The following is a 72,089-nucleotide window of genomic DNA, read 5'->3' as shown; positions in this document are numbered from 1 at the left end:
CAATTTGGGGGAATTGTCCGAATGGTAGGTTCTGTCTTAGGCTGCGTAGATGGTTACTGGTGAAATGTAAAGCTTTATTCCTATCTGATGGCTTACGGAACAAGGTTGTACTTAGGCTTCCTTCATGGATTTCGACTTTGACGTCCAAAAATGTAATTGATTCATTAGATGCCGTGACTGTGAACTTAATGTCATTAGTTCTTGTGTTAAGCCAGCCTACAAATTGGTTTAGTTCTTCATATCCTCCTGTCCATGTAAGGAAAATATCGTCTATGTAACGCATATAGTTGGAAATTCAGTTACTGTAAGGATTATTGTTGTAAATGAATTTCTCTTCAAATAGTCCCATAAACATCACTGCTAGTTCTGGGGCAAAAGGGCAACCCATCGCCACTCCCTTTATTTGGTAAAAGAACTCAGCGTCAAAAGTTTTTCTGTAATGCAAAGCGGGACAGATCTAAAATGAACTCCGTAGGTACCCTAACTGGTCTTTCCCTGTTCTCCAGGAAGACTGTCAGTGTTTCAAGGGCCTGTTCTTGCGGAATTTGAGTATAAAGTGACACCACGTCTAGTGTGACCCATCCTCTTCCCCAGCTGGGTTCTAAGGCAGGTGTGCATAATGCTGGTAAGAGAGATGTTAGAGGGATATGATTAATACGATCATAAGATTCCATTCCTGCCACTCGCTCTTTAATAACATTAAAATACGAGAATTGGCAATGTTGAGGCACTGGCAGGCACGTAATGTCCTTAACCCCTTCCATGCGGGGGGGGGGGCGCGTGCTGCACCGCAGTGCTGGTGACGAGCCCAGCTCGTCACAACTCCGCCCACTCCTTTAGAATGCCAGCACAAGCGGGAAATTAGCTGTGCATGGGAGGGCCACAGCAGTTCCAATGAGCTCAGTTTGTCATGAGCACAGCTCCACTGTGCCTCATGACGAGCTGAGCTCGTCATAAGCATGGAAGGGGTTTAGGGATACAGAAGTCTACAATAGGGATAATAAACCTTTTAGGCAAGCTCTGAAGTCGTTAGTATGTGTCCCTACCATGGATATTTGACGGCGGAGGCAAGGGTTTCTAAGCAAAATAAAAACCTAACAAGAGTGAAAGGCTGCTGGCTGGCAAAGACACATTATGGCAAAAAAAGAATACTTCTTTCGGTTGTGGAAGCCTGCTGGCAAAGTATCTGGGCTCCTGACGATTGTGCATGGCTTCCGCAGTACACAGCTGCTAAGCTTCCCCTCCCCCTCCCTGAATATAATTAACTCAGCACTCTGCTCTGCTGTGACGGGAGGACCAGCCGGAAAGCTTCAGAATAGTAGTCCCAGTGTGAACAGGGCTGAATCAGCAACAAGAAGGCAATACTTTTATTACTTGAAAAATACACCGGCATCACAATCTAATACATGCGCATCACCCGCAAAATAAATGTTAATGTTGTGCTTGTTTCTGATTCAGGGTTCTACTCTTACACCCGTTCCAATAGATCTCAGTTGCTAGCTTGCTGATTCTGCACCTTAAGTCCTTCAAGACACCTGCCTGTGCACTTATGCATTCTCCCTGTAGCGTAACTTTGAATACCTCCCATAACAGCCTGCAGTGTCTACTGAGCCCTCATTTTCTATATATTTGTTTCTTTTTGCATTTTGCTATAGTGCTCTTAAAGACAGGGTCTGCCAGGGAAGCCTGCTATAATCTCCACATAAAAAGGTGGTCGCGCACAGTCTGGATTTCGTAGCTCAAGGAGCAGTGAGTAATGATCCAAAAGTGTCTTGGCCAAGTGACCTACATGAACTGCCCAAGTGCATACCATCTCGGTCACAAGCCAGTAGTCCAATCTGGGCCACGAACCATACACCTAGGAAATAAATCTGCCTTCCTGTGACCCTGGATGTCGCGGGCAAAGGTATATATTTTCAAGAGACGAGCATTGTGGAGTGGTGTGGCTCACTGGTTAGAGGCGGCAGACCGGGAAGCAGAGAACGGCCCGGGACCAGGGTTCAATTCCCGACGCGGCAGGGTCGTGGACCAGGGTCAGCAGACTCGATAATTCTCGCCTCGGTGCCTACTCTAACCAGGGATCACACTCGGCAACTCTGGGCATTAGCTTGCCTCATCTCTACAACGGCCCGCCACATTCGCCGGGGATGCCTGGTTTCACCTTGGAGATACCCAGTACGGACCATCTCACAGGGATAGCCAGGACGGGTTCCCCAGCGGTCTACAGCGCCACGACGCCTCAGGGCAGCAGTGCGCTTTACAAGACACATTACATACATTAACAGCACCTAAACACTTCAGTGATTTGTGTTATTTGTTGTTGTGGCTTGATTAAACCGATGGGTAATTAGCAGACCAGCATGCAAAATACAACAAAACGCCCATCACCGACAGATCCTCTGTGAGGCAGAGGGGGCATGCAGCCCCAGCTCTCCGGTGCCACTCCATGTAAGCCAGACAGAGCAAGAGCCCATACTGAAAGCTTCACATTTGCAGTCCCAATATGAGAGGGCTTTTGAAAAGCCAGGGCTTAAGCCAGTGCCAGCAGCAGCCCACACCACCCTGATGAACTTCTGTTCTGCTGTGCCCCTGTCTCCACGACATTCACATGCAATTCAGAAATCAGAATGAAGGCTGAAATAGAAAGGTGTGCAGGAGGTGGGGGAAGGCCGACATGAACGGGAAAGCAGCGATCAGGGAGCTCATGGCCAACAAAATACAAAGACGACTCCGCGCTGAAGCCTTCGTGCTGCTTATTATAAAAATATACTCCTTGGAAAATGCAAGTGCAGCGTCTGTGAAGCAGGTGCCTTGCTGATAGAGAGGGCGAACTAAGCAAACACAAGGAGATGATGGACCGAGCGCTGAAACTTTTCAGACACTCACCCCCAGTCACAGATCTGGGTGAAATCCATCATCATTCTTTAGCTTACTCCGCCACCTCAGTTTAGACCCAGCTATATGCAAATCAGTCTTGACCATGGGCCTCATGGGAACAGTCCAGCCCGAACTGCCAAGTCAGATCTTCCCTGGGACCGGTTTCTGGGTAACACCCTTCATCAGCCAGGATAGCTTGACTCCAGTGGCAAAGCGAGCAATGGACCTACGTCTTGGCACACCCTGCCAACTTAGGGCGAACAAAGCAAACACAAGGATATGATGGACAGAGCGCTGCAACTTTTCAGACACTCGCCCCCAGTCACAGATCTGGGTTGAATCCATCATTATTCTTTAGCTCACTACGCCACCTAAGTTCAGCCCCAGCTATATGCAAATTGGTCACATATCTGGGTTTAATCCATCGTTATTTTGCTCACCAAGCCACCCCAGTTCAGACATGGCCATATGCAAATCAGTCTTGACCCTGTGCCTCATGGGAACAGTCCAGCCCGAACTGCTAAGCCAGGTCTTCCCTGAACCGGAAACCAGCATCCTGGGACCGGTTTCTGGGTAACACCCTTCATCAGCCAACCTAGCTTGAATCTAGTGGCAAAGTGAGCAAGGGACCCACGTCTGGGCATACCCTGCAAACTTAGGGCAAACACAGCAAACACAAGGAGATGACGGACAGAGCGCTGAAACTTTTCAGACACTGACCCCCAATCACAGATCTGGGTTGAATTCATCATCATTCTCTAGCTCACTTCGCCACTTCAGTTCAGACCCAGCTATATGCAAATTGGTCTTGATCCTGTGCCTCATGGAAACAGTCCAGCCTGAAATGCCAAGCCAGGTCTTCCCTGAACCGGAAACAAGCATCCTGGAACCGATTTCTGGGTAACACCCTTCATCAGCCAGGCTAGCTCGAATCAAGTGGCAAAGTGAGCAAGGGACCCACGTCTGCTCCGGTCTGTTTGTTCCACTGGCCCGTGATTAAGACACTGTTATCAGTAAGAGGCGGGGCTTGGAGAGAGTTTTGCAAACTCCGTAGCGCTGAGGTTGGCATCACCGATAGTGAGGAAGGAAGCGGAAAAATAGCTGAAGGGCGTAGGTTTCACCAACCTGACAGGATACGAAATATTACACAGCACCTCCATTCCATGTCATTGGCGTAACTGCAGCTGAACCCCAACATGAAACCTGGTCCTGCTAGTGAAACGCAATGTGTTTCAAACACAATGCACATCCGGTGGGCCCGGAAATTACGGTATTACACTGTGCGTTTGCAGAAAACTGGGATTGTGTGAAGATCTTTGGGTTGTTTTGAAACGACGGTCTATGGTGAATCCTGTAAGCAGAATTAAAAGAGTGTACCCTGTAGATAATAGTTAGGCGCATGGCTGCCATACTTAAACATGAAGCACAGTGCCTGTGAAGAGGGCGCTGTGCAGAAAAAATAAAAGGTGCGCGGCCTCCAAAAGCACACACGCTACCTCCTAATAATAAAAACAACAATAATCGGAAACATGAAGCGCAGCGCCCCACCCTATTCAACGTCTACATGAGCCCCCTCGCAGCCATTGCACGCCAACACAACCTTAACATCATCGCCTACGTCGATGACACGCAGCTGATCCTCTCCCTCACCAACGACCCCGCCACCGCCAGAGCCAGCCTACACGAAGGAATGAAAGATGTCGCCGAGTGGATGAAGAACAGCCGCCTGAAACTGAACTCAGACAAGACGGAAGTCGTCATCCTGGGATCATCTCCCTCTGCCTGGGACGACTCCTGGTGGCCCCCTGCCCTGGGCACCACCCCCAAACCAACAGACCACGCACATAACCTGGACTTCATCCTGGACTCCTCCCTCTCGATGATCAGACAAGTCGACGCCGTCTCGTCATCCTGCTTCAACACCCTGCGCATGCTCCGTAAGATCTTCCGATGGATCCCCACCGAACCCAAGAAGACGGTCACCCAGGCACCTGTCACCAGCCGACTGGACTACGGGAACACCCTCTATGCAGGAACCACTGCCTAACTACAGAAAAGAATCCAGCGCATACAGAACACCTCCGCACGACTCATCCTGAACATCCCCCGCCACAACCACATCTCCTGCACTGGCTCCCCGTCAGCAAGAGGATCACGTTCAGACTCCTCACCCACGCACACAAGGCTCTCCACGACCTGGGCCCCAAGTACCTCAACAACCGCCTCACTTTCTACACGCCCACCCGCCAGCTGCGTTCGATTAGCCTCGCCCTCGCCACAATACCACGCATTCGCAGAGCCACCACCGGTGGAAGATCCTTCTCCTACGTAGCGGCCAAGACATGGAACTCCCTCCCCATCCACCTACGGCTGACCCACGACCATCTCTCCTTCAGGAAGCAACTCAAGACCTGGCTTTTCGAGTAGTAACGGGCCCCTCCCTCCCAGTGCCTTGAGACCCTTCTGGGTGAGTAGCGCGCTATATAAATTGTCTGATTGATTGATTGATTGAAGTGGGCGCTGTGCTGAAAAAATAAAAGCCATTCGGTCTATAAAATCAAATAAAAGAATAGTTCACAAGTGCTGGTATAAAATGCAAGGCTACATCGCTTTTAAAACAAGCAATGGTGGCGGGAGCGGGTGCGATATGGGGAGAAGCGGGAGTTGCGTGCACGCGCGGCCAAGGCTTAGGAAGAAAAACAATTCGGATGAGGGTGGGGGAGCAGGGGAGTGAGCCGACCATATGGGCATTGCTGTGGGAGGTATTGCTCACGGGGAAGCAGCAGCCTTTGATAAAGCGCGCCTGGCGAAGCGTCACGCTTCAATAGACAACATGCATTGGGAGGAATCCGGCTTGGAATCCTCTTAGTCAAAGATTTTCTTTCAACTCCAATAGTTCAGAGCTATAAATAGCTCGACCTAAAAAGAGGAGGGCCTTCAAGCCACAGTGTACATTACAGCGTGCCTCGCAGGGCAGCGCATGCACTGCTCAAGCTCGACCTAAAAGTAAATGGAAACATGCTCCTAAATTGAACGTATTTTGCACAGAAGATCACCTCAAGTTATCCGAACATTAGACATGTTTTTGCTGTTGAAAAGGAGCTGTGAAGGTGTCTGAAATGGAACAAATAATATTTTGGTAGCAATTTGGATTGCGGATTTCTCTAAAGGGCAATCTGATTCATGTTTCAATCTGCCCTTTGGGCAAGCACAGTTTTAAAATAATTCCACACCCCTGTGAGGGGTATGTACAAATCTGTAAGGTACACTGATTAGCACTCGCAGTAAGATGGTGTTTAGAGTTTAAGAAATATGTGTGCTCTGCACTGATTATTGCCCACAGTGTGAGAGGTATTTACTTTTTGTGGAAACTTTCACACACTGTATCTTTTATGTCTGGCACTCTGAGGGGGTTTAAATAAATGCGGGTGTCTGTGACCATTGCACTGCATTGTACTCACACTGTATGCAGTGCTAACAGAAGAGGAAACCACTACACTGCACTTCACTTCGGAGAGACCTTCACTGAAGACTTAATCTCTGCACCTGGAACTGCTTTTTACCTTGACTGGGGAAAATAAGTTAGGATATGCATAATCATTTGTTAAGTGTATTTGTAGTGCACATTATCACCGGAGATGGTATCCTGGTGCTATGCAGATGTGAAAATTCAGCCTAGAGGGAGGAGTCATCGAAAGAGCCAGGGCGTCAACTTCTTGGTTAGCTCAAGAAGTGAGGAGGAGGCTATGATGTGTTGAGGGAAGTCGTAAAAGTAAATGTGGGTGTACTTGTAAAGCGCACTGCGACTCCATGGAGTATCCTGGCGCTGAAGACCGCTGGGGAACCCGTCCTGGTTTTCCCTGTGAGATGGTCCCTTTCTGGGTATCTCCAAGGTGAAACCAGGCATCCCCGGCGTCTGTGGGGGGCCGTTGTAGAGATGAGGCAAGCTTAATGCCCAGAGTTGCAAAGTGTGCTCCCTGGTTAGAGTAGGCACCGAGGCGAGAATTATCGAGTCCGTTTTGACCCTGGTCCACGACCCTACCGCGTCGGGAATTGAACCCTGGTCCCCGGCCGTTCTCTGCTTACGGGTCTGCTGCCTCTAACCAGTGAGCCACAGGTTAGAGTGAGTGATGTATGAGAAGAGTTGGCCTCCGGATCCGTTTCTGTGTATGCGTGGGCTGTGTCTTAGTATGAGTCCGGCTGAACATAGGTGCATAGGGGGTTGATGGAAGGAGATGCAGTTGTTAATGTAGGCAGGGATTTGTTGGTTACTGCCTTGAAATGTGGGCGCTTATACATCTGGAGCTAAGCAGCTCTGATATTTGTTCTGAGTGGGAAGTTGAGGATACGTCTGGTTGCTGCATTTTGGGTGGTTTGCAGCTGTCTGGTGACTGTTTGATGATTCCTACCCATAGAGTGTTCACATAGTTGAAACTACTGGTGATGTGTGCGTGGATGGCGGTCTTCTGGTGATTCTTGTGAGCCATTATACATTTTTCTGCAGGGTGTGGAAGCAGTGAGATCATAGACCTGGGCGAATAAGTTCAGCTTTTTGTAGATGATGATCCCTAGGCTGCTGGCATGCGAGTTGAGGATGGAAGTAGGTTCTAGGTTGGATTGGCCGTCAGGTGGAGTCCCGTGGGCAGGTGTTGTTTCCAAAGATCAACACTTATGTCTTGTCAGTGTTGGTTTCTACCTCCGTAATGCAGGTAGTGAACTTGTTTCTTGTGTTGTAGATTTTGCCCAAGAGTGACACTATTGTGTGTTGTCACTGCAGGAAAGGATGTTGATGTAGTGGCTATGGCTGACGTTAGCCAGTGGGGTTATTTAAGTGTTGAATAGTGTTCTGCTGAGGAGTGAACCTTGAGGTGCTCGCCAGATGAAATTTCTGGTTTCCGAGGAGTATGATGTCAGGTTGACTATCAGAGTTATATTAATCTGGAAGTAGCAGATCAATTGTGTGCAGGCTCTTGAATCTCAAGCTTGTGAAGGCCCCTGATGAGGATGGGATGTGGTACCATGTGACACACCGCCATTAGGATCAATAAGATGACGGTCTTACCCTCTCCTCTGTTTAGGATCATGCAAATGGGGTAGGTAGGTTCAAGGAGCTCTGTTTCCTTCCTCTGGTTGGGCCTGCATCGAGATAGGGTTGCCTTGAGGAACTGGTGGTTGATGAGGTAGCTGGTCAGACACTTCTTGATGGTTTTCTCTAGGACTTTTTTACCATGTATGATTAGAGGGAGATTGTTCAGTAGTTGGAGAGTTTGGTGAGATACTCAGAGGGTTTCCTCTGCAGGGCTGTGACAGCTGCCTGCCTCCACATTTCTGGAAAGAGGACCGTATTGATGGAGTCATTCAGGATGGGAGTGAGGACTTCACTGATGGTGGTTAGACCTTGGTTGAAAGTATGGTGGGGGCATGAGTCTCATGGGGCCCCACAGTGGATGGTTGCGGCAGTCTTGTTTGTGGTGATGCCGTTCTACATGGTCAAGGTCCATTCTTCAGCTGTGATTTGAAGACTGGCTGCGAGGTTGCTGGAGCCAGGTTGAAGGTTGAAGTTGCCGTATGTGGATGCGATCTTCCTCCAAAAGAAGTTGGTGATTGTTGCAATGGGTTTTGTAAGGGGGGTGGCTACAGCACTGTAAATTCTCAGATTATGGAGAAGATTTATTTGGTGCTGGTGTTGCAGGCTTCGATGCGGTTGTTATTGGCTGTTCACTTGGCATTTTAGACATGCTGGTGGACACATGTTAGGGCAGATTTGAAGACGTTGTTCTCTGCAGTGTCTTTGCTCATTCTCAACTTGCTTTAGAGTTGCTAATAGTGCTGCATCACCACCCGGAGTTCTGTGTACCAGCTGGCTTGCTTTTGTGATCTTGATTTTTTGTTGTTGTTGCTATACTTGAGGGGGTGCAGGTAGTGATCCATTCATTGAAGTTCTTGATGTCTTCTGTTAGGTTGCTGGTATACTTGAGGAGGTCCAGGGTATTGGTGTAGGTGGTGATCCATTCATTGAAGTTCTTGATTTCTTCAGTCAGGTTGCTGCTGATATGCTTGAGGGGGTCCAGGGTGTTGGTGCAGGTCGTGATCCATTCATTGAGGTTCTTATTTTTTTTTTTTTTGAAAAACTTTATTGTGCAAAAATAGCATTACAAGTATGGGCCTACAACCACAAGGGCCAGCCACTAGAACATGTGAGGCATTGTTGCAAATTCACAAAGCAGCTACCGCTCTCCAGTGGTCCAACTTAACACAGGATACCTTTTCGGCAACACAGAATGTAGGCAGGATAAAGAAATTTTTAATTTTTTAGAAATAGAACGAAAAGGAAAACAAAGGAAAGAGACTCAAGGCGAGAGGCGTTATAGACAGTGTCAAGCTCCGATGGGGGGGACCCACAGTACCAAATAACGAATCAGGCGGGCATGAAAGATGGTCAGGGGGGAGGCAGTGGGGAAGTCGGACAATAGGAAAAAAAGGAATAAATCGTTCCAGGAACCTCCGGATCAGGGGGAAAGTGGAATGTCCAAAGTGTCTTCGAAGGGGGGTGTGCAGATGTTCCCTCGGTAGGCGTTCCACTGACCCCAAATTTTGCTCCACGCCCTAGGCTTGCCCCTAGCCAAATATACCGTCTTCTCTCGAAACATGCACCAGTCCATATTCTCCTTCAATACCGACACGGTGGGAGGCCGTGGGAAACCCCACAACTGCCCAATATCTCTTTTTGCAATCATGTTCACCAGTGCCGCCCACCGGGCCTGGGCAACGTTGTAATCATTCGGCTCCCACACATTCAACAGACATCTACGAGCCTCAGGCAGCAGAGCAACCCCGGTTACACATTCCATGACCGCATGCACCCGCTGCCAATACGCCGCCACCTCCCGGCACTCCCAGAGGATGTGGAGAAAGGTGGCACTCATACCACATCCACGCTTACACAACCCATCCAAGGAAAAACCGATCGCATCCAAACGAGGACCCGTAACATACACACGATGAAGAATCTTAAGCTGGACGAGACGGAGACGGGCAGGAATGGCGACCTCTTTTGGGGAGGATAAGGAAGCCTGCCAGTCCTCTTCGTCCAACTCCAACCCGTCTCCGGTCCAAACCTCTTTGAGACGCACAAGGAGATCTGCCTGGTTGTTAATTAGTTTCTTATAGATCAAGGAGATCGTACTATCGGGCAGATGACCGTCAAGTGTACGGTCCTCGAGTGGGGAGGATTCAGGAACCGGAACACCAGCTGTGAAGACAGACAGCAAAGCGTGGCGAACCTGCACATATCTGAAGAACTCCCGATCCCTCAACTCGTACTCACTTTGAAGCATCGCAAAGGTCTTCACCGCGCCTTTCACCCAAAGATCACCCACTCTGCTGATACCAATCATGTCCCAGTTCTCAAAACCTTTCGTTGTCCAGAGGCATCCGAATTGTTCAGATGCATACAATGGGATCGCTCACGTCAATCGATCCTTCCATCCCATCGCTGCATTTCATCTTTCCACACACGCACCGCAATCTTAGTGGGTCCCGTTAGGTTCCTCCCCGCCGTCCGAGAGTAGAGTGCTCTATTGAAGTTACCACCGGGCAACTGATATTTGTCCACCTCGAATGCAGAAGCCGGACCGGGCTCATACGTAGCATGGTTGATGGCGGACAACTGGGAGGCCCAGTAATACCTCCTGATGTCCGGGAGTGCAATGCCCCCGTCATACCAGGGGAGAGTTAGCTTTGCAAGAGCGATGCGAGCACGACCGTCCCAAACGAGCCTCCTCTGCAAACCTTCCACTTCCTGAAAGTACGCCGCCGGAATAACGTCAAAAGAATTTTGAAGCGCATAGAGAAAGCGAGGCAGAGACATCATTTTAACGGCAGTCTACGCCACCGAGCCACGTCCAACTTTAGTCGTCGGAGAGGAGGGAGGAGATTATGCTCGTAGCGGGCAACTGGGTCCAACGATATATAGACTCCCAAGTACTTGAAGCCGGCTTGCGAGATTTCAATGGGAAACCTACTCGGTAAAGGGGGAAGGTCTCCCGAGATTACATATACACACACGATTTGGACCAATTAATAATCAGGCCGGAGTTCTTGCCAAAAGAAGTGAGAACATCGAACAGGACGTTAAGAGATTTACGAGGGGAGGTAAGGTATAAAAGGATATCGTCGGCGTACAACGAAACACGATCTTCAAAATCGTCGGGGGACCACTGGATGCCCTTTATTGACGGCTCCCGTTGGAGCCAGGCTGCGAGCGGTTCTAGAGCAAGAGCAAAAAGCAAGGGGGACAGCGGGCATCCCTGCCGCGTACTCCTCCCGAGAGCAAAGGACTGGGACACTCTGCCATTGACGACGACCTGAGCTAACGGATCCGAATATAAAAGTCTAACCCAACTGATAAAGTCTGCACCGAAACCAAACTTCGCCAAAGTGGCCCAAAGATATGGCCATTCAATCGTGTCAAAGGCCATCGGGCGTCCAGGGAAGCCAAGATGGCCGGCTCCGATAGAGACTCCGCCCTAGCGAGAACACCGTGTAGGCGCCGCAAGTGAAGAGCAGTGTTCCGGTGCGGAATGAAACCAGATTGATCTGGGTGGATCAGGTCACAAATTACAGTGAGTAAACGATTGGCAAGGACCTTGGCGAGGATCTTAGGCTCGGCATTCAGTAGGGAAATAGGCCTATACGACGCACAGCGATCACGAGATTTGCCCTCCTTAGGAATCACAACTATAGTAGCCAAACGCTGGTCACAAGGGAGGGCGCCAAGCTCACGTGACTCCCTGAAAATTGCGCGAAGATAGGGCGCAACTTTGTCCTGGCGCAGTTTATACAGTTCGATAGGCAGGCCATTAGGGCCCATGGCCTTGCCAGAACGAAGGGAACGGATTGCGGTAGCAATCTTATCGACCGACAATGGGGCCTCCATGCGCTCTCGGTCCTCCTCAGACAGACAAGGCAAAGCAATGTCCCTCAGCAGCAAACGAGAGTCACCTTCGTCTCTGTCGAACACCGGGGAGTAGACCACACGATAATAATCGGCACAACATTCCACAATCTCGCCAGGGTCAGTCACACACACACCATTCGAAGTCTGAATCACAGGGACCACACAATTCGCTCTTTCCTTTTTATCAAGCCAAGCAATCAATTTACCCGCCTTGTCCCCAACATCGTACAATCTACCCTGCTGTTCCCTGAACATTGTCTTGGCAGCATCCGTAACATGGGATTTATAATCAAACTGCTTCAAACTAAGGGCGTGGAGTTTCTCCCGGGTGACGCCTAATTCCAGATCAGCCTCCAACTCAAGTATTTCTGCCTCTAGACTCTCAACCTCCACATTTCCGGCCTTCTTGGTCTCAGCTAGGATAGGGCCTGACCACGAATTACAGTTTTGAAGGCCTCCCACAGGGACACAGAGGACGAAACGGACCCCTCATTTTCCAGGAAGTAGGAATCTAGGGAATTTATCAGGCTGCTACGGGTCTTGGGGTTGCGCAAGTACCATGGATTGATAGGGGCGATCCGCCCCGCAGCGTGTATCCCCGTATCAAAACTAAGCCACAAAGGAGAATGATCAGAAATGCCTCGGGCCAAATGTCTGATCTCACTGAAGTAGGAAGACTGGACAGCGGGCATAAGGATATAATCGAGCCTGGATAGACTCCCATGAGCCCCGGAGTGAAAGGTATACTGACATTGCGTCGGATGCATTAACCTCCAGCAGTCCACCAGACCAAAGGTGTCTATGAACCCACCGAGCCAAGATTGGGAAGTGGGAAGTGTCCTGGGAGGGTGGCGATCCAAACTGCCTGAAAGCACAGAATTAAAATCCCCGCCCATGAGGAGAAGACTGTCAGGGAGGTCCAGCATCATCCGGCCAACATCCGAGAAAGTAGAGGTCTGGAGACCCGGGGGAACGTATACTGTAACCAAGGAAAGAGTCTTACCCTCCCACCTACCAGTGAGGGCGGCGTAGCGCCCTCTGTCATCAAGGATAACATTATCAATCTCTATAGGGAGAGAAGACCGGATCAAAATACCAACCCCTCTGGAACCAGTGGTGAACCCCGAGTGAGCAACCAGTCGGTAACCCCACCTATTTAAAGCATGACACACGTTTCCCACCAAATGCGTCTCCTGTAAGAGTACCACATCAGGAGATAAACGACGCAAATATTGCAGTACAACACCCCGTTTTATACGATCCCCCAATCCATTGACGTTCCATGATACCAACCTCAACCCACTACCCCCCATCCCCACAAGTGATGCATAGGTCACCCCACAAAGAGCCGGACACCTGAAGCAAGGAAAAAACAAATATGTCGCATTGAGGGAAAAAAACACACACCCAAACACCCCATCTCACCCCCCAACCAACTCCCATTACAACTCCCCCCTCCCTGCACCCCTGCAGTAGACTAAGAAGCCACCCCAACATGCAGTGTGCCTATCGCCCTAACAACCCCATTCTACAAAAAGACCCCGGAGGAGGAAAGAGGCCCGTCGCCACCTGCCACCCAGACGTGGACAGCAATGAAACATACTATAAAAAGAAATAGAACCCAGCTGAGAAATGTCCAATGTTCGGAGGTCAGGGACCAAAAAGTCACTTCTGCGTAGGCTCACCACCTTCGGCACCGCCAGGGTGCTCCGTCCGATCGCCTCGGCCATGCAGGGAGTCCAGCCAGTCACTAACATTGTCCAGCCGATCGAAAAAGAAGGTCGGCTCCTCTTACTCCACTCGAAGCCTAGTAGGGAAAAGCATCGCATACTTCAAACCAAGGTCCCGCAGACGTCGTTTTACCCCCTGAAAAGCCATCCTTTGTCTCTGGACATGTTGAGTAAAGTCCGGGAAAAAATTGACAGAGGAGTTCTCAAATTTTACCGGGCCATGCACTCTCGATGCCTGCAGGATCGCATCTCGGTCTCTGAAGTGGAAGAGTTTTGCGATGATGGGCCGCTGAGGAGCGCCCGGCTTGGGCTTACCACCCGGCACACGATGTGCACGCTCCACTGCGAAAAACTTGCTGAGTCCAGAGGGGGAAAGATGGTTCAGGACGAGATCCTCGACCAGGAGATCCACCGAGTGAGGCTCAGGATTTTCTGCAACACCTGTGATGTTGTTGTGTTGCGCCCTGTTCTCAAAATCCTCCAGCCGGTGGGACATCAAGTCATTGGCCGATTTCAGATTGCCAAATTCTGTTTTAAGTTACGACACATCGGTCGTGAGGCTGGAAGTCTTCAGATCCAATTACTTCACTTTCTCATTGGTATTGGACAGGTCGGCCCTGATCAAGGTGGCATCGATGGCGACCGTGTCGATTTTACGAGCCAGAGTCTCATATTGCTGGCCGATGGTCTCCTTCATATTGGAGATGGCGCCCATGATGTCCTGCAGGGACAGATCAACAGGAGCGGATGGGTCCTCTTTGGCATCCTCTGGGGTACGACTGGAGAGTCCGGGGGATCCTTTGGGCTGAGTGTATCGATCTATAACATTTGTCTGGACCAGTCCCCCACGAAGAGGTGTCTTTGTCTTTCGCTTCTCAGCATCACTCCTGCCAGCCATGTTGGAAGATGCGCCCCGGAGGGGCCCGCGAGACCTGGTGAAAATGGCTGCCGACAGGCCGGGCACCAACAGACCACAAAAGCCGGCTCGCATGGCCAAAACCAAATCACGAAAGTGATCCAAAAGGCTGTGAAGTTAAAGCAGTGCTTGCATTAGATGGAGGCTGGACTGGACCCCAGGCGAGGGAGACGGTCTCTCAATCAAAGCGTGTCGGGATCCAGAAACAAAACCGAAAGTGGTGATGGGGCTACCAAGGAGACCCCCACTGCCGTTGTTGTTCGACTCCGTCCCGGATCCACAAGTCGCCCAGTCCCCGGCTCGCCTCCAGGTGGGCCCAAGAAGTTCAGATCGACGCAGTTTCGGTTGCCCGAGTCTGATTTAAGTTCTGAAAAGAGTTATGAACTCAGCCGAGGTTCATCTCAAAGAATCCGTCCGAGAAATCAGGATAACTTCAGGATAGATTGTGAAGGGTGGCGAGGGTTTCAGGGAGCCCTGTGCTCACGCGACCATCTTGGATGCGCGCTGAGCTCCTCCTCTCATTGAGGTACTTGATGTCTTCCGTTAGGTTGCTGGTATGCTTGAGGGGTGCCAGGTTGTTGGTGCAGGTGGTGATCCATTCATTGAAGCTCATCCTAACAGTAGTCTCTGCCAAGTTTCCACAGCATGAAGTCCCATTCCCAGATCCCAGAGTATGCTACCTGGTTCCCGGTTGAGAGGGGGACAGGTTGAGATTCAGGGGAAGTAAGATGCTGTCTCACCAGTCTTGTGGGGGGAGTGTGGGTGAATGTTGTGATGCCCTGGACATTTGAGTGATTGGTTAGCACGGTAAATGGTGTTAAAGGGCTGTTCAAAATGTTTTGTCAGACCGACTAGGTCCCGTAATTGTTTTCCGGAGTCGCCCCAACACCTGTTGGAGTGTGTAAGTTCTGTGGTTGTAGGGAGCTTACATTGGGGAGGGATACTAGAACAATCGTGCAAGTGTCTTCCAAACCAGAGTGGTGGAAGTGGTTCAGAGTAGCCTAGCTAGGTGACCTTGTATGTGAGGAGGTTGCAAGGCCTCACATCCTGTCCCGCAGGGGAAGGTGAGAGACTGGGCCATATTCCGGGGAGCCCTGTGCTCACGCGACCATCTTGGATGCTAGCTAAGCTCCTCCTCTCATTGAGGTTCTTGATGTCTTCCATTAGGTTGCTGGTATGCTTGAGGGGGTCCTGGTTGTTGGTGCAGGTGGTGATCCATTCATTGAAGTTCTTGATGTCTTCCGTTAGGCTGGTAGTATGCTTGAGGCGGGCCAGGTTGTTGGTGTAGGTGGTGATCCAGTTGTTGAAGTTCTTGATGTCTTCTGTTAGGTTGCTTGTATGCTCGAAGGGGGCCAGGGTGTTGGTGCAGGTGGTGATCCAGTTGTTGAAGTTCTTGATGTCTTCTGTTAGGTTGCTTGTATGCTTGAAGGGGGCCAGGGTGTTGGTGCAGGTGGTGATCCAGTTGTTGAAGATCTTGATGCCTTCCGTTAGGTTGCTGCTATGCTTGAGGAGGTCCAGGGGTCGGTGCAGGTGGTGATCCAGTCGTTGAAGTTCTTGATGTCTTCCGTTAGGTTGCTGGTGTGCTTGAGGTGACTTGTGTTGGGAGCAGAAGCCCAGTCCTTTTCTGAGATGTTCTTCCAACAGCTGCTACCTGTCCAGAGGTGGTGGTTCGCCTGTGATTCAGGGTGGTGAGCTTGAAACTCAAAAGGGGTTGTCAGTTCATGTGATAGGCGTTGATTTGTAGATATATGCTGTGTGGAGAAGAGAGGGTCCAGGGGTAAATATGTTTAGGGGTCCCATGGAACACCACCTGCCCTTAAAAAAAGAAAGAAAAATGTTTCATTTTTCTTTTTCTGAAATGCATTCCCTTTTCCTTTAAGGAAATCAGGCTGCTTTAAAAAAAAACTGCTTTATTTAAAAGCAGTCCCAGACATGGAGGTCTGCTGAACCCAGCAGGCCACCATCCCTGGGAGGGCCAGCCATTCCTAATGGGGTTGCAAATTAAGAGTGCCTCATGAATATTCATGAGGCATGCAATTTGCGGCCCCATTGGGAATCGCTAACAGTGTCACAGACACTGTTGTACATAGCATTTTCCATCTCTCAAATTGCAACTCGCAATCAAGCGCAATTCGCGAGTCACAAATTGTCATGGTCGTACATCTGGCCCCTGGTGTCTCCATCACATGAAGTGCTAGGGTGATTAGAGGGCCGCTGTGTTATGTTGATCGAATAAAGTGTCACTCTTAAACCATAACAAGTGTTTTATGGTAAATTTAGGCTAGCACAGGCAACAGTTGTTCTGTGGTGTGCTGGACTCCTAAGAGCGGGATCTTTCTATAAATGTATCCAAAGCTAACATTCCCCCATCTAATTGAATGTCTTGAGCATGCACGGTTCCTCTTTCTGGCTAGTGGTACGAGCATTTCCCCTGGCATTGGCTGGTCTAAACAGGTGTGTTCCCCATGTTTTCTGGGTAGCCTTCTTCACACAGGCACATATTAGTTGAAGGTTGCATCACAGCAAGAGCAAGATTACAACCACTGGTAACAAGGCTTTGCATAAGTCTGCAATCCACCTTGGTACCCAGCTAAACAAACCTGTGAACAATTCTATGTTTGGGGCACCTCCTTCTTTAATCATGACCTGCTGTAGGTTGTGCAGCGTTTGGATGGCGATTGACAGTGTGCCATTGTATAGGTCTTTCATGGGGATGAAGGTACAGCACGCTGTACCTATGTTGGCGCATACACACACCTCCATTGTGCTCATTAAGTCCAACACATACCAGTGCTGCATCACCAGGAGGCCGATGGTGCGCATTTTTTCTTTCCGTTGAGGCCATCTTCGGTGGTGTCCTGCAGGCCCAGATCTCTGTACTGGGGTGAATGTATTACATTGTTCTGACTTCTGTCCATCAACTGTTGTTTTTGCACAAGGCAGCTTTAAGCGCCATGACATCCACTCTACTCCAAGGAGTATAAACCCAATTGTAAACAAAATATCCCTTTGCATCTGCTGAATCTTTATTATCACTTGTACCTGCACCCCTAGGAGGGACATATAAAGGCGCAGATTCAAACATTGGTTTCCCATGAAATACAGTATCCTTATCTGTCCCTGGAACTTCCTCCTGGGTGTCTGTGCTGTTTTTTCAGCTGCAGCAGCTGCCTTTTTCTCCTCTCGCAAATGGAACGCATCAGTTCATAGTTTAACCAATTAATTAAATTGGCCACATGGGAAGGGAGAAAAAGACCGTCACACAATTGTTTATGATCACGTTTTATATCAACAGGCTCTAAGTCTGTGGAATGTTTCCTAAAATTTGCAATTACTTCTCCAGTAAACGACTCTGTAAAATATACCTGCTCTGAGTCCGGCCATTGTTGAACATCTGCTACAACGTCTGGAGTAGAGGCATCACCACGAGCTGCTTTACGAGCAGCAGATCTGAGAGTGGCTGCACGGTCAGTGGTAAAAAAAGAGCGAGTTTGTCATTTAGGGTCTAACTCTGTCTCTGTGTGATCTGGGAAAGATTTTTCATCATCAGAGTCCTCTTCGGGGGCAGAAGTAAAAGTATGTGGTGGCAGAGATCGATCTAACAAAATTGAATCATCCTGTGGTTTACTAAGTAGAGGATAGAGAGGACGCCTGACAGGGTATTGGCCATTTACCTGTTAATTGTGCTCCCTATCCTCTTTTTCTTTTATTTCCCTCATTTCTTTATTTTTCATTTCCTGCGCTTTCAAATAACTGTTTTTGCGCCGTTATTTGTCTGCTAAATCTTGTTTTTTCCTCACTCTCTCATGCCCTTCTTTCATCCACATTCCACATAATGAATTTTTCTAATATTGAATGACCCATGTATTAGCCATCATAAATCACGATCCTTCTTAGTATATTTATTACATAGTGCACTATACATTGTGGAACAAATACAATTTTTTATGTACATATCCCTATTTGGTGTCCCCTCGGGGGGAGCCGGCTGATTTTGTTCTAAATCCATATTGGTACCTCCAAGAAAACAACAAATCCTTTGAAGTGTGCTTGAAACAGGCATGCCAAAAAAATTATAGTATATATAATATTATGATGAAGTGGTACTTAACACAAATATTGTACCGTTCAAGAATTCAAAACATTTGTGAAAAATCTCTACATTACTTGCTTATATAAATTGCAATTTATATATACACAAATCAAACCAGAATCTTGGCCAAGCAAATCCAAACAAAAAGCGTCACATTTAGTGATCTTACCAAACAAAGGTCTCCAGCCTCCAATTGCGAAACTCTGATTTGACCAAATGGTCACTGTAAGACGAACGCCAAAAGGGGTCTCAGTCGAAGACTGGCACCACCTGGAGGGTCGAGTCGGAAAAATCGGAAAAGCACTTCAGCCTGCAAAGACAAGCTCCTCCTCATGCAGTGCACATCCTTAGCGAGAATCCAAACCTCCGTCAAGACCAGTCCATCAGGCATCCGAGTCGCCGATGAGCCCCAAGTAACGGGCGCCAATTTGTGGGGGTGAGCCTTTTCAGGAGCCCACCTGGTGCAGGTGTTCGCCCTTTTGCGGACTGGTCTTTACACTGTCAAAGTAGAGATTGGCATGGAAGCTGTAATTACAAGAAGTATTTTATTAGGACTTATGAGTGGAACTACATCGATACAGAACCCTCAGGCAAAGGATGAGGCAGCACATAGAGTACAGAAACCATGGGCCTTATATACACCTTTTACTGCAGAGTAAGCATGGAGGCTCAAAAAGAGGCGGTACAAGGAGTACAGAAACCATGGGCCTTATATACACCTTTTACTGCAGAGTAAGCATGGAGGCTCAAAAAGAGGCGGTACAAGGAGTACAGAAACCATGGGCCTTATATATACACCTTTCACTGCAGAGTAAGCATGGAGGCTCAAAAAGAGGCGGTACAAGGAGTACAGAAACCATGGGCCTTAGATATACACCTTTTACTGCAGAGTAAGCATGGAGGCTCTAAAAGAGGCGGCACATGGAGTACAGAAACCATGGGCCTTATATACACCTTTCACTGCTGAGTAAGCATGGAGGCTCTAAAAGAGGCGGCACATGGAGTACAGAAACCATGGGCCTTATATACACACCTTTCACTGCAGAGTAAGCACAGAGGCTCAAAAAGAGGTGGTACAAGGAGTACAGAAACCATGGGCCTTAGATACACCTTTCACTGCAGAGTAAGCATGGAGGCTCTAAAAGAGGCGGCACATGGAGTACAGAAACCATGGACCTTATATACACCTTTTACTGCAGAGTAAGCATGGAGGCTCAAAAAGAGGCGGTACATGGAGGACAGAAACCATGGGCCTTATACACACCTTTCACTGCAGAGTAAGCATGGAGGCTCAAAAAGAGGCGGTACAAGGAGTACAGAAACCATGGGCCTTATACACACCTTTCACTGCAGAGTAAGCATGGAGGCTCAAAAAGAGGCGGTACAAGGAGTACAGAAACCATGGGCCTTATATACACCTTTCACTGCAGAGTAAGCATGGAGGCTCAAAAAGAGGCGGTACAAGGAGTACAGAAACCATGGGCCTTATATACACCTTTCACTGCAGAGTAAGCACAGAGGCTCAAAAAGAGGCGGTACATGTGTACACACAAATAGTCAGTTACATACAAGTATACATCAGAATTGCTTAGTCAACAGAATGGGAGCAGCTACAATGCTGCTGACATCAGTTAAAATAGCCTGACAGTTAAATACATGACAGGTGCATCCTAACAGCTAAGGCCTCTCTGAGCATGTGCAGTACTCCGTGTCGGAGCTAATTATAGATGATGACTCAGGTGAAATAGAGAAGCAGGCAACAGCGAAGACGGGGAAGCACATGGCAAACACATGGCTTAACTAAAATTGATGCTAAAAACAAAATGGCTTCAGCTCATCCTAACAGTAGTCTCTGCCAAGTTTCCACAGCATGAAGTCCCATTCCCAGATCCCAGAGTATGCTACCTGGTTCCCGGTTGAGAGGGGGACAGGTTGAGATTCAGGGGAAGTAAGATGCTGTCTCACCAGTCTTGTGGGGGGAGTGTGGGTGAATGTTGTGATGCCCTGGACATTTGAGTGATTGGTTAGCACGGTAAATGGTGTTAAAGGGCTGTTCAAAATGTTTTGTCAGACCGACTAGGTCCCGTAATTTTCCGGAGTCGCCCCAACACCTGTTGGAGTGTGTAAGTTCTGTGGTTGTAGGGAGCTTACATTGGGGAGGGATACTAGAACAATCGTGCAAGTGTCTTCCAAACCAGAGTGGTGGAAGTGGTTCAGAGTAGCCTAGCTAGGTGACCTTGTATGTGAGGAGGTTGCAAGGCCTCACATCCTGTCCCGCAGGGGAAGGTGAGAGACTGGGCCATATTCCGGGGAGCCCTGTGCTCACGCGACCATCTTGGATGCTAGCTAAGCTCCTCCTCTCATTGAGGTTCTTGATGTCTTCCATTAGGTTGCTGGTATGCTTGAGGGGGTCCTGGTTGTTGGTGCAGGTGGTGATCCATTCATTGAAGTTCTTGATGTCTTCCGTTAGGCTGGTATGCTTGAGGCGGGCCAGGTTGTTGGTGCAGGTGGTGATCCAGTTGTTGAAGTTCTTGATGTCTTCTGTTAGGTTGCTGCTATGCTTGAGGAGGTCCAGGGGTCGGTGCAGGTGGTGACTGTCACACAACACATTAGTTATGTGCCCCACTTGGGGGGTGGGAGGGGTAGGTGTGTAGGAGAGTAGGGGCTGCTTCCTATGGTCACCCCCACTTTTTGCTGTGATTTATTGGATTTTCAACTTTAGTGTGGCTGTGGGCCTGCTAATCAGGCCATCAGCCCAACTGTTCTCTCTCTAAATTGATACCATGTACTTTAATTACATACCTGATTGGGTATTGGGTCACCTCTGTGAGCCCCTGTATAGTGTACCATAGGTACACCGGGCATAGGTGCATCCCAGGCCTACCAGGGGCTGCAGCATGTATTATGCCACCCCTGGCTGGCCATCCAAACTGACACCACAGGATGATCACTCAGCTTGGGTAAGGTGGTGTAATCACCCCTTACTTAGATATAGTGTTCCTATATCTAATCTTATATATAGACACATATGCACCTATAAGTCACTCCTATGGCAGGCCTCGACAATCCTGGAGGCTGAGTGCTTGGTTTTATGTGAGAGGGTGCTCTGGCATGAGCTGAGCCCCTCTGCAGCTTTTGGAACCATGTCCTTATAGCTGTTCTATGATATAGCCATACCATATACTCTTAAGTGCATTATAATCCTTGCGGTTAAATGCTAACTTTGGTTTGGCTTTATCAAAACATGTTGTGTAAGGTGTGAAACGCTTTGGAATACTACCCCCGCCAATTCTGGCGGCGGGGGTAGCATTCCACCCTTCTCGAGGGAAAAGACATGTATGTTACTGCTTTAGTCGGTTAAAGTTAAACCGAGCCTCAGCATCACAAAATGGATGCTGCTGCCACAGACACGAGTCTGACCTCCTGCAGCTGGGGGAAACTCCAGCAAGGGAGGCCTGGACAATAGGTTTCCTGTCGAGGGAGGTGTTGGCACCTCCCCAGACAGCCTGTAGTGTATCGAGGCAGGGTGGGTTTAATGGAAAGATGCTTTTCCTGACACTGCCTGGGGCACACAAGGTGCTCCATGCATAGCCCGGTTCAAACCAGCTGCTGGGGTACTCCAGCCCGAGCTCTGGCGCGAAACTGGACAAAGGGAAAGGGGTGTAACCACTCCCTTCCCCAGGTCCACCCATAGGAGGGACCTAGCAGGTAATCCAGACCCTTAGTTTAGTAAAAGTTAGGAGCTGTGTCTAGATACATTAGATTATCCTGGAAAGAAACTACGAAACAGAACTCTTGGACTTCGACATTCTATGCTGACTAGAAGACTGAAGAATATCTCCCTTGTGGTCAAGGAGTGACCACCCTGTTCAAACAAGCACCACCAGTAACTTGCCGGTTTGCTTTGTCGATGCTCCAGCGGGACCCTGACGACTCAGCGACTCAGAAACTGGACTTCCAGACTTCTCCAACTTTGATCCACATCCACAGCAAAGCTGAGACCCATGGCGGACACGAGAGACGTGGGACCGGTTATCCTGGACTACCTGCACTTTGCTAATTGTGCAACGACTGAGGCACCCTCGCAGTTGTGCATTGGGATAAGAGAAGCCCCAGACCTGAGCATTATTTGCACCAGAGCTCAGCCCTCCTCACTCCACGAGAGCTGCGTGAGGCCCGCTCCTGCATTTCAGCTCGACGCGTCTTCCTGGTTGCTAGCCCGTTGGCTAGTGAGCCCTCTGAAGACGATCCTTTTATTTTCCAGTGCTTGCCTGCTTGCTGAGGGCTTGCTTTAGCTTCCCTCAAAAAGAGAAGCGCCTCAGACCTTGCTGGTCTTACCTGAAGCCAATCTTCACTTCCTGCGTGGGTTGCGGTTACCAAGGCTTGTTGGGTCCAATCCGGATACCGACACCGCAGTCAACTAGATCCTTTGTGGGACAGCTCGAATCCAGCTCCTGGTTGTCGTCGACGCCTCCTGGTCCTCGTGCCTGCAGAGACAAACTTCACCTCTTCACCGGTTTGCATCGGAACATCACCTGGTTCCATCCTGGTTCCTTCCTGGTCACTGGCTAGTGACCCAGACTCTGTCCTCTCTGCTTTCAAGTTCTTCAGTTCTTCGATCCACCCGGACACTCTTCCTTCGGCTGCCTGCAGCACTTCTTTTGCAGGTCTCCATTGAAAGCCTCTACGAAACCCGACACAAAAAGACTCCCATGCACCCGGCTTCCCTGGGTGAGGTAACTAGAGTACCCCGGTGCTCCCGTGGGTCCTAGTTTAAAGGGGTTTTGTCGTAGTCCACTCGGAAGTGCCCTTAATCAGTAACTTTGTGACTTCTTCGTTCTCCATTGAAAGTCAATGAGAGCCTGCGCTTGTGTTTAGACACTGCAGGCGCCGTCCGTGGGTCTCCTACTTCCTAAGCTTTGGTTCTGTAGTGTAGCCCCAGCGATTCCCTAGGCCTATTCACTATTCTTGAAGTGGTGCTTATACCACTTACGGTTCGTGAGGCCCCAGGGCAGAATTGTATTTGTGCAACTTAAAGTAAATTGTAATGTATTTCGATCTCTGACCTCATAAAGAGTGCACATGGGTTGTGTTAGTAATAAATGCATATATCCTCGAGGTATTTGTCTATTTCACCCCTGAGGCGGGAGCCGGGGGATCTCTGCACTCTCTTGTGCTTTATTAGAATAGCGCGTCTGTTATTGATCAAAAATAACGATTTTTAAAAAGTTGTAAATATTTTAACTTGCAGTTCTTAAATTTAGCCCCCACCTTGGTGCGAGATTTGCGTCGCCCAAGGCTGCTTCCCGACCTGCCTATCTGACATTGCGCCGCCGCTATTAGGCGCTGGTTACTCACTTCAGCCACTTCAGCCGCCATCTTGGGCAGGGGAAGGCTGGCGGTCTAGCTGATCGCTCCTCCCACCCTCCTCCCACCCCCCGACCATGGATAAAAACAACAGACCCACCCGTCCGCGCAGCGGGCGGGCACAGCGGGCGCTTCGGCGCGCCAAAGGCAAGCCCGTCTGCTCCCGTCCGCGCCTGGACCGGGCCAAGGGCCAGTCCCCCTGGTCCAGATCCCCTGGTCCCACGAGGACCATATGCGTCCAATGCGCTACTGCTTCTGCGACCCCCCCAACATCACTCATGGCTCCTACTCGATCCGCTGCTACTTGATGGGGATTCTGCTCAACTCTGTTCCTGTTGTAAATCACGGATACCCCTCAAACTAAATCCTCCCCCTACCACCAAGTCTAAATCACCCAAATCCTTTTCACTTGCCCTTATTAATGTCCGCTCGCTCGGGAAACACCGACAGGACATAGCTGACTTGATAGAGGACAATAGTTTAGACTTGCTATTTATGACAGAAACTTGGATGGACAGCTCGTCCGATCCAGACATAGTGATTGCAGACCAAAAGGCTTTTCTATCCACAGATTGGACAGACAACGCAAGAAAGGTGGTGGGATTGCCGTCATTGTACGTGACACTTTCACTGTCAGAACCAACATGATCTCACTACCATCCTGTGAAGCTCTGCAATTCTCTATCAAGTTGACTCCCTCCTATAACTTTAAAGGGATCCTTTTGTACCGCCCACCGGGATCAAGGACTGGATTTATCTCCGACTTTAGGTCCGTTCTGGAATCGTCAGCCCTTGATAGTTCTCTCACTGTCCTCGGTGACTTTAACTTTCATTTTGATAAAACGGAGGACAAAGACACTGCTGCGCTTCTAGGGGATATGACAACCTTTGGTCTCCCACTGCAGGTCAAATCACCCACACATGATGGGGGCCATATACTGGATGGCATTTTCACCAACTCACAGGATTTACATGTTTCTCAAATTCTTCCTGTCACTTGGTCAGACCACCATGCTATCCTGGCTTCACTAACCACACATGACACTGGTGCCTCCACATTACCCTCTAATCCTCGCCAGTCCTTCCAGGTGTGGAATGACATTGATAGTTCCAGCCTGGAAACTCTCTTAACCAATTCCATCCCCCCCCTATCAACCGACCCTAACACCGCCACTACTCAATTCTATGAGTGGGTGGGCTCAGCGGCATCCTCCCTGGCCCCGGTTAAACAACGGTCTCGTAATAGATCTACCCCGTCGGTCCCTTGGTATTCGGAGCCCTTAAGAAAACAAAAACAACAGTGTAGGAATAAGGAGAGGCACTGGCGAAAAGACTACTCGGTAGAGGCCAAAATTAAGTATAAAGAAACGGTAGCCAAATATAAAACTATGATAGATGAGGCCAAGAAAATATTCTTTAGCGACAGAATCGAAATGGCCAAAAATTCCAATAAGGCTTTGTACGAAACCACTAAGCAGCTAGCAGGATACTCTCCAAATTTGACTCCACCTCCCTCACAACCTCTTTGTGACGCCCTAGCTAGCTTCTTCTTTAGTAAAGTCAATGACATCTACTCTGCCTTTGCTAAAAATACTAAATTCCCTTCTAACTTGTCGACTGCCGTTTATACTGGACCCATCCTCTCTCAGTTTGCAGAAATCTCTAGTTCCCAGATTGCGGACATTATATCCACCATTAGATCAGGCTCTGCACTTGACCCCTGTCCATTTAAAGTACTACTACCTGTTATCGAAGGGATTCTTCCTGCCATCACCTCTATCTGCAACGCCATGTTTAGTACAGGCACCTACCCTGATATTTAAAAAAAAACCCTCATTAAACCACTCTTAAAGAAGCCACATCTCGACATGGAAGAACCAAAGAGCTACCGGCCTATTGCTAGCCTACCTGTTCTGGCTAAAATAGCTGAAAAAGCTCTGAATCAACAGCTCTCCGCCTTCATAGAGCAACATCATTTACTTGATGAATCCCAGTTTGGCTTCCGCCAATTTCATGGGACGGAGACGGCTTTGATTAAAGCAGCGGATGATATTAGATCCATCCGCGACGCTGGGGATACAGCAGTCTTGATACTGCTTGACTTATTGTCAGCTTTCGACACGGTCGATCATGCTATTTTGATCGATCGTGTCGAAAACATGGGTGTCCAGAATAATGCCAGGAAACTTCTGGCCGACAGAACCCAGGTGGTCACAATGGGATCCTTTCACTCTTCCACCTTGTCTCTGCCATGTGCAGTACCTCAAGGCTCATCCCTAAGTCCGACACTTTTTAACATCTATGTGTCGGACCTAGCCAATATCATTCGTGCACATGGGATGAGCCTTACCTCCTATGCAGATGACACACAGTTGGTCCTTGCCATTAAGAACAACGGCCATAAAATAGCTGAAGATCTCAAATCAGGCATGGTAGCAATTGGGAGCTGGATGGCTTCCAATTGTCTAAAATTAAATTCCGACAAGACGGAAGTAGTCATCTTCGGACAGCTGACTCCGGAATGGTCATCCAATTGGTGGCCATCTTCATTAGGCTCTCCTCCCGAGCCTGTCAGCAAGGTGAGGAATTTGGGAGTCATATTCGATGACCACCTCACTTTTCATCCACATGCTAACCAGATTACCTCCTCAGCCTTCCACAAACTGAGACTCATCAAAAAAATCCTCCCCTTCCTTCCTGACACAGCTGGTAAAACCCTAATTTCTAATTTAATTTCTAATTTAAAACATTTATAGAGCGCAGCGTGCACCGAACGGTTTCTTGGCGCTAGTGGAGGGTATTGGCTACAGAGACAAAGTAAGAACCAGTGGTAGAGCCGGGAAGGGAGGTTACACAGGAAAGACCTGTTTAAAAAGAAACGTTTTTAGTTCCTTACGGAAGGATACATAATGGGTAGCCGCACGAAGGTGGTCTGGGAGGGAGTTCCAGAAAGTGGGGGCTAAGGTAGAAAAGTTGGACCCACCCCACTTTTTGCGTCTGAAACGTGGGATTTGAAGGAGGGACTTGGAGGAGGAACGAAGTTCTCTGGGGGGAACGTATTCTTTTATTAATGAGGAAATAAAGGCGGGGGCAGTGCCTTGACGGGCCTGGAAAACCATGCAGGCGGTCTTAAACAGGGATCGTTCCTTGACAGGGAGCCAATGGAGTTCCCTGAGGAGGGGTGTGGAGTGGTGGTAGCGTGGGAGACCAAAAACCAACCGAGCAGCTTGGTTTTGGACCATCTGAAGCCTCCTTAGACTGTATGCTGGTATGCCATTGTAGAGGGCGTTAGCATAGTCCAGCCGTGATATCACTAGAGCGGCCATGATCATTTTGAGTGCCTGGGGGGAAAAGAAACGAGCGACAGTGCGGATAGTTCGGAGGGTGAGGAAGCAGGAGGAAACTACAGAGCTCATTTGAGAGTGAAGGGTGAGCTGATTATTCATTTTAACCCCCAGTGTTTTGACCGTGGTGGAAGGAGTGGGGGCGGGACCAAGGGTTGGGGGCCAGAAGAGAGAGTTCCAGGGACTGGAAGAACCCCCGGTAAGAACCAACTCGGTTTTATCCGGGTTCAACTTGAGATGGTTGTGGTTCATCCAGTCCCTGATGAATGTCATGGTGTGCTGGAAGCTAGAGACAGAGAGGTCACTTCCTGGTCACTGGTCACTTCCCTTGTATTGTCCACCCTGGATTACTGCAATGCCTTATTCCTTAATGCACAAGAGGGAGTCCTAAACAAAATGCAAATTATACAAAATTCAGCTGCTAGGCTCCTGGGAAAAATTCCCAAATATCAATCCGCCTCTGACCTTATCAGAGAGTTACACTGGTTACCGATCAGAAACAGAATAACATTTAAAACTCTCTGTATTGTGTACAAGGCCTTGCATAACCTGGGACCAGCTTATCTCGTTCAAAATCTGATCCCTATTGTCCGTCCAGAACACTACGTTCTTCAAGTCTAATTGACCTTGTGGTTCCTCGTTCCAAAACTGTTTCATGGGGTGACAGAAGATTCCTGGTGTCTGCACCAAAGTTATGGAACACGCTACCCCACTCGATTAAAGCCAGTCCTTCTCTCTGGTCCTTTCGTAAGCAACTTAAGACCTGGCTCTTTAATCATTAAACTCTGCTCCCCCCTCTCAGGTTAAATATTACAGATATCTCAGCGCCGAGACGCCCATGGGCCTTTGTTCACGCTCTAGAAATGTCAAAATTAATCAAATAAATAAATAAATATATACCTTGTGTGGTGTCCTTTCATTTGGTATTCAAGGGATTATATATGGTAAAACAACTGGCTTCCCATGCTCTCTGAAGTTTTAGCCTAAGACTGCTGGTCCATGCTACCACTAGGATAGCTTGTCTATAAGGTTGACTTTACAACCACCACCATAAGGGTCGTTTAGACTGGTGCAAGGTGCCCACTAGAATAGTGGACATCATATACCAGGCTAACTTCTCACAAGGTGTACTCCCCATGAACTCCGGGTTCGCCGGGCATCTGTCCAAAGGGTACCGTCCCTGGGTTGAGGAGCCAGGAGCAAGTGTTTTTTGACCTCGACGGCAGGGCAACTGTAATCAGTGTCCTGACCGGTTTGCCTTCTAGGGGTACCACTCCAGAGGGGTGGTGCAGGCCTAGTCGGGATCTTTAGGGTCCCTGGCTGAGTGTGGTAGTACTACCCTGAGAATAGGTGGGCCCATCATAAGTGAAGGGACCCTGCTCTTCAGAATGGAGGGTATAATTGAATTGATGGAGAGAGGTCCTGAACTGGTGGGAGAGTAGTGTTCTTGTGGGTGCTTCTCCTGGGAGAGTGCGGAACCCCAGAAGGAGAGGTAGGGTGAGGTAACGCTTTGCCCGTGACCTTTGGTCAGCCTGAGGGAGCCGACCCTAGGTTGAAAGATCGGTGGTAGTTTAGAACTACACTGAGAGGGAGAGTGGAGAATGGCTATTATATGCCAGGGGTTACTGCCCTCCACTCTGTGGTTTGGCAAGGACCAATGACATCAGGATGGCCTAGGGTCTGGTCCTGGCCGTGGACAACTAGGGAGTACCAGTGGGGTAGCCTAGTTGGGCCTGAGAGTTTTTTTTCAGAGGCAACCACGTGGGTTCAGAGTGTCGTAGAACTGGATGTTTTATCGACCGAAGCAGGGAAGCCCATCAAGGTAGTGATTGGTCTACCCTGCATTTTGACTTGAAGGGGGTTGCGTTGAACTTGGCCCTTTTTGCAGGTTCACCTCTAAACGTTTTGCTTTTCTTCCAGCCTTTTTCTCTTTGTAGAGTTAGTGGTTTAAGGCCGCTGGGCACTTTAGCCCTGTGGTCCAGTGTAAAGTGCGTGCGATCTCTGTTACATTTAGTGGGTGTGAGAGTGGCCTGCCCTCCCATAATTGTGGGTTTAATGGAATGCATGGGGGATTCCCTGCTCAGTGTGTGTCAGTGGTAATTCCCTTTATAAGAGTAGCAGTATGGTCAAGTCTGGTATGTATGAAATTGTGAGAATAAATGCTGCGCAGTGGTGTGCGCAGATTTATTATGATTATGTGAAAAATTCCACTTTTAAAAGTTGGCATTTCTGTGTGCTATGTGTCCGCCTACCTGATGTGAATTGCATGTCTGGTTTTGGTGGGACAGGGCAGGCTGAGCCTGACGTGGGTTGAATAGAGAGATCTGCAGTTGGAGTATGGGGAGGGGTGACTCTTTGATCTGAGCAGGGCTGTGCCTGGCAAGGTGAATGATGGCTCCACCTCCCACTGTGCGGCTGATGGCAGACCCCCTCTTCCTCAAAGGCAGGATGCAGCCTTGTAAACAAAGTGCTCCAGGACCACACCAAACTGGTGCTGGCTGGGTTCAGTGACTTGTGACTTTTGAGAACAAAGTCTTTTGGTGGTATAAGTAAAGGGGCTGTGACCCCATGAAATATTTCAGTTCCATGGTGATCTTCTAGGATGATGTGCTGCTCCTGATCCTGCTGGGGCATGCTGCTGCCCAGGAGGAACTGCCATGAGGGCTTGTCTCCCTGGGCCCTGCATTGCCCCCTTGATTGCTGAGGACTTTTGCTTTTGGAGCTATGGCTCCCTGCGCTCGGTGAGCGCTATATTTTAATTCTTTCCTGGAGGAAGAACGTGTTACTTCTGGATGCGAAGACGAACCTCTGTCCATGTAACTAGAGGGAAAGGACTTTGAAACTTTCATCCATCTTGCTGAAGCATCTACCCAAGGGCCTGATTTGAGCTTGCCTCCTGCTTCACCCATCAGCCTCTCAGGTGAGGCCTCTGTTGAGAATTCCAGATCCTCTGGTTCTACTGCAGGGAACGCGGACTGAAAGTCACTGTTATCGCTATTGTGGGCCTCCGCAGCTGAGGAGCTGTTGCCGCTGAGAGCCTGCATTTGGCTGTGTTACCAAAGACCTCATTTTCGCTATTGTGGGCTGCCACAGCTGAGGAGCTGTTGCCGCTGAGAGCCAGCATTTGCCTGTGTTACCAAAGTCATCGTTATCGCAATTTTGGGCCACCGCAGCTGTGGAGCTGTTGCCGCTGAGAGCCTGCATCTGCCTGTGTCTTCAAAGTCCTCATTATCGCTCTTTTGGGCCGCTGCAACTGAGGAGCTGTTGCCGCTGAGAGCCTGCATTTGCCTGTGTTACCAAAGTCATCGCTATCGCTATTGTGGGCCGCCGTAGATGGGGAGCTGTGGCGCTGAGTGCCCGCCTTTGCTGTCCTACGAGAATCATCGCTATCGCTATTGTGGGCCGCTGCAGCTGAGGTGCTGTGCCGCCGAGTGCTCGCATTTGCCATCTTACGTGAATCATCGCTACCACTATTGTGAGCAGGCACAGCTGAGGAGCTGTGCCGCTGATTTCCAGCATTTGCAATACTACAAAAATCATTGCTATCGCTGTGGGTCGCTACACCTGAGGAGCTGTGCCGCTGAGTGCCCGCCTTTAAGCCCCGTACTTTCACAGCTGTGCAGCAGGTCTGCGCAATTGCACACATGGATTCTGCTGCATTGGCAGCCGCCCTGACACTTTAGACATAGGGCATTTTGAGCCCCTTTGAGAAGGCCGGTTGGCAGGGGGTCTGTTAGGTTTGTAGGGCCCTAATGTGATGCATGTGGTGCTAGATTTATGTAGTATGATTTATGCACCCTGTTTTATGCCTCTAAATGTGGTTTATAATTATGAGGTTTTGCATACTGTATTTATGTTTAAGTTATTCTCTATTGTGGTTTATGTTTGTGAGATTTTTTCCTAAGGTGAGTTATGCTTAGGAGGTTATGGTCTAATATGTTTAGGCTAATGAGGTTGGCGCAGGATATATTTCACGCCTAATGTGATACTGTGCATAATATGATTTTTGTTGCAGGATGATGCTGAGTTCAGTGTTTGCCAGTAATTGCTGGTAGTGTTCTATGCTTATTATATGTTCTCCATTTACTATCTATACTAAGTGATGGTTCTGACAGTGGTCCAGGTGGCCCTGTCATGTGTATATAATCTCCTGTAAATATTGCCCAGTGCCAGTTGGCACAGTGTATATTGTATGATTACTATTCTAATGTGTGTTATGATAATACAAAGGCTATTTTTGATAAACCCTTGTGTGGAGATCCTTTTGTGATGTGCGTAGTATGTTGTTGCTGTGTGGGTTGCGCAAATGCTTCACACATGGCCTCCGGGATAAGCCTGACTGCTCTTTCCATGCTACCAAGTGGGTCAGCAGAGGTTATCTTTGGCGTGTAACTCCCTTGCCCTGTACTTTCTTCCTAGATAAGGCTCAAGCCCTAGCCAACCAGAAACCCCATTTCTAACAAGTCTCATCTATGGGCTCGATTGACATCCACCAGCTGGTTGGAGTCACGTGTTGGGAGCCTTCACTAAATATTCAGTGATGACAAAATAGTTGTATGTCTTCCGGGAGCAGCGCGCGACCGTCTGACAGCTTCTTAGACGAGTTAAAGCAAACGTAAGATATTAAGTCAGATAGCATGGTAAGGTAGAAAAAGACAAAAAGTACACACTTCTTTGCAGCAGGGATATCGAAGGTATATTACTGGCTGTGATGAAATCTCTATTATAAATGCTGCAATCTTCCAACAAATGCTTGATCCATCCCTAGGAATGCGGCAAAGATAACTCAACAAACAGAAAAGTAAAGACATGAGTTAGAACTTCAGCTGATCCAGTGTAAACTGGAAAGTACTGTCAAGAGGAGTGTGAATGGAGCTGCATTTGTTATATACTTCCTGAAGCGTTACCTTTGTTATACACTTCGTAAAACTGAAGTGACAGTAGCATCTCCTGATCCATCTCTTTTTCCACAATGTCTTCTTGTTTAAATGAAATCTTGTGCGTCTTCCTAAAGCTCTACCTCTAGCGAATGGGTGCTCCGTGAGTGCCCTTTCTTAACTAAGTTATCACCTCCTTTTCTGAATTAAGATGTGGCATGTTCACTAGAACATATAGTTAAATATCTGTGTATGGTGAAATATCTCTTGGTTACTTTAAAACATGGTAAAGAAGAGATGTCATTTACAAATAGTTAAATATTGTGTATTTACATTCTCTTACATTTCTATTTAGTGATAAATCTCTTTACATCCAACAGGATCCAGCCTTGAATGCACAAATGATTATGAATAATGACAATAATTGTGTAAAGCTGCAAAAAAAACGTCAGGAAAAAATGAGCTCCAATTTTCAGGTAAAGAGCTGCACAGTCAGAGACTGAGGAACCTGAACATAAACTGATAGATCCTGGAAGAAGCAGTCCAGAGCAATTCAGTGGATGTAAGAGTCTGAGCTGTGCACCTCCACGCCACATGACGAAGGAATGACCTCTAGAAAATGAACGCAACAACAATAACTAACCACTGCCTGTATAAACAAGTCTCCAAGCTTTGATCATTCAATCGGTGTGAGGTGGATACAGCATTGCTCTGTTTCCTGTAACAATGGCAGACCACCATTCAGTGCGCTAGGTATATTGTAAACTATTTCTGGCTAAACCACAGGAGCAAGAGAAAAGCACAATGGAGTGGAGCCAGACAACTGAAGGGTAAAGGAAAAAGAGGGTCTCTGATCTACAAGACTGTCCCAATTTGCATCGACCTGAAGGAAGACTAATATTCACTTGTAAATATGCAAAACCATTCCGCAACCTAAAGAAATAACCACATACAAAGAAGCTTTACTTGCCACAATTATAATGTATGTAGTTGGTGAGTCTTGTATTTCGTTGTGAAATCTGAAATTAAGCATCCAAAATACCACACACATACCGGGAATGTGAGAATAACACAAGTGCTTTATCAACCATGTTAGCTCCTCATGAAACGCAGTCATGGGATTTAGGCAAATATAAACCCGACCCAGAGACACTACCCAAGAAAGAAAAATCATACACAAGCAGCAAGAGCTTTAGTTTGTCATCACCACTAAAGAGCAATCAGCAAACACACACAGGAGAAGCAACATGCAATTGCAATAAATGTGTAAAGAACTTTAGTCAATTAGCACTACTAAAAGATCATCAGCGGACACACATGGGGGAAAAACCATACCATTGCACTGAATGTGTAAAGAGCTTCAGTCATTTATCACAACTCCAAGTTCATCAGCGAACACACACAGGGGAAAAACCGTACCATTGCAATGAATGTGTGAAGAAATTCAGTCAGTTCTCAAATCTACAAACACATTTGCGAACACACACTGGGGAAAAACCATACAATTGCAGTGAATGTTTGAAGAAATTCAGTCTCTTATCAAATCTACAAAAACATTTGCGAACACACACTGGGGAAAAACCATACCATTGCAATGAATGTGTGATGAGATTCAGTCAGTTATCAAATCTACAAACACATTTGCAAACACACATTGGGGAAAAACCATACCATTGCACTGAATGTGTGAAGAGCTTCTGTCGGTTATCACACCTACAACTACATCAACGAACACATACTGGGGAAAAACCATACCATTGCAATGAATGTGACAAGAAATTCAGTCAATTATCAATCCTACGAAGACATCAGCGAACACACACAGTGGAGAAACCAGTGAATGTGTGAAGAACTTCAGTCTTTTATCACATCTCAAAATACATCAGCGATCGCACACAGGGGAGAAACCATTCCATTGTAGCGAATGTGGAAGTAGTTTTAAGGAATCTTTAAAATTAAGGAATCATCAGTGAATACACAATGTGGAAAAGCCATTCAAGTGCAGTGAGTGTGTGAAGTGCTTTAATCAATTATCAGACCTACAAAGACATCAACGAACACACACAGGTGAAAGACCCTACCACTGCAGTGAATGTGGAAGTAGGTTTAGTCGTTACTCAGCATTAAGGAATCATCAACGAACACACACAGGTGAAAAACCATACCACTGCAGTAAATGTGGAAGTCGTTTTAGTGACCATTCAACATTAGGAAATCATCAGCAAACACATTTAGGGGAAAAGCCATTCAAGTGCACTGAACGTGCGAAGAGCTTTATTCGATTATCAATTCTACGAAGACATCAGCAAACACATACAGGGGAGAAACCATACCATTGCAGTGGATTTGGAAGTAGTTGTGGAAAGGATTTTCAGCTAACTACAGGGATTAGTGATAAAACCTATAAACACAACACACTTGAATAGGTTTAACAAGCACAGACTGGAGAATATTTGTAGCTAGTTTTGGTGTCCGGCCGATTTGTACAACAACTGGTTCAATGACAGCCTGCTAGAGAACAATGTCCAAAGGCACAAGAAGTCAAAGTAGGAAAATGTGACCTGTAACTCTGAGAGTAAATGCTTGCAGTGCACAACATTTATCTCCAATGCCCTGACGCAGGAAAAAATGATGCTCATTTCGATCATCACATACATATGTAAAAGCACCCACCATAGCGGCACTTCCCCAGAGGTGTCCAATATCAAGCTGGACCCTTGGGAAATTTGCTGACTCACCACTGACTATGTAAATGATTCACTGTGAGATTAATTGTATATGAATATATTTTAGATATTTCTTATTTTCAGAGAATCACCCAATCAAACTCCTAATTGGTGAAAGGACAGAATCCGTGCATGATGGCAAAATTATTGATCAGAGAGAGCTGTTGAAAAGTTTCGTTCTGAATAGGTTTCTGAAAGCTTGAGGGTTAGGTAAAGATTGAATCTTGAGCAGTAAAAAATTTCAGCTCTTAGAGTCCAGAACTATCGACTCCCTGCTTTACATTTCTTGAACCTTGGCACTGGAAAATAAATCAGGATTCAGAAGTAAAGGAACACAAAAGATAATATTGCCTTCCACCGAGGTCATTTTAACAAAGTGCTGAGTCCGGGAAGTTCTTCCTGCTGCCAACCATCATCATCATCATCATCACCACACAGCCAGTGAGGAACAGCAACGAGACTGCTCTTCAGCACACCCATCCTTATACATAACACACTACAGGGATTTGCTCCTGGCTCAAACTCACTTTACTTTCACATTAACAGCAACAAGTTCTAACCTGAACAAATTATATTTAGGAAGAAGTGGTTTGTATAGACATTAGTGGCATAATCCATTTGAACCCCAATACTTTATAAACCTGTATTAATGATTCATAACCAAACATCGAAACACCACCTATGTATGGACATCCAAGAGCCTTTAAAAACCATGTTACAGAGGTGTGTACCAGGATCAAATTCAATTTAGTTTAACGTTAACATGAACTAAATTATGATACAGCGAGAACAGTAACGATGCTATGAAATGTACACAATGATGACTAGATTTTACATATTACTAACAAATGTATGTTTTTTGATATGTAATAAAAAAATGTATTTGCATTCATGGTATTTGACTGCTGATTGTATGGAAAGAGATGTTACATGTGATTTCTTCTCTAAACTATAAAGATAATTTGTGATGTCAGCAAGGAGACTAGTTCATTTGGCAATAGAGGGGTCAAATCTCGATAGCATGACTGCTTTCAGCAGGGAGTCTGTCGCAGGTGGTATCAAAGGGCACTATTCTCCCCAGTGTGCCTTCTCTCAGAGTGGGAGGCGGTCCTTTGCTTGCGATGGTACCACCTCTGCATCTGCATTAATGAAGAGAGAAGTGATACCTGTAATACTGAGATCTGGGCTTCACTCCTGTGTTGGGAATTTAAGTCAGTCGTTTTTGCCCAATAAATACCAGATTTATTTTGGAAAACGAAAAATATGCGTGTATTGTGGCACTTCACTTTTTAATAATCCATACAAATGCTACAGAATGCTGAGTACTTTTTTTTAAAACATATTTTTATTGGCATTTATAGTTTACAATGACAAATAGCGAAAGGATACATTCAGTTGCACTGCATGTTTCGTCTCTTATATCATAGTATAGCGCTATCTATAAATGAGTTATGTCGATAGACATCTTGTCAACATTGGGATCTGGGCTAAGTGGTTGCCATATAGAACACGGATATAGAAACTGAGGAATGGTTAATGGAATGTCTGGGTACAGACATCAGGTGTGGTGTCAGGGCGTTATGTGTCTCACTAATCGATGCATCTGTGTGCTGTTGGAGATGTGGGGAAGATTGAGGTCGGTCTGGCTCCAACATCTGGCCATCCAGTGTGACGTGGTGTGTGGTGCTATTGACAGTCAGCAGTATGCTTGTGCTACCGGGGGGGGGTCCGGTGTGTGCATTTGTGGTCTGAACTTGTGATTGTGGGTCCGTCGGTGTGTGTGTGCCGCCACCCTGATCCTCACCGGGTGATGATTGCTTGAAGCGGTGTAGTAATGGGGCCCACTGCAGCCCATTTGTGTATTGCTCCCACCCATGCCGCGAGCGGGGGACCTTTGGAGGATCGCCAATGCATGGCTACACTCTGCTTAGCTAGTAAAACGGCTAGTGAAATAAATCGAAGATACACTTTGTATTGTTTCAGTTTCCGGAAAATACCTTGTGCGCTGGCTTCCCAGGTGTACAAGTATGTAAGCCCTGTGAGGTCGCTAAGGAAGTCATGAATGTTTTGCCTATAGCATCGAATTGTGGGGCAACTCCAGAACATATGAGGAAAATCTGCTTCCTGTGATTGGCATCTAGGGCAAAGGAACTGTGTGTCTGGATAATATTTTTGAAGGCGTGCCGGTGTCAGATACCTTCTATGGAGGATGTAGAATTGTATATTTTTAAAGCGTGCGTTTCTAGACACCTTCTTGGGGCATTCCAGAGCCCTCTCCCATTCTTTCTCATGTAGTGGACGTCCACTTTCTTTCTCCCAAGTGGTTCGCAAGCTCACTAAGGGTTTGTTTGTGAGTTAGTGAGTTCTCGTATGGCTTTACAGAGCCATGTGGTTAAGTGTCGGCCTACTCCCATATGTAGGATTGTGTGGATGACCGGGTGTGTGTTTGGTTCTCCTGTCGAGAGGTCATGCTACGGTCGGTAACTCTCGAGGAGTTGGTGGTGAAGTAGGAACTGGCCAGCGAGGAGACCGTAGTCGTCCATAAGGCGTTGGAATGGTCTGAAATGTACGTCCTCGAATAGAGACTCCATCTCGGTAATGCCACTGTCCATCCATGTGGTAAGCATGTTAGATGTGTTAGTCGTGTTTGGACCACCTGACCAGCGGGAACAAAGGGGCGAATGAGGGTGTCCCCTGTGACATGCTGTGTACTCTTTGCATACATTTGCGTGCCACTGCTACTTGTAAGGGATACGTACGTCTTGGTTTAGTGCCAGGTAGTAATAGGTGGTGGTGTTCCGGAATGGGCTCACGCTCAGTCATGGTGTGCGTCTCGTCTGTGTGCCTGCCTGCCGTCCAGTTGGATAACCACTGTAGTTGTGCCACTAGGAAATAGGATTTAAAGGATGGAGCACCCAGTCCTCCCTGTGTGGTGGGTAATTGTAGTTTCTTCAGTGCTATTCTAGGTCTGTTAGACTCGCTTCTCAGTGAGCTAATCTGGGGATCTAAGTCACGAAAGAAGATTCTGGGTGGGATTACTGGAAGTGGTATAGCAACCGCAGAACCATTATTTTAGCTAAAGCCACCCCGCCGATCAGGGCTAATGGGAGGCTCCTCCAGAATCTGAGTGCCGATCTGATGCTGGCTAGTGCCTACTGTGATTACCCTCAAATGTGTCGGTCAGGGAATGGTAGAGACGGATCCCGAGGTAGCGGGGGGCTTCCGCGCTCCAGGCGACCTTCTGGTTGCCTAACCATTTGTCCCGGGGGGGTAGGTTAGGATGTAGTGGGTACACTGTGGATTTGTTCCAATTCACCTTTAGCCGGGAGACTTCTGCGAATTCTGTTACCAAAATGGGTGTTAGATCTTCGGTGATGTCTTGTATGTATAGTAAAAGGTCATCGGCATACATGGAGACGCTATGTATGGTGTCTGCTATGGGAATGCCCCAGTGTTTTCCTTCTTGTCGCAACCGTTTAACTAGGGGTTCGACAACGAGGGCAAAGAGTAGAGGCAATAGTGGGCAGCCTAGCCTCGTGCCTCTCTGTACTGCAAACTCCATCGAGATGTACCGCCCTATGCGTACACGCGAGGTGAGTTGGGTGTATAAGAGTTGTGTGTACGCTAAGAGGATGGGACTAAGTCCTGCTCGTTGCAGGACCGAGAAGAAGTACTGCCAAGTGAGGGTACCAAAGACCTTCTCGAGGTCTAGGATAAGACAGGCTGACCAGGGATGTGTGTCTCTCACCTGGTCTTGGACGTGGAATATTTGGTGTATATTCTGGAATGTGTTTCTACCTGGGACGAAACCACATTGATCTGAGTGGACCAGGGGTCGTATAATTTGTGTGTATCTGTCCGCTAATATCTTCCCAAGGAGTTTACAGTCGGTGGAGAGGAGCATGATGGGGCGATAGGAGGCCATCTGTTTTGGGTCGTGATTTTGGCTTTAGGAAGGTCACGATTATAGATTCCCGGAGGGATCTCGGCATCTCTCCCTGTTCTAGTGCGGTCGCAAACATCTCTACTAGTCAGGGACCCTTAGGGGGTAGTTGCTGGTGTAATACTCCAGGGGGAGCCCGTCTAGTCCCGGTGCCTTGTTGCGAGCTAGGGCATGCAGGGCTTGGGTGATGTTGGTAGATTATATCTCAGTAACTAGTGCCATCCTATCTGCCTTCATAACTTTGGGGATCGTCAAGGGGTCGAGGAAACGATTGAGTATGGCCTGTTTGGTCGGAGCTGTGCTACTGTAAACCTCTGCATAGTAGCGGTGGAACGCTAGGAGGATCTCGTCCTCGGATCGAACGAGATTACTGTGGGGGTCAATTACTTCCGTTATGAGTCTCACGTCTAAGTCCTGTTTGGCTAACTCTGCCAGTAGTGTGCCCGTTTATCCCTTTCTTTATGCATCCGGGTTACATACGTCCTAAAATTGTACGGGCGGAGATCAGCACAGGCAGCTTGGTATTCTGTTTTTGCTTTGGCCACTATTTTCACCCACGGAATGCTGAGTACTTGAAAGCATTCTGCCATACGAGGGATTTAAATATGCATTTGACAAGTACAAAATTGACTTAAATTTTTATTTTAAGGTTCTTATACAGCGCTTCTTTATCTAATAATGCCTGATGGGTTTTCTCCGAGAGCCCTTTCTCCTTCGGAAGAAGTTTTTCATTGACAGACCCAATGTGATCTCCAATAGAAAGATGACAGTCTCTCCAACTCTAAACTGGGCTGGTGGGTAGACCGTTGGTTTGGCTGGTATAATGCAGTGTTGAATTTTTGATAGAGTGCTCTTTCTGCCACACACTGAATCCCACCCGTTTTTCTTTAGTGATTTTTCTATTTTGGGCTACATTTGAAGACTGTCCCTTACCTTTATAATTTGACAGATGGTCCACGGTCTGCCAGAGGAGCAGGCGTAACTACTTCCACTACCCTATTGGACTACCGTCCACCGTATTTAGCGACCTCCATCAACCTGGCTATCCCTGTGACTTCAGAGGAGCAACAGGAGCTCCTCTAAAAGCACCTAAAATTTGGTGAGTGTCTGCCATTTTTCACGCGGGTGCCCAGAAGACTTTTTTGTTTTACTCCTAAAGTGAGAGTTTGCTTTTAGTAAAACCAATAATATTGTACTTGATACGCTGAGAGCTTTCTACAAGGGAGTCTGGGTCATTTGTTCCTAGTATTTTTCTGTTTGAGACAGCCAGTCTTTTCATAGTGTTCCTGAAGAGAAACAAGAAGGTCAGAATGCCTACCATAAGTAGGGCAGACGGTCTGATGTACGTACACCAACGGCCGCAGGTATGTTGGTCATTGTTGTGAGGGTTCCTGAGGTTCTGACCTCAGTTCAAACAGAGGGGAACTGTGATAGATTCTTCTTAACAACCTCAAACATTCTCAAATTTATTTTTATATTCAGTTAAAATACAATTTGCTAAGGGATTACACATGAGCACCACGGCCATGCGTTCTTCTCTTACTCATGCATTGGCGATCAGGAGGCTGTCTGTATGATACTTGGCCTCTTCTTCGTCTGCTTCACTCCTTCTGTGATAACCTCTTCCACCAATTTATTTTTCAAGGATTCCAGTTGTTTTTTAAAGAGCCTTATTCGAACAGTTTCTCTTAATTTGTAAAGCTGTTGAAAGTGGAGATTCTTCCTTAGAGACCTTGGTTGGAAGTTTGCAACATTGTGTCAGGTGTTGTGTAAACACGCAATCACACAAGGGGGCTAGAGGAGATTTCAGGACCTCCGTGGGCCAACTCCCTACTAATTATTCATATTACAAAAAAGGCCACGGGTCCAAAATCAACAGAAGGTCATACAAATTACTGGGTGTACTATGCCACTAAGAGGTGGATTTCCCTTTTAAGGACGTGTTAGATTTGGGGGTCTCTAGTTGGGACAGGTAGGTATTTGTGACAAATAGGGGCCCTCTCCTGTAGTCAGGGTAAGGGGAATACACTCCTAAAATAACCCCTGCTCTCCCTCTAGGTAACGTGGTGCGAGCAGTCAAGGCTTATTTCAGAGGCGTTGTAAGTTAAGCAGTTGTGACCACATACAGTAACCCAGTGACAACACTACAAATGGACCCCACACAGGTTTTATATTAAAAATGAGTAGACTTTATATAGAGTTACCACAAGACCATAAATAAACAAAAATACACACTATGATTACTTTAAGGGAGATTTAAGCGTAGTTCAGTTCAGTTCTTAGATGCAACACTTTGCGTCAATGTAACTTAGGTTGTGTTGCGCTTCCACAAAAAGCAATGTCGCAGCTATGGGAAATGCGGCAAGGTTCAGATACAAAGAAATAAAGACGTGAAGATCTTCCAGATGCGGTACGCTTCTCGGGGATGCAAGAAGGTCTTGGTTCGATGCGTGGACTGCAGCGGCGACATCCTTGTTCCGCGATGCGATGGCAGCAGCTCCAGCGGCGACACTCTTCTCCCATGATGCATGAAGATTCCGCACGATGCGACAACTACAGCGGCAACATCAAAGATGCGACTGCAGCAGCTCCGACGGCGGCGCGCTTCTCGGGGATGCGAGGTGCTCTTGATCGGTGCAGTGCGACAGTTCCAGTGGCGACACCATCCTTTCGAGTTGTGACGGCAGGCACAGCGCCTGCGACACGCTCCGACCTTCTTGGGAGATTCTTCTCCTGATGCGGTGCAGTGCGACAACTACAGGGGCGACACCCTCCTTTGGAGTTGCGACGGCAGCAGCAGCAGCGACAGCGACACGCTTCCTCTTCGTTGTGGCTCGCTTCTCTCTGATGCGGTGCAGTGCAACAATTCCAGCGGCGACACCCTCCTTCGGAGTTGCAAAGGCAGGCACAGTGACGGCGACCCGCTTCTTCTCGTTGAGTCGCGCTTCCAGCTCCTTGCGACACACAGTTCCTAAGAAAGCCCAAAACAGCAGCAGGCACTTCCAAAAGAACTCTGGGGAGCTAGGGTTTGAAGTCTGTTGTCCCTGAGACTTCAGCAGGAGGCAAGCTCTTTTCCAAGCCCTTGGAGATCCTTCACAAGTTCAAAGCAATGTACACAAAGTTCCTTTCTCCTTCCTTTGACAGTAAGGCAACCACTACAGGTCAATCCCCCAAGCAGCACTTCAGCTTGGGAATAGACTCTCCTCAGTTTCTGCAGGTTCCTCTCCTCAGTAAAGGTTTCTTCTTGTAGTCCAAAGTGATCTAATTTCATGGGATCAGGGACCCAATATTTATACCCCAGATATACCATAAATAGTTTTACTTACCATCAATCAGCCAGATGCCAACATGCAGCATGGTTCTCTCTAAATTTACGGAAGGAAAAATGTCTTTGTAAGAACTTGGAAAGATGATGGCCTCACACCCACACAGTTCGTCAAAAGGAGCGGAAGTGGCAAACAGCGTACTCAGAACTAGATAAAGCCAACCACTGTAGGGCCCGAAAGGATTATCAGAAGCTTGTCCAAAAACACAACACTGATTACTTCTCGGAAAAAATCCTTAATTCCCGTAATAAATCAAAAGAATTGTTCAACATCTTGGAAAGTCTTAGTGGCAGTGATAGAACTTCTCAACCTGTGGCCCCCATTCAGGACCTTTGTAATTCACTGAATTCTTTTTTCTTTGATAAAATCTGCACTATAAAACAAAGTATCCTCACTACTCTGTCTTCCTCCCCTTTGGCTGACACCTATTACAACTCTTCAACTCTGGAATCTTTTCCCCTCATTGATGGCGTCACTCTATCTAAGCTTTTCGCCAGGGTCAAATCAGGCTCTCCTGATGACATCTGCCCTCCGCACATCTTGAAAGAGGTGGGCACTGCTATTTCTGAGGGCATGCTCTCTATGCTGAATGGATCTCTCTCACAGGGTAAAATCCCTAACAACCTCAAAAAAGCCCTCCTCATTCCCCTGATAAAGAAAGCCGGAGCTAACCCGCTGGAACCGCTCAATTATAGGCCTATATCACTGCTGCCATACTGTGCCAAACTTTTGGAGCCTCATGTCTGCGACAGTATCTCCAAATTTGTTGAAGAAACAGAATACCTCGCACCTAACCAAGCGGGTTTCCGCCCATGTCATTCAACTGAGGCAGTTAACCTTTTGGTACAAAATACCTTGAGGCGGAATGCGGATAAGGGGATCCACCAGGCCCTGGTGCTACTGGACCTTTCGGCTGCGTTCGACACGGTTGACTATACCATCTTGGTCAACCGTGTCGAACAAGCAGGTCTCAGGGGCCCTGCGCTGAGCTGGATCTGCTCATTCATTACCGGCCGCACTCAATCTGTAAGATTGGGCTCTTTCACAGCTCCCACTATACCTACCACCTGTGGAGTACCTCAGGGCTCATCATTGTCACCTTTACTTTTTAATTTATACCTACGCCCCCTACTGTACTCTCTTAGGAAAGCGAAAGTTACCATCTTCAACTATGCAGATGATTTGCAGCTCATCTTCCCTTTAAACACCAAGGACTCAGTGGAGGAATTTCAAGATACCATGTCTCATATCCAGAGTTGGATGAGCTGCAATCATTTGAAGGTCAACCCAGGCAAGACTGAATTGGTCTTGCCTGGGCAGAGTGCACTTAGTTGGAACCCTAGCTTCTGGCCATCTAGCATGGGGGCCCCTCCCTCCAAGTCATCTTCAGTTAAGAGTTTGGGAGTTCTTATCAGCGAGGATCTGTCCCTGAAAAGACAGGTGGGCGCAGTGGTGTCATCCAGCTTCTTTCAACTGAAGAAAATCAAGAAAATTGCCTGCTTTTTTTCTCCGGCTGTCCTTACTCAGATCGTCATTGCCCTGGTCCTGTCTAGACTAGACTTCTCCAACAGCCTTTACCTCGGGCTCCAAATTGGAGAGTTAAAACGCCTCCAGCTGGTTCAAAACCAGGCAGCCAGACTTATTCTGAACCTCTCTAAAAGGCAGTCTGTCATATCAGGGTTGAAAAAGCTACACTGGCTGCCTGTCGAGCAGCGAGTAGCTTTTAAAACGGGGTGCATTTTATTTAAGTCCTTACATGACTCTGGCCCCCAGTTTATCAGAGATCTATTCATCAGATATGACCCTTCCCGCAATTTCCGGTCCACTCACAAATCCCTTCTGATCGTCTCCTCTTATAAGAGGAAGCGTCTTGGAGGTTGCTGCTTTGACCATCTTGCAGCCACCTTCTGGAACTCCCTTCCTCTTCAATTGAAACTTAGCGATAACATTCTGAGTTTCAGACATTCCCTCAAAACCTGGCTATTCTCCCAAGCTTACTGCTGAGCTGCTTCATCTCTATTTTTAACTGGTGCGCTGTGTTCCTTCCTATAGCAAATATAAATGAAGGAGGCCCCCTTAACTGTCAGTTCCGGGACAGGGGAGAATAGGTCAACAAGCAAAGAAGTCCCACAATTGACCCTGATTGGGTAGTATGATCTTATAGGTGCCCAACGTTATGCCTTTACAGATACCAATCACACATTGTTGTACGTGAAGCTTAAGTCTCTATGAGTTTATAAAGCGGCCAACAGTTAGATGCAAACAATACTTTTGTATAGGTTTTGTCAGATTATAGAGAAGGACAAGACATTAAGGTTTAAAAAAATATAACAATCTATATTTATTTCAGAATAAAAAGGTCATTCGCAAAACACAAGTAATTAAAAACAATTGGTACAATAGCTAGTTTAAAAATATGGTTAAAAAAATTCAGTGGTGTAAGCAACAAACAAATAGTTCATACATTAGTATAATAAACACAACAGATTTATCAAAATAATTTCACAAGAACAGGGGTCGACGCAGCGTTTCGGTTTTGGGAAACGATTAAGAACCTTCTTCAGGACCAAGTTCTAGAAAGAAACATAAAATTACTTCTTTTGCGTAAGACAGATATTGAATGCATATACAGAGCATTTCTTCTTTTTTACAACAACCTTATCAACCTAAAGCATGTCCTAACAGTTGTAGAGACGTAACACTTAGTTTTTATTCGTGGTGGGCCATAACCTGTGTTGCAGGGTTAAGTACGGATATTGGTATTTGTAAAGAGCATATTAACTCCAAGGCGGGGCATGTCACTGGTGGGTATCAGAGATTGGTATATACATTTTATCTCTGCAGTAAGACTAACAGTGATTACTTTAAATGTCAGATGAAATGATTAAAGAAGTCTGACAAGTCTTGGTGTACTTCACATAAGTAACTCATTCTTAACCTAACAGTGGGTGTCTTTTACCCAAAATAGATTGATATTTGATAAGGCTGAATTACCTTTAGTGTACAAAACTTTACACCCGTTAGATCCGAGGAAAATTTCTGCCCAATGGTATTTTTGGGTTTCAACTAGGCTGCATATTGCCAGGTCTGCATATAGTTTGTGATTCCTATGGGGAGATGGTGATGAAAATGCCCATGTTAGATAACAACTATGTCCATTGTCTGGAATAAAGGTCTATATAGTGGATTGCAACTACCTTGTAGTATCCTTCTGGAAGTTCATACGGTAGAAGTAGGAGCCACCGATATGTGAAGTTCAAAGGGCTGAAAGATAAATCAATAGGGAGCGCTAAGTCTCAATCTTCTGGGCTTGTCTCAATAATGCCAGAAAGAGGGGGGGGGTTAATTAACTTACCCAGATTTTCAATTTCTGGATCCCCAATCAGACACAACCTTTTCGTATGGTGCTGTGTTGATTAGCGCTGCTTTATGCTACTGCGCTGCTCCTTACTCTGAAGGCAAACAAGAGAGAGTGATGGTCTGTGAATTACTATTTCAGATATGTATAATGATATATAATCGGCATGTTTTGTTGTTGTATGTATTTGTGTTGTAGCTACAGCAAAGTGAATACTGTTTGCCAGCTAATTATCAGTAAGTTCAGTCTTATAAAGCCCTGATTGTTTGTGGGGTATATGGTATTTATTGGGCCAATAGAAACTGCTTTAATGCAACCCTAAGCGTATTTTTATTGATTTTAAAAACCTGGTTACAATGTGAGCTTCTTCAGGAAATTTACGTCGCATTGTCCATTGTTTAGCTCAGCCCATGTTGTATAATAACTAACAGGAGTGCACCACTAAGTCTTTATGCCTTCAAACATCTCTGCATAGTTTTTAAAATTAATCTAAGTACGAAGGCAAAAAAGGTTAAAATGGAGGTTCCTACGTATCGGTAGCCCTGTCCCATTATTTACATAACTTTCGAGTAGCGGTTCGAATTACTGGCTACAGGGACGCGGGGGTATATTACCGTGGTCGAGAGAGCGACGTAAACAGATGCAGCTGGCTTACCTTAATACTGAAATTCGGCCTCCCTGCTCCTACTGCTAGCGTCCTTCCGGGGTCTGTGGTAGAGTGATATTTGGAGGTGGGGGCCGTCCCTATCGGTTTTATGCTCCGGCGTTTGTAATTGGGCGGCAGATAGCTGCAGTATAATTGGCTCTGTGAAGGTCACGTGTGCGCGGTTTTTGTTTACACCCTGGTGTTTTTTTCATTTTATTTATTTATCGAACGACCAAGGTTCGTACAGCGTCATCCGTTTCATATTATTTTGAGCTTACGTTACAAAGACATGTATGTGTCTGTTAATGGACCTGATATAAAACTGATATGGAGACACAGTGCATAAAACTATACGTTACACTACTAGGAATAAAATCCTTGCACAAAGAATAGACCTTCAGGTCCATTAACAGACACATACATGTCCGCGAACAGGTCGAGCAGCACTAACATTGCTGCCTCGCTTGCGTCCACGGATTTGCGGATAGTTTCAGAGACTTCCAAAAGTGCAGATTCTGTACTATAGCCAGCTCTGAATCCGGCTTGTGAGCCGTGGAGAAGTTGGTGGGACTCAATATAGTTCGAGAGTTGTAGCTGCACAACTTTCTCCAGGATTTTGGCATGTTTCGGCAGGAGGGAGATAGGTCTATAGTTGCTAAATACCAAAGGATCTGCGTCAGGTCTTTTAATGATGGGGATGAGTAAAGCCTGTTTCCAGGATACGGGGAAGTAACCCATTTGTAAGGAAGTATTCCATATCAGGTTCAGTGGGGGCAGGACAAGGGGGCAAGAGTGTTGAACACTTGAGCTGGACAGGGGTCAAGAGGGGATATTGATTTACATGTCAACAATAGTTGAGCAAACGTCTCCGAGGGGAGAGCCTTAAAGGAGCTAAAAACCTCCTTGTTGGTTGCCCTTAAGACTGGGGCAGGGGAATCCCCCGAATGCTTAAACTGCGAGAGAATATCTAATATTTTGTCATAAAAGAAATTAGAGATACCATCACAAAGTATTTGGCTGGGGGCAGTCGGACTGGAGAGTGCGGCTGGTTTAGAGAATTCTTTCACTATATTAAAAAGAGTTTTGGAAGAATTGTTGACAGAGCGGATTTTTCCAATATAAACTTCTTTCATTACGGAACGTTTTAATTTGTGGAAATTCTTAATGGCAGCTCTATAAATAGCTTTTGCCTCAGGATCATAAGAGAGCCTCCAGGATTTCTCAAGTTTTTTTGCAGAGGCTCTTCTCTGAGCGCAGGACAGAAGAGAACCAAAGGGTCGAGGGTTTAGATCTATAGGAATTTATCGGTCATAGAGGGGCAACGGTGACATAGGCAGAGAAGAGCCAGCCATTCAATGTTGAGACGACCGAGTCTAAATCCCTTCCTAAATGCCTCGGACCATGGGCAAGAGCAGGGGCCATTGAGGCACAAGAGATTTTACATCACTTCCTACCAATGGCCCGAGCTTTAACCGGAATAACCGTGCGCGAGGGGGAGGGCAGACTGAAAGGAATAAGGAAAAGATCTGTCCAAGTGAGAGGGAGGGGGAGAAGGTTTCCAAATTAGGATAGTTAGTGAACAATAAATCCAATGTGTGGCCAGCTATATGGGTGATGCCACTAACCTGCTGTTTCAGGTTAAGGCCATTCATGGTATCCAGAAGCAGATTAGCTTTAGCATATAAAGTCTTATCCATGTGAAAGTTAAAATCCCCTTAAATGGTGAAGTTGGGGTGTTTGAGCGATAGGTCAGCAGCCAAGGTGAAAAAGTCAGTAAGGGGTTGAGGAGGGGTACCGGGAGGTCGGTATAAGAGAATCCCTGCTAAAATAGAAAGTAAATCATCAGGAATCCTAAAATACATGGCTTCCAAGGGGGCAATATTAGAAAGATTTCTTGAGCAAATTTTCCATCCTGAGCGTAAAATCACTGTAATCCCACCCCCCCCCCCCCCCCCCCCCCCGTAACTAGAGCGATTGATCCCCACATACCGATATTCAGGGGGGATTGCCAGATTGAAGTCAGGATTAGAGGAGTCTTTAACCCACGTTTCTGTCAGAATCATTAGGTCCCAAGCCTGAGTAGTGAGAGAGAGCCAGACATCAGCCGCATGGCGGGGTAATGATCTGCAGTTATGCAGACATGCCTTGATGCTGGGAGCAGGGGAGGTACTACCATCTCCCGGAAAGGCGGCAGAGGGGGAGGAAGTAAATGGGCTGAGTGTAAATCATCAATTCCACAGAGTGATGGGGTCTTACAACCTGCATCCCTTAGGTTCATAAGTTCGGATCTATCCCAGTATATTCGTGTACCGGCGTTGTCACCGGCAGCGTGGCTGGGGCTGGTCGCAGAACAGGCGCAGACGGGCTTGCCATAGGCGCGCCTTTGGCGTGCCCGCTGCGCGTTCGCGTTTGCATCAAGTTAATATAGCCACCACTTCCCTTCAGCTTCTGACTCTGCCCCTCCTCCTCTAGCCGCCTCCCTCCACACACCGGCTATCCGAGGAGGAACAGGGGAATGAAAGGCGAAGCCTTAAGGGTGCAGTGCGCCAGAAGCATTCAATGCAAGCTCCAGTTTAGAAAGTAGACGATTTTTAAAACACAATAAAATTTCCCCCCAGAGTACAAAGTGTAGAGATCACATGCTCGCAGCACAACAGCACAGCAGTTCTTACTGATACCATAGCGCGGAGATACCCTTTGGGGGTGGTTCGGGCACTTTATAAGCCAATAAAAAATAAAATAAATGTGAGAACACGCAGGGCTGAGTATACCGGTTTTGCTTGCTGCTTGCAGTGGCGTAACCAATCTTGAGGGGGGCCCCCCTGCAAGGTACACACAGGGCCCCCCTCTGGACTCAACCAGGAGCTCTCCTACTGGTACTGTGCTGAGGGGGATCCCTGGAGCTCGGGCCCACCCACACTGCAGGGTCTGGGGGGCGTTTGTTACCCCTGCTTGTAACATCCAATATTGTGCTATTGGTCTGTACCAGGGTGCTGCTTGAAGATATAATAAATCACCTTATTAGCTGCTTAATGTCTGTCTTTATAAGGTACATGCAGAAAGAGATTACACGCAAAATTACACTCTATGATCTCTCAAAATGTGTGCTCTGAAGTTACGTTGTGATGTTGCAAATATTCCAAACACTGTCCCCCTCATACTCTTCATATTTTAGATAAACAACCCACAGTGTACTAGTGCTCATTGTTTTAGCGTATGCATTTCAACACAGCACAGCACATTTCACTTTCTGACAAAATCAATGTGTTTTCTTATATAGGGACCGAGCACATTTAATTGCCACTGAGTAGAAGCTTATAATAGTTGCTCGCTAGTAGTACTTAGTTGACTTCCGTGAAAATGAACAATGTTTGGATCTTGGAACATGTTGTGAATGAATCATGTTGTAACAAGATGTATTACATCATGAGTGTTCGAATATAAAACATGTGTGTGGGAGAAAGTGTAGCATAAAATCCTGCCTATATCCCTTCGAAGCCAGGAAGGAATGCAGTTGAACCCATAAGGTGTTGTTATTAAAATGTTACAGATCACAATGACCAGTCACACTCAATAAATGCTGTGGCTCTGACACTATTGTGGCAAATATCTTAAGCTAGCTATCATCTTCATCTAAGTCTTACAGAAAGGTGAAGACACTTAGATGGACCATCGTATACACCACACTCTATCAATAGAAAACCTGTGCTGAAGCATCCAGTAATTTGACTATTAAAAAATAAATTAGGATAAGTAGACCTCTTTTACCAAAATATCAAATGTTATAATGTGATAACGTAGTCTTTATTGTGTCAAATGCCTGGCCTGAGAATCCCGATCTCTCTCTGATGGGTCTATCGAGTCTAATTGACCATGATTTTGCGTTTCAGACAGCAATCCTATGGATGTTTTGGCTAGGCAGTGTTCTCTCGGAATTCTGTTCTCAATTTCCAGCTGTACAAAACATTTTAACAGCAGTGGATTATCCTGCCTTTCCGGAGTGACAAAATCTTTGTGTAGCTTGATGCCTTAAAGACTAGGAAGTTTGAACATCGGCTCTCTGAGTGCTTGATTCTCAAATCCATCTTTACTTTAAGAAACTTAATTGTCCTGTATCTTCAGCTACTCATTCCAGATTGGTTATGTGGTCATTTTAATGAATGATGCGTAAATTATAGTAAATTATAGTTTGCTGTGAGACGCCCAGTCAACTCGCAGCAAACTTTCCAGTGATCTAGCGGTAACTCATATCCCAGCGTAGTGTTCCAATTAAGATATGAAGGGTGGTCCCCTGGCTCCCTCTCCCGCTGTGACGCATCATATAGCCTAGTGACCAGACCCTTGCTTTCTTTCCCAGCCTGCACCACCTGCAGTGCTCGCAGTGTTTGTGGTTGAGTGGATAGTTAGGGTAAACGGCCCTGACCGCCTGCCACACTCTCACATAGGTGAATCCCAGCATCAACCTGGAATCCTGACCCGGCTGTACATCTTGGAGTGAGCGGAACTGACCCCGTTCATATAGGTCACCCATTTGCATAACACCAACAGTATCCAACGCGCGTAGAGCAAGTCGCTCATGAGCTGCTGAAATGTCTGGATGTGCAGCAATAGGGGGCTTTGGGGCATATAGGTAATCTAGCTGTGCTCTCTTGGCAGGCGTCCCCCAGGCCCAAGCAGTGCACGGTACCAGATTAATTTCCGTCCTCGTGTCGCTATTCCCTCCAGAGAGAGTTGCCGCCACTAGCGACATCGGGAGTGCCACGTTAGACTCAATTGCCGTATGAGGCAAGAACCGCTGTGGAATGAACTAATAATGGGCAAACTGCGCCTGCGTGCAAAGATAATATAAGCGCATATCGGATGCCTCAAATCCTCCCCGGTCAAATGGCTGCACCAGAACATTCCAACTACATCGTGGCTTCTTACCCCCCCATACAAATGACAGTAGAGCCGAATGCAGCATCTTGAACATAGAGATATTCAGCCGAATGGGGATATTCACAAACCAATATAACAATTTTGGTAATATAGACATTTTCGTAACTGCAATACGATCAGCAAGCGACAGCAGCAGCCAAGCCCACCGCTCCGCCCTATCTGTCAGAGGGAAGTCCAGCTCAACCTCATGTGTGCCAGGTGTCAACTGGAACACCCTTGACTTAGCCCAGTTAATCCCTAACCCAGAATAGCCCTCGAATTTAACATACTCGGAGAGTAATTCCGGCAGGTAAGTCGCTGGCTCGCGAACATAAAGAAAAAATTTTGTCAACATGCTGAAACCACACACCGTTCCTGCCATCACCCTAGCCCTGCCTGAAGGCTATAAAATAGTTCATCAGGAACGAGTGAATAAAGGGGCGGGGTGGAGGGGGGGGGCGGGGGGGGGATTGCCATAATTTATAAAGAAAAAATCCAGTATACATTTTGGACCAGTCTAGCGGTTCTACAGTGGAAATAATGATTTTCCGGATGAATATTGGTTCTCATGAGAGCTGGAGAGGGGCGTTGGTATACCGCCCCGGGTCCTTTGAACAACTTCCCCCTCAAATTGATGGAATGGACTGCTCCCCACGTTGTTGCAAGCCAGAATTTTCTGCTATTAGGCGACTTCAACATTCATAGTGGATGGGAGCACTGTCGGAGGGACTGGAGGTTGCGAGCTCTGCGCCAGGCAGACTGTCACACGACACATTAGGTATGTGTCACCCTTGGGGAGAGGGGTAGGCGTGCTCCCCATTAATTCCTGGTTCGCCGGGCATCTGACCAAAGGGTACTGTCCGTGAGTTGAGGAGCCAGGAGCAGGTTTTTTCCGGCCAGGAGGCATGGCAACTGTAATCAGTGTCCTGTCCGGTTTGCCTTCTAGGGGTACCACTCCAGAGGGGTGGTGCAGGCCTAGCCGGGATCTTTAGGGTGCCTGGCTGAGAGTGGTAGTACTACCCTGAGGGCAGGTGGGGCCCATCTTAAGTGAAGGGACCCTGATCTTCAGAATGGAGGGTATAGGGCTCTGGAAGGGGGTGCAGAGGGGGTGAGTCCAAGCCTCTGACCCCGGTGCAGCTGGTAAATGTGGATCCCAGGTGGTAGACCAGTTGATGGAGAGAGGTCCTGAACTGGTGGGAGAGTTGTGTTCTGGTGGGTGCTTCTCCTGGGAGAGTGCAGAACCCCAGTAGTAGAGGTAGGGTGAGGAGACACTTCGCCCGTGACCTCTGGTCAGCCTGAGGGTGCAGACCCTTGGTTGAAGGATCGGTGGTAGTTTTCAACTACACTGAGAGGGAGAGTGGAGAATGGCTATTATTAGATATGTAGATGATGTCTTTTTCATCTGGACTGACCTGAGGGATGATATTGCCCATTTTGTATCCTGGCTTAATCTCTGTGACCCCAACATCAAGTTCACGGAGAATTGTAGCAACGCTGAAGTAGAATTCCTAGATATTGTCATCAAAAACAACAATAACACCCTGGAAGTGGACCTCTTTGTGAAGCCTACCGCACGTAACACTCTGTTACACTTCGATAGTTTTCATCCTCCAAAAACAGAAAGCTAGCATACCGTTTGGGCAGTTTCTGCGACTCTGCAGGAACTGCACCAATGTTGCTGATTATGATATCAGGGCTAACACAATGAAGATGAAATTCCTAGTGAGGCGCTACCCCAAAAGGTTGGTACGTGACTCCTATAAGCGAGCACGTTTTTATGACATACAGCACCTGCTTACGCCTCACACCAAGGAACCTAATTCCAGGCTAGTGTTCGTCACGAGACATTCCACCTTTAACGAAAAGATTCGTCATACCATCAATGCCAATTGGCACATACTGAATGCTGTGAAACAAAAAGATACCCAACTTCCTAAGCCCTTGTTTGCCTATAGGAAGAGTAAAAATCTTAAAGATCTAGTTGTGCAATCCCGTTTGCCTGGCCCCACAGGCTTGCACACCTATACCTCCATTACAGGACAAACATCTATCACAGGTCTGAAACAAGTTCAGGGCAATTTCAAATGCCGATCGTGCACAGCTTGCCAGCTTGCCATTGAGACACAAGACTTTCGTTTCAATAACATAAACATTCCTTTACACAATCTGACGAACTGCAAAACCACCAACATTGTATATCTTCTTCTATGTCCGTGCAAGCAAGGTTACGTGGGAGAGACTTCACGCACCATGGCCACCAGACTATCGGAACATAGATCAGCGATACGGACGGCTAAAACTCAGGCACCTTTGGTGCAACACTATATGGACCAACATCAGACCTCGGATGAGATACGTTGGCTCATCATAGAGAAAACCTGTATCAATCCTAGTCCACAGAGTACCAACATTAGAAAAGGCAGAGAGGTATTTTGGATATTTACCTTAAACACATACCTGCAGGGCGTGAATAGCGAGATACCCTGGGATCAGGTTATCAGACACAACCCAGGATTCACTGTGTAGCATACTACTGCTCCAGCTCCCTTTATTAGGGCATACCCCTCCCCTGTGTGTCCTGCTTTGCACTCATGCCTGCATTTATTCGAACCTATTTTCCAACCATCAGTTGCTCACCCTATGCCCATATATACTGTATATATTCACAGCTCTCCTGCTCCTGCAGTCGAGTTTTTTCATTTGTAATTTTTAACACACATAGCACAGTGGCCCTCTTTTCTCTTTATCAGGTATTTTATATACCATAGGTACCTTTAAGCGATTTTGCATCCAGACTTTTGATTTAGCATTTTCCATCATTTATATATTTCTTTGGGAGCATATGAACTATATTGCACACTGCAAGATGGCGCCCGTAGTGATCATTCCGCATAGTCCTACCTTCATGTCTGACTTGCAGTATTCAGACAACATCCATCCCCTTTCCCCTCAAGCTTCCCAGTACTCCCCTTTATGGCGTTCACTGCCTATCTTTATGTTCCCTCTGTTTGCCACGCAATCCGCTGCGCCACCAACACAAAGGCGGGCCACTCGGAAAGGCGCCCATTCTCGGGCAGCTATTTAGTATAAATTTACACACATTACACCGCCCTGGCCACACAGCGGACGCTCTCCCGTCATGCAGCAGAGGGCTACCGAGCAGTCAGCGTACTACACGCCGCTTCCTGACGCCGCCATCATATTTGTGACACCCTAAGCACGCCATCAGGTAAGACTTCCCCCGCTAGTGTTAGCCCTGTAGTCAACCTAGCCTCGATATTCCATAGACGGCCCCTGCACCGCTGATTCTTTTTGTCATTTTTACATCCTTCAGCCTGTGCCCCTGATCGCGTTACAATTTGCCGGTCACTCTATTGGATGACATCCACGTCTTTGCCCTGATATGATAGGACGCTTCATGCTTCTATATTGACAAATTAATCACTCTAGCAGGTAAGATTTCCTCTGCCATTGGTAGCTGTGAAATAAATGTAGCCCTCTATATCGCCTAGACGGCTCCTGCACTGTTAAATCCTTTTTGTCAATTCTAAACTCTTCAGCCCGTGCCCATGACCACGTTATAACCTGTCTGTCATCCCTCTTGATGACATCTACGCCCCTGCCCGGATGCTATAGGTCTTTTTATACTGTATATCTAGGTAAGTTCCTGTGTCAAACGTACCATACCTGCAACTTTCTGTCACCTTGAAGTGGGGCACACTCTGCAATATTGTTTTTGGACTTTTTTGTAGGCTTCACAGAATAGGCCGTCTCTCTACATTATTTGGAGCTGGTATCTTTTTAAATCATTCTTTGAGACATCGCAACGCTTCCTGATGAGAGCCACCGGACCCAGCTCAAATGCCTGGCGCCCCGTGCACAGATAATCTGTTGACCCAAAAAGGTAAATAGACCCTGTTTTCTCCTATTGAGGACCCCAGTGAGCCCTATCCGTATGTACTGGAGATACCTCCCATCCCTTATTACCTCCAGTTGGGTACAAGTTTAACTGCGACTGTATACAGGTTGACCTTTACAATCCTTCCATTCTGTATGTTCTCTTTCCAGATCCATTTTTAATCAATATCCTATAATCAACCTTCGTGGCCATGACAGTTCAACCTGCTGGGACTGTAGCTCATTTATCTTACGTAACTCTGACCATGTGTTTTTTCCTATTATATCTTTTTGGAACCAGTGCATACTCATGGTCCGTTCTTTTCTCTTCCTTTTCCCCTCCCCGCCCCTTCCCCCGCTTCTCCAATCATGTTTGCCTCGCCTTTACTTTATAGCATCTCTTCTACTTTGCTAGGCTTAACTGCAGGAAACCTTGCAGTGGTGGTGGCTCACTTATATCACGGCATCTATTATATGTCTCTCTAGATTCTTGTACATTAGGCTTGTAACAAATGTGTTTATTTTCAGTTAAATCATTTTGTGTATGATCTCTTCTGTGTATCATGAGTAGGACCGTATTGTATTTAATATGTGACACGAATAGCTATCACATACATCAACCTGTCTCTTATTTTACTCTCTAGGTCATATCTCTTTGCCCTTGGAAACATGGCTTCCTGATGAAGGCTCTTTAGCCGAAACGCGCATAGGAACACATTCCCTAACCATGCCCTTTATCATTGTGGTCTATTAATTCTGTATTTTGTTTTGACCAGTTTTTCCCTTGACCTGATATTCATTGATTTGTTTTAGTAACAATATCCTCTTGATGCTTTTTTTTTAATGATTGTATATTTATTGTCTTTGAAATATATTTATAAAAAAGTGAATTAAAAAGATTTTTTCATATATCTATCATCTCAAGTTGCAATTGATGTTTTGTGCTTATCATATTCGTTAGTTCAAAATCTTTAGGTCCACCTCATTTATTCAGTTCCTAAATATGTATACTTACCCTTATGGATGGCTATTATGTGCCAGGGGTTACTGCCCCCCCCCCACTCTGTGCTTTGGCAAGGACCAATGACATACGGATGGCCTAGTGCCAGGTCCTGGCCGTGGACAACTGGGGACTACCAGTGGGGTAGCCTAGTTGGGCCTGAGCTTTTTTTCAGAGGGAAGCACGTGGGTTCAGAGTGGCACAGAACCGGAGGGTGTCCCTGCGGGTCTGCGTCCGTGTTCTATCGCCCGAAGCAGGGAAGCCCATCAAGGTAGTGCTTGGTCTACCCTGCATTTTGGCTGGAAGGGGGTTGTGTTGGACTTGACCCTTTTTGCAGGTTCACCCCTGAACTTTTTTGAATTTCTCCCAGCCCTTTTCTCTGTGTAGTGTTAGTGATTTTAGGCCGCTGGGCACTTTAGCCCTGTGGTCCAGTGTAAAGTGCGTGCGCTCTTTTTTTTTTGTCAAATCTGTTTTTATTGTTTTAAGTTTACACTTACTCATAACAGGCATCTCATATATACGCTTACATTCATGCATAGGGTTGCTTGCTAACACATGTTTGCAGCCACATTGGTTTCGCAGGCATTCAAGCTTTACTGTGAATGAAACGATGAGTGCTAACACAGGAGCTAGCTTTACTACGGTCCGCCAGTCATGATGCAGTCTCTGAGGTTACAACATAAAAGCAGTGTGTTAACCTTCCGGTAGCTTGTGCGGTCCATTGCTGACCATTCACCTCGATCATTGAAACAGATGGTTGACTTATAAAACAAAGGAACAATGACAGTGGCAGCATAAACTCTGTGTACATGCTTAACTCCCTCTCCCCTCTCTTCTTTCCCAACATCCCACCCCCGGGACACCTTGTGCGCTCCTCAGCTATGACCACGTTAGTGTGGTTGAACTTGTGCCAAGATAAAGCAAGAGTAAAGTGTTTCCAGACTATCCCGTCAGTGTATTGGCCTATGGCATGCTTCTGCCTGTGCGGTCCTCATCTGCTCCCTCAGTTTGCCTCGCGTGTCCCTCCCTTTCCGGTTGCTGAAGCGCATCTGCTCCTAATGGACTGCTATAGGCTCCTTCCGTAGTCCCAGTGTTTCCTCCCTTCGAATGGCAATCCCCTCTGCCCTAGCCCATGCCTGAAATGAGGAACTCCATGCCCTTGTGTGTGATGGGTCATATGCCTTCTATGTCCTTGTGAGGAGGTGTTAGGCAACCACTAGCCCCAGATCCAAGAATCGGGAAGTTACCTTGTCTTTATGGGACCTCTTGAAGTGGTGTAATATGTACTGGGGCCAGTCAAAGGGTATGGTGCGACCTGTGCAACCCTGCCGCAGCCCACTAATTGCGCGCCAGTAGATATCCAACCTAGGGCAACTCCATAGCATATGCAAGAACCCCCCCAGCTCGTTACACATAGGGCACAGTGCATCGTTACGATGAAAATACCTGTTAATCAGCTCGGGTGTGAGGTAAGCCCAGTGGACAATGAATATCTGGATTTGGCTGAACCGCATGTTTCTGGGGATACCCACTGGAATTTTTAAGTACCTTTCCCACTCCTTATCCACCAGAGGCCGCTCCAGGTCCAGTTCCCATTTGCGTCAGAGTGGATCTAAGCAAAAAGCCGCATCCGCCGGCAATAATGCCATAAACCAGCGAACCAGGTGCCTGCCTCTCCCCATGACGTGCAGATATTGCATTGTTAGATTCTGACTAGGCTTCGTGGTCACGTCCCCCCATTTGGCAGTGAATCTCGCTATCGGGGAGCGATGCGCTAAAAACCTCCCAGACAGGAGCCCCTCCTCTGTCACCAGGGTCTTGTATGGTATGAGCTCACCATCCCGGTATAAATCTCCAAGTGTACGAATATCAGCCTCCCACCATTTCGCAAGCATAGGAGCCTTAACCACCCCTCCAGCACTACGGGAACCCTCCAGAGGTATGACTGGCGCATAAGGGATGATATTTTGGGTGAGTTATAGAGCCCTCCGGTATCATTTGTATGCCACCGGTGAGAGGAGCGGCGTTGGCCATGTAACTGTAGCGACAAGGTGAAAAAGTCTAGTTATTCGGTCTAGCGAGTACGGCTGCAGTATTGTGGCTGTATCATCCCTACCCCTATCCGCCAGCCAACAAGCAACCCATTGCAAGTGAGCGGCCAGGTAGTAGTGTTCAAAACAAGGAGCAGCTAGGCCTCCCCGATCCGTCAGAAGGTATAACTTTGCTAGCGCCAGCATATGCCGAGCGGTGCCCCAGATAAAGTCTCGTAACATCTTATTAAGCATGTTAAAAAAGGCAGCCGGAATGAATAATGGCAAATTAACAAAGTAGTACAGGAGACAGGAGAGCATGACCATTTTGGCGAGCGCCACCCTGCCTGTTGTCGTCAGCTGAAGTGTGCTCCAGAAGCGCACCTGCGATTTAAGCGCCGTGACCACCCTCCCCAGGTTTCCATCAAAGAAATCAGTTGGTTGGCGGTAGATCTGTATCCCCAGGTATCGGAAGGTACCCTCCTTCCATTGGACCCGTGTATCACCAAGAAAATATCCCGGGAAGCGTGAAGACAGGATTTACCCACATTCACTTGGAGCCCCGAGATGGTGGCGAAGGTCTGCAGCAGCTGGGCCAGCTACCCAGGTATGTGCCCCATGTCCCTCACATACACCAACAGGTCGTCAGCGTAGAGCGACACCTGATGGACCGCGCCCCCCAGCGGTATACTAACCCACAGAGTCGAACGTACAGCCATGGCTAGGGACTCAATTGCCAGCGTGAACAGTAACGGGGACAGGGGGCACCCCTGCCTGGCACCTCGACCCACCGGTATAGCTTTAGAGACGTAGGGGCCTAGTTGCACTCGGACTGTGGGGTTTTTGTATAGCAGGTCGACCATTTAGAGGAACCCCATATCCAACCCATATCGCAGCAGCACCGCCGACAGGTAGCCCCATTCAAGGCAATCAAACGCCTTCTCCAGATCGAGGATGAGACATCCCGCCCTGGGCCACTCCTGCATGGCTTCGGCTGCCTCCCTAAAGTACCTCCTTAGGTTCAGCAACGTGGACCTCGCAGGGACAAACCCGTTCTGGTCAGCATGGACTAAGTGGGGGACCACCGGCGCCAACCGTTCCACCAGCCCTTTTGCGAGGATTTTGTAATCCACATTAAGCATCACCAGGGGTCTATATGATCCTAAAGCCATAGGGTCCCTGTCCGGTTTAGGCAGGGAGACTAGGTATGCCTCCAGCATCGAAGGGGGTAACGAGCCTTCCTCTACCGCCGTGTTCTATAACGCATGAAGTAATGGCGCCAAGGACTCACGGTATGCTTTGTAGTACTCAGCAGGCAAGCCGTCCGGTCCAGGCGTTTTCCCTGACGCCATTGACTTGATCGCCTCCCCAATTTCCTCTAAGGAGAGAGGCTCATTGAGCGCCTCCTTATGCTCCTCTGAGGCTGTGGGCAGTTGGATAGAGTCTAAAGTGCGTGCGCTCTTTGTTACATTTAGTGGGAGTGAGAGTGGCCTGCCCTCCCATAGGAATGCATGGGGGATTCCCTGCTCAGTGTGTGTCAGTGGTAATTCCTGTTATGAGAGTAGAGTATGGTCAAGTCTGGTACGTCGGACACTGAGAATAAATGCTGAGCAATGGTGTGCGCAGATTTATTATGACTGTGAGAAATGCCACTTTTAGTCCGCCTGCCTGATGTGAATTGCATGTCTGGTTTTGGAGGGACAGGGCAGGCTGAGTAAGACGTGGGTTGAATAGAGAGATCTGCAGTTGGAGTATGGGGAGGGGTGACCCTTTGATCTGAACAGGGCTGTGCCTGGCATGGTGAATGATGGCTCTAGTTTCCACTGTGCGGCAGATGGCAGACCCCCTCTTCCTCAAAGCTAGAATGCAGTCTGGTAAACAAATTTCTCCAGGACCACACCAAACTGGTTCTGGCTGGGTTCAGTGACATGTGAGTTTTGAGAACAAAGTCTTTTGGTGGTATAAGTAAAGGGGCTGTGACCCCATGAAAGTGTTCAGTTCCATGGTGCTCTTCTAGGATGATGTGCTGTTCCTGATCCTGCTGGGGCATGCTGCTGCTTGGGCCTAGGAGGAACTGCCATGAGGGCTTGCCTCCCTGGGCACTGCATTGCCCCTTGATTGCTGAGGACTGTTGCTTTTGGAGCGATGGCTCCCTGCGCCCTGTGAGCGCTATATTTTAATTCTTTCCTGGAGGAAGAACGTGTTACTTCTGGATGCCAAGATGGACCTCTGTCCATGTAACTAGAGGGAAGGGACTTTGAAACTTTCATCCATCTTGCTGAAGCACCTACCCAAGGGCCTGATTTGAGCTTGCCTCCTGCTGAAGTCTCAGGGACATTAGACTTCACCCATCAGCCGTCCGGATTCCTATTTGAGGGGAATTCTCCTCGCAGGTGAGGCCTTTGTTGAGAATTCCAGAGCCTCTGGTTCTCCTGCTGGGAACACGGGATGAAAGTCATCGTTATCGCTATTGTGGGCCGCCGCAGCTGAGGAGCTGTTGCCGCTAAGAACCCGCATTTGCCTGTGTTACCAAAGTCATCGTTATCGCTATTGTAGGGCGTCGCATCTGAGGAGCTGTTGCCGCTGAGAGCCCGCATTTGCTTGCATTACCAAAGTCATTGTTATCGCTATTTTGGGCCGCCGCAGCTGAGGAGCTGTTGCCGCTGAGAGCCCCCATTTGCTTGTGGTTACCAAAGTCATCGCTATCGCAGGCTGCTGCAGCTAGGGAGCTGTGGCCGCTGAGTGATCGCATTTGCCGTCCTACGAGAATCATCGCTATTGTGGGCCCCTGCAGCTAGGGAGCTGTGGCCGCTGAGTGCCCGCATTTGGTGTTCTATGTGAATCATCGCGATTGCTATTGTGGGCCGTTGCAGCTGAGGAGCTGTGCCCACATTTGCCGTCTTACGAGAATCATCGCTACAGCGGGCCGCTGCAGCTGAGGAGCTGTGCCGCTGAGTGCCCGCATTTGCCATCTTTCGAGAATCATTGATACAGCTATTGTGGGCTGCTGCAGCTGAGGAGCTGTGCTGCTGAGTCCCCGCCTTTAAACCACGTACTTTCACAGCTGTGCAGCACTTAGTGCCAGCTGCAACGTTTAGAACTGCGCACATGGATTCTGCTGCATTGGTAGCCGCCCTGACACTTTGGACATAGGGCATTTTGAGCCCCTTTGAGACGGCCGGTTGGCAAGGGGGACTGTCAGGTTTGTAGGGCGCCTGGCCCTAATGTGATGGACGTGGTGCTAGGAAATGTGATTTATGTAGTATGATTTACGCGCCCTGTTTTATGCCTCTAATTGTGGTTTAGGATTATGAGGTTTTGAATACTGCATTTATGTTTGAGTTATCCTCTACTGTGGGTTATGGTAGTGAGATTATTTCCTAAGGTGAGTTATGCTTAGAAGGTTATGGTCTACAATGTTTAGGCTTATGAGGTTGGCGCAGGATATATTTCACGCCTAATGTGATACATTGGATAATATGATTTATGTTACAGGATGATGCCGAGTCCAGTGTTTGCCATTAATTGCTGGTTGTGTTCCAAGCTTATTATATGTTCTCCGTTTACTATCTTTACTAAGTGATGGTTCTGACAGTGGTCCAGGTGGCCCTGTCATGTGTATATAATCCCCTGTAAATATTGCCCAGTGCCAGTTGGCACAGTGTATATTTTGTGATTACTATTCTAATGTGTTTTATGATCATACAAAGGCTATTTTTGATATCACCTTGTGTGGAGTTCCTTTTGTGATGTGCCTAGTATGTTGTTGCTGTGTGGATTGCGCAAATGCTTTACACATGGACTCCGGGATAAGCCTGACTGCTTGTGCCAAGCTACCAAGGGGGTGAGCAGGGGTTCTCTTTGTCGTGTAACTCCCTTGCCCTGACTAGAGTATTAGGCTCAAGCCCTAGCCAACCAGAAATCCCATTTCTAACAAGTCTCATCTATTGGCTCGATTGACATCCACCAGCTGGTTGGAGGCACGTGTTGGGAGCCTTCACTAAATATTCAGTGATGACAAAATAGTCGTATTTCTTCCGGGAGCAGCGCGCGTCCGTCTGTCAGCTTCTTAGATGAGTTAAAGCAAACGTAAGACCTTAAGTCAGATACCATGGTAAGGTAGAAAAAAGACAAAAAGCACACACTTCTTGGCAGCAGGGATATCGAAGGTATATCACTGGCTATGATGAAATCTCTATTATAAATGCTGCAATCTTCCAACAAATGCTTGATCCATCCCTAGGAATGTGGCAAAGATAACTTAACAAACAGAAAAGTAAAGATGGGAGTTGGAATGTCAGCTGCTCAAGTGTAAGCAGGAAAGTATTGTCAAGAAGAGTGTGAATGGAGCTGCATTTGTTATATACTTCCTGAAGTGTCACCTTTATTACATACATCTTGAAGAGTTTCCTTTGTCGTACACTTCCTGAAGAGTTACAGTTGTTATATACTTTGTACAACTGAAGTGACAGCAGCATATCCTGATCATCTTTTTCCACAATGTTTTCTTGTTTAAATTAAATCTTGACTATGTGCCTGTTCATAAAGCTATACCTCTAGTGAATGGGTCCTCCGTAAGTGCCATTTCTTTACTAAGTTGTCACCTCCTTTTCTGAATTAAGATGTGGCATGTTCAATAGAACATTTAGTTAAACATCTGTGTATGGTGAAATATCTCTTGGTTACTTTGAAAAAATGGTAAAGAAGAGATGGCTTTTACAAATAGTTAAATATTGTGTATTTACATTCTCTTATATTTCCATTTAGTGATTTTAAATCTCTGTACATCCAACAGGAAACCAGCCTTGAATACACAAATGATTGTGAATAATGACTTTAATCGTGTAAATCTGCAAAAAGCTGTCGGAAAAAATTCGATCCAAAATTCAGGTAAAGAGCTGCACAGTCAGGAGACTGAGGAACCTGAACATAAACTGATAGATCCTGGAAGAAGTAGTCCAGAGTAATTCAGTGGATTTAAGAGTCTGAGCTCTGCACCTCCATGCCACAAGACGAAGAAATGACCTCTAGAAAATGAATGCAACAAAAATACCAACTAACCACTGCCTGTATAAACAAGTCTCCAAGATTTAATCATTGGATCGGTGTGAGGTGGATACATCATTGCTCTGTTTCCTGTAATGATGGCAGACAACCATTCAGTGCGCTAGGTATATTGTAAACTATTTCTGGCTAAACCACAGGAGCAAGAGAAAAGCACAATGGAGTGGAGCCAGACAACTGAAGGGTAAAGGAAAGAGAGGGTCTCTGATCTACAACAGATTGTCCCAATTTGCATCAACCTGAAGGGAGACTAATCTTCACTCGTAAACATGCAAAACCATTCCGCAATCTAAAAACATAACCACCTACAAAGAAGCTTTACTTGCCACAATTATAATATATGTAATTGGTGAGTCTTGTATTTCGTTGTAAAATCTGAAATCAAGCATCCAAAATACCACACACATTCAGGGAATGTGAGAATAACACAAGTGCTTTATCAACCGTGTTAGCTCCTCAGGAAACACAGCACTGGGATGCAGGCAAATATAAACCCGACCCAGAGACACTAACCAAGAAAGAAAAATCATACACAAGCAGCAAGAGCTTTAGTTTGTCATCACTACTAAAGAGCCATCAGCAAACACACACAGGAGAAGCAACATGCAATTGCAATAAAGTGTGAAGGACTTCAATCCGTTAGCACTCCTAAAAGATCATCAGCGGACACACATGGGGAAAAACCATACCATTGCAATGAATGTGTGAAGGCATTCAGTTGGTTATCACAACTCCAAATACATCAGCGAACACACACAGGGAGAAAACCGTACCATTGCAATGAATGTGTGAAGAAATTCAGTCAGTTATCAAATCTAAAAGCACATTTGCGAACACGCTCAGGGGAAAAACCATACCTTTGCAGTGAATGTTTTAAGAAATTCAGTCAGTTATCAAATCTAAAAGCACATTTGCGAACACGCTCAGGGGAAAAACCATGCCATTGCAGTGAATGTATGAAGAGCTTTAGTAGGTCATCATACCTACAAAAACCTAATCGAACACACTCAGGGGAAAAACCATACCATTGCAATGAATGTGGAAGTAGTTTTAGTTGTTCCTCAACTCTCAGGATTCATCACCGAACACACACTGGAAAAGCCATTCAAGTGCATTGAATGTGTGAAGAGCTTCAGTCGGTTATCACAACTCCAAACACATCAGCAAACACACACTGCGGGAAAAGCATACCATTGCAATGAATGTGGAAGTAGTTTTAGTAATTCCTCAACTCTCAGGATTCATCAGCGAACACACACCGGGGAAAAGCCATTCAAGTGCAGTGAGTGTGTGAAGTGCTTTAGTCAATTATCAGACCTAAAAATACATCAACGAATACACACTGGGGAAAAACCATACCATTGCAATGAATGTGTGAAGAGATTCAGTATGTTATCAAGTCTTCGAAGACATCACCGAACACACACTGGGGAAAAACCGTACCATTGCACTGAATGTGGAAGTAGTTTTAGTCAATCCTCAATTCTCAGGATTCATCAGCGAACACACACAGGAGAAAAACCATTCCAGTGCAGTGAATGTGTGAAGAGATTCAGTCAGTTATCACAACTCCAAATACATCAGAAAACACACACAGGAGAAAAACTATACCATTGCAATGAATGTGTGAAGAGCTTTAGCCGGTTATCACAACTCCAAAAACATCAGACAACACATACTGGGGAAAAACCATACCATTGCAATGAATGTGTGAAGAGCTTCAGTCAGTTATCAAATCTACAAGGACATCAGCGAATACACACAGGAGAAAAACCGTACCATTGCACTGAATGTGTGAAGAGATTCAGTATGTTATCAAATCTTCAAAGACATCACCGAACACACACTGGAGAAAAACCGTACCATTGCACTGAATGTGGAAGTAGTTTTAGTCAATCCTCAATTCTCAGGATTCATCAGCGAACACACACAGGAGAAAAACCATTCCAGTGCAGTGAATGTGTGAAGAGATTCAGTCAGTTATCACAACTCCAAATACATCAGAAAACACACACAGGAGAAAAACTATACAATTGCAATGAATGTGTGAAGAGCTTTAGCTGGTTATCACAACTCCAAAAACATCAGACAACACATACTGGGGAAAAACCATACCATTGCAATGAATGTGTGAAGAGCTTCAGTCAGTTATCAAATCTACAAGGACATCAGCGAATACACACAGGAGAAAAACCGTACCATTGCACTGAATGTGTGAAGAGATTCAGTATGTTATCAAATCTTCGAAGACATCACCGAACACACACTGGAGAAAAACCGTACCATTGCACTGAATGTGGAAGTAGTTTTAGTCAATCCTCAATTCTCAGGATTCATCAGCGAACACACACAGGAGAAAAACCGTACCATTGCAATGAATGTGTGAACAGATTCAGTAGGTTATCAAATCTTCGAAGACATCAGCGATCACACACAGGAGAAAAACCATACCATTGCGATGAATGTGTCAAGAGCTTCAGTCAGTTATCACACCTCAAAATACATCAGCAATCGCACACAGGGGAGAAACCATTCCATTGTAGTGAATGTGGAAGTAGTTTTAGTCACCCTTCCACATTAAGAAATCATCAGCGAACACACTCAGGGGAAAAGCCATTCAAGTGCACTGAATGTGCGAAGAGCTTTAGTCGATTATCAATTCTACGAAGACATCAGCAAACGCATACAAGGGAGAAACCATGACATTGCAGTGGATTTGGAAGTAGTTGTGGAAAGGATTTTCAGTTAACTACAGGGATTAGTGATAAAACCTATAAACACAACACACTTAAATAAGTTTAACAAGCAAAGACTGGAGAATATTTGTAGCTGGTTTTGGTGTCAAAGTAGGAAAATGTGACCTGTAACTCTGAGAGTTAATGCTTGCAGCGCACAACATTTACCTCCGAATGCCCTGACATGGTAAATAATTATGCTCATTTCGATCATCACATGCATCTGTAAATGCACCCGCCATAGTGGCACTTCTCCAGAGGTGTCCAACATCAAGCTGGACCCTTGGGAAATGTGCTGGCTCACCACTGACAATGTAAATGATTCACAGTGAGATTAATTGTATATGAATATATTTTAGACGTTTCTTATTTACAAAGAACCACCCAACCAACTCCTAACTGGTGAAAGGACAGAATCTGTGCATGATGGCAAAATGATTGATCGGAGATAGAGCTATTGAAAAGTTTAGTTCTAAATAGGTTTCTGAAAGCTTGATGGTTAGGTAAATATTGTATCTTGAGCAGTAAAGAATTCCAGCTCTTAGAGTCCAGAACTATCGACTCCATGCTTTACATTTCTTGAACCTTGGCTCTGGAAAATAAATCTGGATTCAGAAGTAAAGGAACACAAAAGATACTGTATTTTGACACAAATGATATTCAGGTTTGATTTTACAAGTAAAAAGATACTCTTGTTTTATAAACTGCCGGGGAATGAATGGGCATAAAAAGTATGTGCTGCCTCGTGAGCAAGCAGTGAAACTTTGTGATGCAGTTGGGACGTCCTCAGACCACAAATAAGATAGATCGTAGCATTCTGAATCATCTGTAATGTGCTTTTGTGTTGCTGTAGCTGCCAAATACACAGTGTTCTCAAAGCCCAGCCTTGCTTAGAGGAAGGAGTTCACAAATATAATATGCACATCAGAAGAAAGGATAGATCATCAGTAGCCAAAGATAGTAGAAACAAATGCTTTCCACCGAGGTCATTTTAACAAAGTGCTGAGTCTGGGAAGTTCATCCTGCTGCCGACCATCATCATCATCACCACCGCCACCACCCAGCCAGTGAGGAACAGCAAGAAGACTGCTCTTCAGCACACCCATCCTACACATAACACACTACAGGGGTTTGCTCCAGGGTCAAACTCACTTTACCTTCACGTTACCAGCAACACGTTCTAAACTGAACAAGTGTAAGTAATCTTTATTTGGCATAGTTACTTAAAACCATTGCAATATAAAAATGGATTAAGAACAGAGAAGATAAAACTGCAGTTTTAAAAGAATCAGAAATTAAAATGTTCACATTTCCTTGTGACAAATGTGCATGTTTATGTTAGTTCTTTTCCCGATACAGTTTTTTAAAAGAGATACTTGGACTTCGTATTTGTAAGGTATTGCTCAGTGTCCTCATGAACTCATGAAGTCAGTAAAACAGTCAGCAGAGTGATGTCAAATCAATTGAACTGGGACAGTTGTGAGTTAGGTTTTTTGGCATCTTCTTTTCAACTGCCTTCAGAAATTTTACAAAGCTGCAATTCAAGCCAGGGTCATTAGGATTAAAACAAGCAAGGACCGCCGTCCTTCTTGTACGGATCCCTTGTCGATTGAAGTGGTGTTTTAGCCAGTGTTGCCGTTCGTCCCGTAGTTTTTCACAAGAGCATATCAAGTGCAGCATGTCCTCTTGTGCCAAGCCGCTTAGCCGACATAGGTGGTCGGCTTTGATTTTGAGCCAGCGTGGGAGATTTTGAGTACAGGGTAGCAGGCCCAACCTGTGCCTTAGAAAGCACATCTTGACACTTTTGGAGTATCTCTCGGCCAGGTAGCGCTGTTGTGCTTTAGTTGTGTACGAATTCAGGGTCAGCCAGCCATGTGATCTTTTCGAGAGGGCTTCCTTATCTTGCAACCATGATTGTAATTTGACTGATTTTTTAACCAATTTTTTTAATATTGTGTGATTTGTCGGGGTGTTCCAGAGCTGTTCTAGACCTGTATTCGTCAGGCTGCCCTTGAGGTACTTAGCTGCTGCTGAGGAAGGATGCTGTTCTAACTCCTTCCACAGGTGTTCGTTCAGAGTTCCAAACTGAACAAGTGGTTAGTACAGCCATTAATGGCATATTACATTTGAAACCCAATACTTTATAAATCTGTATTAATAATACATAACCAAACATCCAAACACCACCCATGTATGGACATCCAAGAGCCTTTAAAAACCACACTACAGACGTGTGACCAGGATCAAACGCCATTTACTTTAACGTTAACATGAACTAAATTATGATACAGCAAGAACAGTCATGATGCTATGAAATGTACACAATGATGACTAGATTTTACATATTTGACTAGATTTTACATATTACTTACAAATGTATGTTTTTTGATATGTAATAAAAACAAAAAATGTATTTAAATTCATGGTACTTGACTGCTGATTGTATGGAAAGAGATGTTAAATGTGATTTCTTCCCTAAACTATAAAGATAATTTGTGATGTCACCAAGGAGCCGAGTTCATTTGGCAATAAAGGGGTAAAATCTCTATAGCATGACTGCTTTCAGCAGGGAGTCTAGCGCAGGTGGTATGAGAGAGGAATATTCTCCCCAGTGTGCCTTCTCTCAGAGGGAGAGGCGGTTGATGCCTAAAAGTAGTGTGCAGCTCTCTTAGGCTGCATATGGCTTGTGCAAAACCATTGTGTCTCCAAACACTTGCTGCTGACTGCGGTGCCTTAGTGTCCATGGTCTACCTCGGATCCTATCTGTTTGTCACCACCATTATAAGACACTGGTGCTGCAGATAAAATGGCATGAGAACTGTAGTGATGCCTTCATACAACCAAAGATCCTTCACAAACATCCCATATGTCTGCGCCCAGCTGTCGCCAGGAGCCTAGACCCCTGCACTTTTCATGCCTGACTTGGGACACAGACAGATATACTCCTATACGGGCCGGGAACGCCTAGATATCAAACGATCAAGCACATCTAAATGTATTAACCACCCACATGACACTTTCGGGCATTCCATGACATGGAGGGGCCTTTCGCGAGCATGTTTTGTAAATTCCAAGGCATGGAGCTGAAGCAGAAGCATGCGGACTATCTGATCCAGAAAAGGCAAATCATACTTATAAATTAGATAATCTCCCCCAGACTTTTCCATCTTCCATCCCAATACATTTTAGTGTCAACCCTTTATGAACAAATTATTTCCCAACAAAGTCTCCCCGAACTTTTACCTTCAAAATGAGCTGCCATAAACACCTCACGGTAGCATTACAAACATCCACGTACTACGTGCTTGCCTCGACCTGTGCTTTTAACACCTGTTCTCTGTGTTTACTCTCCTCCTTTCCCTGACCTTCTCTTATAACCCTATATCACCTTCATCCATACTGCATTAAGCAGTCACCTTCCCTAGCATGAGCTTTAACACTCGTTTATGGATCCTTTGAAAGTACCCACCTTGTTTCTGAATAGTGACCTCCCCTTCATCTTTCCTTGGTTAACCTGATTGTAATGAAAATGGCCCCACCCTTCTAATTCAACAAACGTGATGTTTGCCAAAAAACAAATCTACTGCAAATCCCAGAATCCACTGCATTTGCCCACGTGAAATGTGACAATGTTTTATCTGAAAAACTGCCTAATTGAGATTTCCTCCCCCACTAGGCATCAAACCTAACTGCCCCGCCCACCCTAAGATGACATGCAACGTTAATTATACAAAGTCCTGTGTCTCATATTTCTATTCACAAATGTGCAAATTCATTGTGCGCACATCAACATGCTTGTTGTCAAACTAGTTATAAATCCAAATGCAAGCCACCATGTTTAGAAACTGCATAGTTCAAAGGAACAATTCTTAAGAAAAAGTAATTTCGCTGGCCTCTCTTGTGACGAAGTCCAATCCGTGTTTTTTCTCACTGTGATTGATGGGTTCAACTCGTCGCAGAGCAGAGAGAAATAATGTGTTCAGGATAAAAAGTAAACAAAGAAGGTGTGCACGAGTCAAACCCCTCTCTTTTGAAATTATTACTCTCTGCCCTGCGACGAGTTGTGCATTTTTGAATAGAAATATGAGACACAGGACTTTGTATAATTAACTTTGCATGTCATCTTAGGGTGGGCACAGGTCGAGGCAAGCACGTGGTACGTGGATGTTTGTAATGCTATCGTGAGGTGTTGATTTTGAAGGTAAAAGTTTGGGGAGACTTTGTTGGGAAATAATTTGTTCATGAAGGGTTGACACCAAAATGTATTGGGATGGAACTTTAAGGGTTTGAATGGTGAGAGGTTGATAGAGGTGATTCTGGGCATCAATTTAGGGGTAGGTCTAGGGTTACTTTTAGCGGAAAAAACGTTAATTTATATATAGAAAAAAACGTACAATTCAATGGGGATATTAATGTGTTGTATTGATTGAAATGCACGTTTTGACAACAATGTTTTTAAATTGTAGAGTACCCCTGACGAAGGGACAGATACAGGCCCGAAATGCACTGGGTTATCGGGATCAATGAATAAGGATGACTTATGTACCGCGCTACCGTACATGGCCAGGATTGGCATGTCAGTAGTTGATAAGGATTTAAAGAACATAAGTTGTCGGTCATGTGACAAAAGGACTAAGGATGAAAATGTTTAAGTTGGATGAAGTTGGAATAAATATGATGAAAATGGATCAGTTTGGCATCAGAGTCATGGTCAATTAATGCTGTGCGTCTGGTCAGGATGACACTTCGCCCCATTCTGATTGGTTCTATTACTCACGTGGTTTAGGGCAGACCACGTTTTCCAGGCTTGCACCTAATCAACATTAAAAATGGAGTAAGTGTTCAGGATAAAAAGTAAACCAAGAAGGCGTGCACGAGTCAAACCCCCATTGAAACATTACCATAAATCAGCCATATGCCAACATGAAGCATGGTTCTCACTAGATTTACGGAAGGAAAAATGTCTTTGTAAAAACTTGGACACCCATGATGTAATTGATAGAGAAAGGTATAAGACCTCTCTGGCTTGATATAATAAGAACTTAAAGAACGCACGCAGAGCCCACATTGCGTTGCACTTTAACCAGGCATGGAACGCCCCTAAAGAATTATACCAAATCCTTAAATTCTTTACCAACTCGAAGGTCTGCAAAAATGAAGCTGCTCTATCTCAAGAACTCTGCAATATAATAGCTAATCATTTCGTACAGAAAATCGATCTCATTTATGATGAGATCACTAAAGACAGAAACTCTCTGAATGACAATTCATTCCACCATCTTCCATTCTTGACCAATGTGCATTCACTGGAAATCTTTCCCCCTCTCACAGTTGAGACATTGCTGTACACAGTTAAATCCTGTTCCCCTTTGGATATTATTCCAGCCAATATTTCCTCGTTACTCTTTAAACCGTTGTCCCCATCTACATGCTCAATTCTTAATCTTTCACCAAGAGAGGGCCAATCACCACTTGAATGGAAGGATGCACAAATAATTCCCATCTGAAAGAAAGCTAATGTCCCAATGGAGGATCCGTCCAACTATCGTCCAATTTCTCTTCCACACCTTCGGAGTAAGTTATTGGAGAATCATTTTCATAAACATCTCTCTTTCTATGTTGAATCTACTGGATGCCTTGACTCCTCCTAGTCTGGTTTAGGCTAATGCACAGTATTGAGTCAAAACTGATTGCTGTCACCGACAGTATAAGACACTCCCCTGACAATGGACAAGCAGTACTACTAGTGCTGCTGGATTTGCCAGCGGTTTTCGACACTGTTTCTCATCACATCCTACTCAGACTTGGAGAATTTGGAAGCCAACGACAAGCACTTCAGTGGAGTTTGTGCTTTCTCTCTCATCAGACTCGGACCATCAATCTTGGCCATTTCCGATCACAGACCATGGAATCGACCTAAGGAGTGATCCTGTCATAGTCTCACTCTGGTCAACATTTATGTTGCTCCATTAGCTGGACTCCTTAGAAAGCTGGGCTTCACACCAATCTCGTATGCTGATGACACCCAGCTTTTACTGTCATTTGACTAAAATTCCCATAATACTCAGACTGCTTTCTCAGAAGGCAGGATTGCCATCGCTAATGGAGGAGAGTGGGGAGTTGCACCACTTAATTGTCTTTTCAAAAGATGTAAGTGTACAAAGTTCCTTAGTATTTGAATTCCTTTATTTCAAAAATGTTATAACATAGAGTCCAGCCAATGCGTTACAATCGCTACTTGGATGAGGAATCATTTCCTACAGCTAAATCCTGGGAAAACTGAG

At 46.4% G+C, this 72,089-nt stretch overlaps 1 protein-coding gene across 1 annotated transcript; it reads left to right on the top strand.

Moving 5' to 3' along the window:
• Window positions 1-32,609: 32,609 nt before the first annotated feature.
• Window positions 32,610-66,818, top strand: LOC147668147 (uncharacterized). Its single transcript, XM_086948748.1, is given in 5 exon segments — window positions 32,610-34,007; window positions 34,253-34,425; window positions 62,774-62,969; window positions 63,648-64,166; window positions 64,168-66,818. Coding segments are annotated over 5 exon segments (3,249 nt in total). The 5' UTR covers window positions 32,610-33,252; the 3' UTR covers window positions 65,774-66,818.
• The last annotated feature ends 5,271 nt before the right edge of the window (window positions 66,819-72,089 follow it).

The sequence above is a fragment of the Lissotriton vulgaris genome, unplaced genomic scaffold (assembly GCF_964263255.1).
Source record: "Lissotriton vulgaris unplaced genomic scaffold, aLisVul1.2 SCAFFOLD_4596, whole genome shotgun sequence".
Lineage (NCBI taxonomy): Eukaryota > Metazoa > Chordata > Amphibia > Caudata > Salamandridae > Lissotriton > Lissotriton vulgaris.
Note: the sequence above shows the minus strand (reverse complement) of the source record. Positions and strands in the feature narration are given on the sequence as shown.